The 72,089-nt window shown below is 33.5% G+C and overlaps 4 protein-coding genes and 1 long non-coding RNA gene across 7 annotated transcripts; 2 read left to right on the top strand and 3 right to left on the bottom strand.

Moving 5' to 3' along the window:
* The first annotated feature begins 2,696 nt into the window (after positions 1–2,696).
* On the top strand, positions 2,697–5,329 carry LOC112751208 (uncharacterized). The gene is made up of 3 exons (XM_025800269.3): positions 2,697–3,587; positions 4,364–4,549; positions 4,657–5,329. Exons 1-3 carry the CDS (start codon positions 3,087–3,089, stop codon positions 4,933–4,935), a joined length of 966 nt encoding a protein of 321 aa, XP_025656054.1. The 5' UTR covers positions 2,697–3,086; the 3' UTR covers positions 4,936–5,329.
* A 14,114-nt stretch (positions 5,330–19,443) lies between these two features.
* LOC112747233 (uncharacterized) lies at positions 19,444–21,197 on the top strand. Its single transcript, XR_003174843.3, has 4 exons — positions 19,444–19,561; positions 19,961–19,997; positions 20,409–20,541; positions 20,877–21,197. It is a non-coding gene; the product is annotated as an uncharacterized lncRNA (long non-coding RNA).
* A 9,534-nt stretch (positions 21,198–30,731) lies between these two features.
* Positions 30,732–39,915, bottom strand: LOC112751207 (uncharacterized). Of its 3 annotated transcripts, XM_025800264.3 has the most exons (15): positions 39,447–39,915; positions 38,772–38,878; positions 38,306–38,365; positions 36,686–36,794; positions 35,238–35,687; positions 34,539–34,736; positions 34,340–34,424; positions 34,154–34,229; positions 33,681–33,857; positions 33,476–33,578; positions 33,241–33,350; positions 32,951–33,040; positions 32,779–32,859; positions 31,699–32,520; positions 30,732–31,474 (listed from the first exon to the last, which is right to left on the bottom strand). In XM_025800264.3, the coding sequence occupies exons 5-15, from the start codon at positions 35,503–35,505 to the stop codon at positions 31,382–31,384; spliced, it is 2,103 nt and encodes a 700-aa protein (XP_025656049.1). In that variant the 5' UTR covers positions 35,506–35,687; positions 36,686–36,794; positions 38,306–38,365; positions 38,772–38,878; positions 39,447–39,915; the 3' UTR covers positions 30,732–31,381. The 3 variants fall into 3 exon arrangements, with proteins under 3 accessions (XP_025656049.1, XP_025656050.1, XP_025656053.1); XM_025800265.3 differs by lacking the exons at positions 38,306–38,365; positions 38,772–38,878; positions 39,447–39,915 and having other exon boundaries at positions 36,686–36,825; XM_025800268.3 differs by lacking the exons at positions 36,686–36,794; positions 38,306–38,365; positions 38,772–38,878; positions 39,447–39,915 and having other exon boundaries at positions 34,340–34,437; positions 35,238–35,530.
* A 7,734-nt stretch (positions 39,916–47,649) lies between these two features.
* LOC140179410 (uncharacterized) lies at positions 47,650–49,986 on the bottom strand. Its single transcript, XM_072218288.1, has one exon. The coding sequence runs from the start codon at positions 49,984–49,986 to the stop codon at positions 47,650–47,652; it is 2,337 nt and encodes a 778-aa protein (XP_072074389.1).
* A 2,164-nt stretch (positions 49,987–52,150) lies between these two features.
* LOC112751206 (proline-rich receptor-like protein kinase PERK15) lies at positions 52,151–55,877 on the bottom strand. Its single transcript, XM_025800263.3, has 8 exons — positions 54,868–55,877; positions 54,113–54,643; positions 53,855–53,941; positions 53,688–53,758; positions 53,474–53,550; positions 53,101–53,248; positions 52,802–52,963; positions 52,151–52,611 (listed from the first exon to the last, which is right to left on the bottom strand). The coding sequence occupies exons 1-8, from the start codon at positions 55,493–55,495 to the stop codon at positions 52,300–52,302; spliced, it is 2,016 nt and encodes a 671-aa protein (XP_025656048.1). The 5' UTR covers positions 55,496–55,877; the 3' UTR covers positions 52,151–52,299.
* Positions 55,878–72,089: the final 16,212 nt, after the last annotated feature.

The following is a 72,089-nucleotide window of genomic DNA, read 5'->3' as shown; positions in this document are numbered from 1 at the left end:
CATAATTTTTATACACTTAATAGCTACATTCGAGTTAATACATTTAATATTATATTTAAAAAAACACGAACAATACACATCATATTATTAATTAATTAATTAAATTATTACAATTCAAATTAATTTTAATAGAATAATTTAAAATTATAATTTCAGTTTTATCACGTGCATGTCACGGATTATTACACTTGTATAGACCAAGAGTACGCTAAGAGTACGCTCGTTATGGAATAATATTCTAATAAATTACATTGATTTTTTTCTAATTCTCTTTAATATTTTCCTGGTTTTATTCCATAATTATAATATTCTAATAATATATATAGTCAACTGCCTGGTCTTAAAGGTAGTTCCACCTACCCAATCCTCGGAGTCGTTTCACCAACCCACTCATCCTCTTCGTCCAACACTGAATCATCATCGAATACTAAATCCTCATCGATCATCAAGGTGATTTTTAGAGACACTACATTTAGAAGAGGAGAAATTCATTTTGATATGTGAAGAGAATCAGATCTCTGTGATTTAGTTAGTAATATAAATGAGTTGTTCGAAACTGTTAAATCTCGTCCCCATTACTTGAAGCTGGCAGAAAGGGAAATTTGTTGGTATCAGCTGGGCAAGTATATAAGTTGTATTGGGATCCAACCACCAAGTTTTTTAGCTTTGTTGAAACTGTCGAGGAACTTGTAATTGAACATCAACAATGAATGTAATTAGTTAGTCAATAAAACCCTAAATAATGGAAGGGTTAAAGATGTAATATATTAAAAGTCAATAAAACTTAGAATTTAAATGGTCATTACATTGCTGATTGTTACTGGTCTTTCCTGTCATATCTGAACACCTATCTTGTTTGTGAAATAGGCAAAACTATTGTGTAACATATTTGCAATTTGTAATGTCAATTCGTTCAGAATTTTGAGTTTCTAAAATCTAACTCTGCTCTGATACCATGTTACCATCTTATAAAGAGTTTAGGAAAGAAACGAAAAATTATTTTAAAAAGTATTATTTTATTATTCATATTTTTTTCATCTGTGATTACAAAGTTCTTATGAATATATAGACCAAGAGTACGCTAAGAGTACGCTCGTTATGGAATAATATCCTAATAAATTACATTGATTTTTTTTCTAATTCTCTTTAATATTTTCCTGATTTTGTTCCATAATTATAATATTCTAATAGTATATTCCGCGGCTGAAATGGTCAACCGTCTGGTCTCAGAGGTAGTTCTACCTACTCAATCCTCGGAGTCGAAGCCAGTTTCACCAATCCACTCATCCCCTCGTCCAACATTGAATCATCGTCGAACACTAAATCCTCATCGATCATCAGGGTGATTTTTAGAGACACTACATTTGGAAGAGGAGAAATTCATTTTGATATGTCAAGAGAATCAGATCTCTGTGATTTAGTTAGTAATATAGATGAGTTGTTCGAAACTGTTAAATCCCGTCCCCCATTGCTTGAAGCTGCCAGAAAGGAAAATTTGTTGGTATCAGTTAGGGCTAAAATATTTGGATATGGAAGTAAAATAAGTGTTATATCTTAACGTGATAATTTTTGGTATTTTTTAAAACTATGGGAGGTACATAAATCGAACTCTCTAATTTATGTTTAAAAAAGTGTCCGATTTGTGTTGAAAAAATTAAAAAAAATTGGAGTACACAAATCGGATGTACTCCAAATTTTTTTAATTTTTTCAACACAAATCGGACTGTCCGAGTACAGAAATCAGACGGTCCGATTTCTGTACCTCTTAAAAATCGAACGGTCCGATTTGTACTCCGTACATTAAATCATCCTACATTTTAGAAAAATACCACAATAAATCACAATTTAGAAAAACACCATTGTTAATCCAATATTAAAAATAAAAAAGTGTCAGTTGATGAACTATTTTTTTTGTATGTTGTGTCCAAAATATATTCAACACGCTAACACGACAACTAAACAAAGTATCCACTTTATAGCATTTAATACTATTAAAAATATCAAAATCTTTTAGTTTTTTATACAAAACTTCCATTTTTAACATGTACGGATTCTATAGGTAAAAAAATTTTAATGAACAAATATTTTTTGTTTTTTTTTTTAAATATTAAAAATATAAAAGAATTTTCTTAAAAAATATTAAAAATATAAATAATTTTGTCTTCCAAAACAGGAAACTTTTACTTTTATTCTTATAATTGCAAATCAAATATGAACACAAAAATATACTTCCTAATCAATTATATTACATGAATACAAAAAACAATCATTCATTCCTAATGGTATAAAAAAATATATATTTAGTGTTTGCAAAAAACATTAATTATTCTATTATGTCATATTTAATTACATTATTTTTAAATATTAACTCTTCATTTAAAATATAAATTTAATTTTGATATAATAAATTAATTTTACACATGCATCCAATTACATAATGTCATATCAGAAAAAAAAATTATCGCATAAATGATCATCCAAAAAAAAAATATAATTGCAGAACTATATAAAAAAACAAATTACTTACATGCATCAAATTAAACTCTTAAAAAATATATGATAATTAATTTTTAGTATTAATAAAATATTTCTACCAATAAACAAATTTTTGTGTATGTTCTTTTTGTATTTCTGCCAGACGAAGGGAAAAAAAAAGAAAAGAAAAAGAAAAGTAACATTTTGTGTATCTGAATAGTGAATTCTGAAACCTGTGTTAGAACTTTGGAAGGTAGAGTGGTAGATTACACTCTCCCTAAACTGTAAATCACCAACTAAATATCTAACTCTCTGTGACTCTGTCCTTCTCACTTCTCATTACTTTTCTTCTCACCATCGTTATCACTCACTCTCACTTCACTCTTCACACTTATTTCCACGCTCACACCTAAAAAACCGTCTTTTTCCGTTTTTCACTCTCTCACTCATCTCAATACCCTCCTCACTCCCCTCTCCACTCTCACAATTTCTCAAAATTCTGCATCCCAAAATTAAAGCTCCGATCTTTCTCATCTGGGCACCATTAAAGTTTTCATCTTTCTGAATTTACTCATCTGGTTCTTCTTCTTCTGCTGAATTCCAGTTTCAACATGATTCGCTCCAACAGCAACAATATGCACGCCAACACCGATTCCGATGTAACAAGCTACGACCCATCAACGCCAAGATCACCAAAACGCGCCGTTTACTACGTTCAGAGTCCTTCAAGGGACTCACACGACGATGGTGACAAATCTTCAACCAACCATGCCACAACGCCAGCATATAACAGTCCCACTGATTCACCTTCACACCACTCCTATGGCCACCATTCCAGGGAATCCTCTGCAAGCAGGGTTTCTGGCTCTTACAACTCTTCTTGGGGGAGGCGATGGAACAGGAAGCGTGGAAGTGGCTATAATAAAGGGTGGCCTGAGGGCAAGGTGATTGAAGAAGAAGGGTATTATGGTGATTTCCACAGCGGGAATGAAGGGCTTGCTAGGAGGACTCAGGTGTTCTTTGCTGTGGTTGGATTTGTTGTGATCTTCAGTGTTTTCTGTTTGATCCTTTGGGGTGCTAGCAGACCTTATAAACCAAAGATCATTGTTAAGGTACATTAAATTATTGTTGTGTTGGGACACATCGATTTTTTTAATTTAAGAAATTGCCACTTGTGTCATTTTTTTATTTAATAATGAGTGAATATTCATATTAGTACTTTTTCTAGATTTTGGACATGATTTCGGTTTGTCAGAGTTTAATATAAAGATTGTAACCTCAATTTGGTCTTTCAGTGTTTAAAATAAACATTGATTTAGTTCCATGGATTTGGTTGTGTTCAAATTGATGGTCATTTTATAACATGTAAAGAATCTCCGAAGGACTTATTGCATTTCTTTTTGAAGTAGCAAATTGAATCTTGACTCTGAAATAAATGAAATGGTGAATTCTTTGATGGTATATAATAGTAGTTTTTATTTAGTTTTTTATATGGTTAGCAGTAAATAATTGTAATGTATTTGAGATTGTAAGTCCACATAGATTTAGCTGTTCTTGTGTGCTGTGATTTGAGCTGAGGAGCATGATATATAGTTAAGGTCATGTTAGGCAACCATTATCAAAATTAAAATAAAAATAAATTATAGGACGGTGTATAAACTTTTTAGATTGGGTTTATGTCCTCTGTGTTTATGCACTCTGCACATTTTGATTAGACAGGACAAAGATTGTTTCACTCACTGATGATGATGGCAATAAGGATTTTCTTGCATGTTGGTTATTGTAATCCTGTGCCATGTGAAGTTTGAAAGTCCCTTTTTGTTACAAGAATAGGTGTCTACTACCATGCTTTCAATACTCATCTCTTTTTCTTTTCATATTCTGCCAGAGTTTGATAGTACATAACTTCAACATTGGAGGAGGAGCAGACCTCACAGGAGTCCTGACCAAGATGCTAACAGTAAATTGTTCATTCAAAATGACAGTGCATAACCCTGCAACGATTTTCGGCATTCATGTTAGTTCCAAGTCAGCAAACCTCATGTATTCTGAGATTTCAGTTGCAACTGGAGAGGTAAGAACCCTTTTAACACTAATCTTTGACATAGAAGGATATGTTATGTTATCGTTGACCAACATTTTTAGATGTTTAATTCCATATTCGCCTGTATCTTGCTGCAGTTGAAGAAATACTATCAGCAGCGAAAGAGTCGGCGGACTGTGTATATGAATATGAAAGGAGACAAGGTTCCTCTATATGGAGCTGGAGCAAGCTTATCCGATTCAGCCGTTGACCGAAAAATACCAATGCGGCTTGTCTTTGAGGTTAAATCAAAAGGGAATGTTGTTGGGAAGTTGGTGAAATCTAAACATAGACAACAGATTTCTTGCTCGGTTGTTCTTGATTCTGAAAGCAACAAACCTTTCATACTTAAAGAGAATGCATGTTCATACTCATGAGAGGTTTTGATCCAGCAGCAGCAGCAATAACTGGTTTCTTGTGTTTCATCATAGTCCATTTCATTTCATTCCATTCAGCGGGCTTGGGTTTTCCCATCAGATAGGTATAGGTGTGAAAGATACAAATTGTGCTTGGTTAAGCTTATTGAGTTCAAGTAGCATGTAATAGAAATATGTGAAAAAATGGTGGTTTTTCTAGAATAATCAAGGGCTAAAATTTTCAAACTACTTACAAAGTTTAAGAAGTATAATTTTTGGGGGAATGAAGAACTCCTATTTTATTTCTTTTTTAATGTAATTTCTGCTGTTGGTATTGGCTGGTTTTGCCATCTGGCTAAGATTTTCTGAAAATAATGCTTATGAACCTAGAATAATTCTGTTTTACCGTGCAAAAGTAACCAATAATGTAACGTGACAGTTTTCCATTTCCTTGCAAGTTAAACATAACCCAATATATATTCTTCAGATTGTTATGATAAATATCAATAAATTTGAATAAAGGGCATTGACCAAGCCTAATTTTCTTTCCTTTAATAGTTTTTGGTAATGGGACCCCTAATTTGTGGTGCTGCCCAAACAAGGGGGAAAGCTTGTATTGTATTTGGAATTTCTTATCTGGGCTGGAAAATTTGGGGAATCAGCAAAATGGTCAGATCAGAGAAAGGAATCGCAAGCCCAATTATCTCTCCCACAGATTCCTACCTTCTTGGCTGGTGGTTAGAGTTTATCCATTGTCTCCATTTTCCTCTCAAGCCCATGCTCTCCAATACCTTATCCACGAATCCCCACCTGAAATTGTAATTGGTTTTTGAAAGTCCAATTCTTTCAGTCCATACAGGTTCCATATTACTAATACTTTCTTCTCCCTTCACCCTTCTGACACCTTTATAGCATTTTCCACTAATACATGCCTCCTCCATAATCTTGCTTTTCTTCATAGATTTTGTAATGGCATGAAAAGATTTGGTATTTTTGTCCATTTGAGATACGTACATTGACCTAGACAATTGCTTCTATTCAACTTTTTTCTCTAGTAGTCAGTGGTCCAAATATTTTAAATGGCTCAAAATCTAAAAATTTATATAATTAAATATTATATTATATATTTAGTGACGTTAGTTTCTTTTATTATTTTTAATAAATTTTTTTAACAAATATTATATCAAAATAGAAATTTATAATAAAAATATAATTTTATATTTTAATGTCATTCATAACAAAAAGTATTTTTTTAATATTTTTTATGTATGCTTTTAAAATAAATTAGTAAATATAGTATGCTTCCAAAGTTTTCCTTATTTCAAATATTAAAAAGATATAATTAAAATTTTTTGTTAACACTTATTCTTTTTTTTTTTTTTTGTACAAAATCGTAAATTTCATCCATCAATAATTAATACTTTAGAGTCTATAATCAAAGAAAAAGTTTTTATATATGATAATCGTTGATGACTGATGAGTCAATTTTACTTGTATACTAAAATCAAAAGTTATTAACTCTTCAATATAATATAGTAACATGTTAACCATAAAATAATATTCAATCCCTATGAAATTATTTTAGATTGAAAAATGAGGTTTAAAATGTTAAAACAAATTAAGATTTAATCCATAAAAGTTAACATTTGAATAATAATAAAGATTAATATTTTTAATATAAAAAATGATTAATTAATATTTATTTAAATATAAAAAAATATTAAAAAATATGACCACCTAAATTTTCTATATTAACTAAAATCTTATTATTATTAACAGAAGCGAAAAAATTGAGGACCGTGGCTGCTGTTCAGCCTGTTTTACCTCCTAAACAAGTTTAATCATCCGTGATTCCGTGTCATGCACGTGATAAGATTGAAATTATAATTTTAAGTTGTTATGTTAAATTTCATTTTAATTATAATAATTTAATTAATAAAAGAATAACTTATATGCGTTGTTTTTCTTTTCTTAATATAGTGTTAATTGTATTAACTATAAAATAGTTATTTAATCTACTTTTTTCAATAAATCAGGCATATATACTCAATATGACCATGAATAATCTAGTAATACTCAATATGATTTTATAAGTTCTCCTTTTTCGGTTAAGAATCCAATAACATCTAATTTAAAAAAAAGACGAATTAAAAGCATGAAATTAAAGACAAATAAATGAAACAACATAATAATAATAATAATAATAATAATAATAATAATAATAATAATAATAATAATACAAATTAACTACGCACCAAATAAGTTAGCTTTTTCATTTGTTTGTCTCAATATCAGCATGATCGAGAAAATTGAAATGATTGTCAGGAATGTTACGATCATCGATCGTATTTACTATACGTGACTCCTTTTTAAAGGTTATTCTACACACGTGTAGTCGGAAGATAAATTCCGCTTGATTCCTCAATCAGAAAATTTGAGAAGACATAAACTTTTCCCTCGATCAATTCATTCTCAAACATCTTTGCCAAATAATTCTTCACTGAACAATGGATTTTATCACACTGTAAAACAAATTAAAAACGAAGACTATTAGCACTTACAACTCTATTAAATCGCACTGTGGTTGATTCCTCCAAGAGTTTACTCACAAAATAAAGTTAAAATGTGAACAGTGAATATATATAAACTGGACCTAGCATCACTCGAAGAAATCATGTAGAATAATCAACTTACCTTATCATCCATGAGAACCATTTTTAGATAAGCTGTCTTACTCTTGTCAAATTTGGATGGAACTTTCCATAAGCTTATAATCCTTGCCTTTATTTTCCAAACATTTTCATTACATAATCTACTACAGGTAATACTGTTGATAGAATCATAACTTGTAGTCATTAGGTATGGAAAATAATAAAGAGAAAAAAATACGAATAAGATACGAATTTTGTAAATGAAAAATAATTGAAACAATTGACTATTACGACTTATATATATATATATATATATATACACACACATTACAAACGATATGAATTTTTAATGGAGATACTTGATACTAATAGAAAAAAATTATATAAATAAAAATTATTTAATTTCAATTTCAATTTCATATAACAAAACAGTGGTTTTCAAAAATTATGGAATCTTTTTTTGACATATGTATTATGCCATACGTATAAATTATACGGGTTATTATATAAATTCATATATATGCATAACAAAACAGTTTAATATTATATATTTTCTACATTAATTATATGCCAATATTTTGAAAAAAGAGATAAAAGAAGAGATATATAAATATGCATAATATTATTGCTATATATGAAGCAATTTTGTATTGTTTTAATTATAGAGACTTACTATAATTATATAAAATTTAATTTGAGGAAATAATTTTCCTTGCCATAAATAATATACTAAAACTGTTAGTATATTATCTTCTTTATGGTTATTTGAATTTATCAATGATTTTTTCGTGTAAATCGTTATTACCCAATTTTTAATAATTACTTAATATACAAAATTTGAAATTGGAAATTGTTATTACTAATTCAATTAACTGGTTAATTGAGTAATAATTGTCAAATTATTAAGGAGCAAAATCATTGATTTACTCAATTGATTTTCATATATTATTTATATTTCAAGTAATAATTTGAAATTATATTATTTACCCAGTTAATAATACTATTATTAAAAATTATTTTTTGCATTGATTTTTAAATCAATTATTAAATAATTATTTTTGTTAAGATAATTGTTTATAAATTATTTCAAATTATATTTTGTTAAGATATAATTATTTAGATTATTACTCATGACACGGGTATAATTTCATTTTATTCCAGTTAATCAATTATAATTATATGACACGGGTGTAATTTCAATTTTATCTACGGATTATTTTCCGTAACAATATACAACATATTATTTACCGTGATAATTTGATTTGATTGATTTCTAATTATTTACGTACATAAATGATTAAAATATATAACATAAATATCGTAATTATTATAATTCTATGATATAATTATAATTAACATATTTTATCATAATTAAATATTAATTTAATATAATTATAATGAAAATACTTTTCCAAAATAATATAATCTACTATTATTCATCCACTAATTATTTGGCAATAAACCTTAATATGATTTTTTACATTTTCGCTATGGGAAATAACTACTTAGATATACCAAATAATATGTAACATGTTACTACTTGTATAAGTTAAGGCACAAAGACAGGATTTAATTAAGGTGATTGAAACTTTCACCAAATAGAATATGACCTCAATCGAATAAAAAATGGTACTCGATTTTACATTAATTATCTAGTCGAAGAAATAACATACTCATTCATTATTCATGTTTCATTATATTTTTTAAATAATATATAGAAAACATATATTCTGTGTATAAAAATGTAACTATTAGTAATTTTATTAATAAATATTTTTTTAAACTATTACTAATTTCAATTTTAATAGAAAATATAAGGAAATAATTTCGCTTGCCATAAATAATATACTAAAACTGTTAGTATATTATCTTCTATATGGTTAATTGAATTTATCAATGATTTTCCCGTGTAAATCGTTGTTACCCAATTTTTAAAAACTACTTAATATACAAAACTTGAAATTGGAAATTGTTATTACTAATTCAATTAACTGGTTAATTGAGTAATAATTGTCAAATTATTAAGGTGCAAAATCATTGATTTACTCAATAAATTTCCATATATTATTTATATTTCAAGTAATAATTTAAAATTATATTATTTACCCAGTTAATAATACTATTATTAATAATTATTTTTTGCATTGTTTTTTAAATCAATTATTAAATAATTATTTTTGTTAAGATAATTGTTTATAAATTATTTCAAAGTATATTTTGTTAAGATATAATTATTTATATTATTACTCATGGCACGGGTATAATTTTATTTTATACCAATTAATCAATTATAATTATATGACACGGTGTAATTTCAATTTTATCCACCGATTATTGGCAAATAAATTTTATTTCAATTATAAATAAAATATGTTTCTATTGGCAAAAAATTGTCTTTAGGTCAACGATTTAATATATGTGTAGATTCATTTTTTGTCAAATATAATGAAAATACAAATAAAGAAATAAAGGATGAAAATAAACTTAATAATATCTGACACTACTTCATTTTATTAAATTATTTAAAAATAGCACATCCACAAAAAATAATCGTAATATATAAATTGAGGCAATAATTTAAAATTCTATAATTATAATTTAATCAAATACTAATAGTAAAACCAAATTACATAAACAATATTGAACCTATTCTAGTCTTTAGTCACCTATAGTATAGAATCATTCTTGTAACAACAACCAACTGAAATAACATCGTAAGTTTCAATATTTAGAATTCGTGCAAAATCAGACCATTCTCTTGTTAGATAAGCTTCATCATCCGCTATCCGTGCAATGCGGCAAGGTATAAAATTGCCACACCGAGAAACCAAACTAACTCTTATTCCTCTCAATGGCATTGCATGCATGCAAGCAAAAGAAAGCTGGTAATTTCTGAAAAAAATCAAAATATGTTAAAAAATTATTCTAATAATGAACAACTTAAACTAAGAAAATTTAAATATATTACCAATCATTGAAATTGCATATCTGAATTTGTCACGAATTTAGCAAAACTGAACTGAAACTGAGGGAATTTAATTTCATTATGTGCTCCACTTCGAAAATTTTCGGACAAACGTAAAAAGCATGGAGGGGATGGAACTTAAACTTGCCCTATAAAGTTCCGTGGATGCAATTCTTCAATCAAAAATTGAGCTCCTCCTAAGAAATCTAACTTTAACCACATTCCATTGGGTTGGTCATAATAGGTGAGTAGATCCAACCATCCTTCGATAAAGTAGAGACTATTGCCTCTTCTTTGAACGCTTACATCCATGTAGTTGGAACCCGAATCAGTGAAGACAACTCGATGATGTATTTCATGGATGTGATGCATTGTAAATGATTGTGGCAAATTAAAAGACAATCGAACTGGAACATTAGACGATAAGAATAACTTAAAGTAACAACAAATAAAAAATTATCAAAAGAATAATATAATAGAATGAGTATATGAAAAATATTATAAAAAATTATAAATTGTACCTTAAAAGGATCAACTTCAATAAAAAATGAAGAATACATTCTTATTCTATGAAGTAGTAAAAAAAAAACACTAAATATAAAATTATGAATTGACTCTCAAATTTAGATTCATGTACCACAGGAAAACACTATATATAGACTTTAGTAAAATAAAAATAAAAATGTAAATTACCTATTATTAAGATATTTTTTTAATAATGCATTAAATTTTGATTTAATACAATTATAATGAAGATGTGTTTCTAAATTAGTATAATTATATATTATTCATTAAATATTAATTATAATATAATTATATTAAAGATATTTTTTATAAAATAATTTAGAAAAATTATTTGATATACGTGAATCGGATAACAAAGATTTTTTATTATTATTATTACTATTATTGATATTATTATTATCATTAAAATTATTAAAAGTATTTTTAATTGATAATTAATAAGTAGTTTAATAGTGCATTAAATATTGATTTGATATAATTATAATGAAGATATGTTGCTAAATTAGTATAATTATATATTATTCATTTAGTATTAATTATAATATAATTACAATAAAATAATTTAGAATAGAAAAAATTTTTTATTCGTTTTGGAGGGAAAACGGAGGCATGAGAGATCGACACGTCATCTTTAGTAGTCGGGAGAAAACCCAATTTTAGTATATTAAGTAAATTTCCTAATCAAAATTTCACTGCCGCTAGGTGGAATATAATAATGTTTGTACCAATTAATAGTTCGGTAATATTAGAGAGAAAAAATTAAAAAATTAAAAAATAATAAAATAAATTTTAATGATTTTTAGTTAGTTTTTTATCAAATATTTTTATTAATAGTTACAGTTTTCAGACATAATATATAATAGGAAATAATTTCTCAAAATAGTAAAAATTATCATAACAATTGTTCTCTATATATGAATCATTTAAATATATAAGTTTATACAAATCATTTATATTCACATATTCTGTCTGTTTTTTCTTCTTCTCTTTTTTTTTCTCCTGACACTTCGTCTTCTCTTTTTTTTTTTTGTTATTTTTCTCTTTCCTTATCTTCGTCACCAACACCACCACCTCCTCCTCCTCCTCCTTTTTTCGTTGAATTTTTTTCTCTTCTTTCTTTTTCCTCCTTCTCCTTCATCATCTTCATCATCATGATCATTATTGTTATAGCATCGTCATCATCTTCTTATATATATCGTTGTTATTGTCGTTATTGTTATCGTTATCGTAGAAATTTTGCTATATTAATGACGTTGTCTTATTCAAAATTTTTGCCATAAAATCTTCTCAATTTGTGTAGTTACAGCAAATTTTAGAAAAAAATTAAGACATTTAGGTGTATTTGTTTAAGACATTCTTAGATGTTTAATTCCATATTCACTTGTATCTTGCTGCAGTTGAAGAAATACTATCAGCAGCGAAAGAGTCGACGAACGGTGTATATGAACATGAAAGGAGACAAGGTTCCTCTATATGGAGCTGGGGCAAGCTTATCTGATTCAGCCGGCAACCGAAAAATACCAATGCGGTTTGTCTTTGAGGTTAAATCAAAAGGGAATGTTGTTGGGAAGTTGGTGAAATCTAGGCATAGACAACAGATTTCTTGCTCGATTGTTCTTGATTCTGAAAGCAGCAAACTTTTCATACTTAAAGAGAATGCATGTTCATACTCATGAGAGGTTTTGATCCAGCAACAGCAACAATAACTGGTTCCTTGTGTTTCAGATGGCTTGAGTTTTCCATCCGATAACTAAACGTGTGAAAAGTTACAAATTGTGCTTGCCTGGTTAAGCTTATTGAGTTTAAGTAGCTTGTAGTAAAAATCTGTGTAAAAATGGTAATTTTTTCTAGAATAATCAAGGCCTAAAATTTTCATACTAGTTGCAAAGTTTAAGAAGTATCATTTTTGGGTGTATGAAGAACTCCTATTATTTCTTTTAAACGTAATTTCTGCTATTGGTATTGGTTTTGCTATCTGACTCAGATATTCTGGAAATAATGCTATAAACTTGGAATAATTTTGTTCTCCAATTCATCGACTTTAATTATTTGCCATTCCAAACATTCTACAAGTCTTTTTAAGTATCAACACGCTACCGGGCAAAAGCAAGCAATAATGCAATGACAATTTTTTCTTTCATTATAGGTGATGATTATTGTCACGGTTTTGGATATGGATATATTCCAACATTATTATGTCAGCACTTGTACTTACTCAATTTCTCAAGTTAAGAACACGAGAAAAGCACTTGAGAAAAGAAATTTTTGTAAAAAAAATATTTTATTATTTAAGTATTTGTTACAAATGACTCATTCAAATTCTAACTATCAATTCCTATTTATAGATATCCATCTCCTTAATAGACGTGTGATTAAATCTAATCAACGGTCCAAATCGAGTGTCTAAAAATTTCATTATAAATATCTAACCTATCATATTTTTTTAAATATTTTTAGATTATTATACACTACTCTTCATATTTCTACATATATTCATATTCTTCTAAAATAGTTTATTACCTTCTAGAGTCTTTTAAGGATATTTTAGAGTATTCTGAAATCATCCGGAACATTTTCAAACACTCTTAAATACTATACAAATATGTTAAATGTCTTAAAATTTATCTTAATATCATGCTACCTAAACTTTGATACTTAAATTAGTTAAAGTCAATATTTAATTTAAATAATATAAAAATAAATAATTTTAAATATTAAAAACTTAACTTAAGAAAAAGTTAGACTAATTCGACACAAAAATAGCCTGCACCAAAAAATCGGCCTTTATTATGACCCAATTTTCTTCGGATTGTTATGATAAATATGAAGAAATTTTGGTAAAGGGCATTGGGCAAGCCTTTTTTTTGTCATGGGGACCCGAAATTATTGGCCCTGTCCATACAAAGTGGAAAACTTGTATTATATTCTGAATTTCTTATCTGGACTGAAATATTCGGAGAATCAGCATCACCTAAAATTGTCAGACCAGAGAAACGGAATATCGGAGCCCAATCCAAAACTCCTGCCTCCCTGGCTGGTGGTTGGAGTTTATGTTATTTAATAGCCCAAAACAATCAACAAAAAAAGGTGGAGACCAATTTGTAACTCCAAAGTCCAAACCTAACTCCCTAACCTTACACACGGCTCTGGCCCTGTGTATGTGTGTGTGAATTATTTTTGAGTTGCACAATTGGAGGTCATAACTAGTCTACTAGGGTTCTGCCGTGAGGAAGGGGTTAACGTCTTTTTGGTTAGATACCACTTGACTGCCACATCATGATTCATGAGCGGTGATTTTGTGAGGGAAAGGGCCTCAGGTCCTCACGCTCCAAGAGAAACATCCAGATACATCTAGAGAATAAAGTGAAAATATATTTTTTCTAAGAACAAAAAGAAAATCTAAATAAAATTAGAGTTAAGCGTGTGCCGATTTTACTATAAAAATAACATAACGGCTAGGCCCCTTTTCATAATAATTAGAGTTAAGCGTATGGAGATTTTACTATAAAATTTTTTTGACATAACGGCTGGGCCCCGTTTTATAATCGAAAAATGACTTAATAAAATTCGCCAATTAGCCGATGACAAGAAACGGTCGTTAATTGGCTGAAAGTATAATTAGTACGGAATTAGCGATTAATATTACGAAGATGAAATATATTTATGTTACCAAGAGAATACATGACCACATGAGTTTAACTAGAGTTTATTAAATGCCTATATGTTTTTTTGGTTGCCGAATGCGTAAAATTTTAATTAGAACATATTAAAGAGCAATACTTTTAATATAAAAAGTTATTAATTAATACTAGTTTAAATATAAGACAAAATTTTAAAAATATGAACCACCTAAATAAATTTCTATTAACTAAAATTATTAACAAAACCAGAAAACTTGTGAGGACTGTGGGCGCTGTTCTATCTATCTCCTACACTCCTAGTCCGAATTTTACTGCTGCTACATGATCTTAATAAAATATAATAACATAGGTCTTATTCTGTTGAGAATGAATTGACAAGTAGTCATGTACAGAAAAAAACGAATTAACTATTAAGACTTACTCTATATTGTTGGGGAAATTCAACAAAAAGGTAAACAAGAACTTGTTTAACAGTAGAAATATTAAAAATAATCTTTTCACTATCTGTGTGATTAAATAAATAATACCAAAAATATTTTAAATAGTAAATATAATAGTAGAAATTAAATAATCAGATATCAGAATTTTAACATGAAAAAACTTTTAAAAAAGAGACAAAAAAATTTACGAAACTTAGTCTAAAAAAGTCTTTCACTATCAGCATAAATTTTTTACAAAAATAGATATCTCAAATCAGATAAAAACAAAGACAATATAACTAACAAGTTATATTTTAATATTCATCTCTTCACTAAAAATAACATATTAAATTTTCATAAAAAATAAAATAAATTTATTAAGTCAATATAATCAAAGTTGACAATGCTCCTTTCGCTAAACCCTACTGCTTCTTTTCTTTCATTCAAAAAATGAATGAAGCCTTGAATCTCTCTCTCTTTTCCTCGTGGCGGCGATAGCCACTTTCTTTCTTTCTTTATTTCTTTCTCGACAAGTTGTGGGTCTCACTTGAGGTTGGGACCCACCAAAATATATATATTTTTATATAGATCTTAATTTTTCAGATTAAATTGATTGTTGGGCATATCAAACAATTATGTATCCGACCTCAAGAAAAGTGTTTGATTGCGGTTTATTGCTGTTTTCCTTGTTCACTTACATATATAATCCTAGGGGATACAAAGGAATTTTTGTTGCTAATGCAAGAGGGGCAATGCTAGGATCATACCATTCTTAAATAAATGGTGGGTAAATTTTTCTTCCATGGTTGTTGTTGTACACAAAATTAATCAATATTTTGTCAAAATTATAAACTGATTTTACACTGATTATTCCATTCGGTATTTACTTAGGTGCCTTTGGGTTTGTTTTGTATTCTCTTAGCAATTCCATCCACGCAGATACACGTCGAGACTCTTGCCAGGAAGCTTCATAGTATTCTTGAGAGTGGAGGGGAGAAAAGTTTGGCCAAAAAAATTATTATAATTCATGTGAATATTTGCGATTATCGATTAAAAAGTGGGGCTTAAATCATAATTATTTTTTAAAGTAATCTTAGTTGATAGGTGCTTCAAATATTAAGTAATATAAAGAATTTAAGTATTATTTAAAAATTATTAATTTATATTTTTAGAATATTCAATTTAATTTGATTTGTTTATTTAGTTATTAAATTAAATTATATATTTGTGGATTTAGATTTTTTTATTTTAACCTAATAAAAAATTATAAATATCTCCTAAATTATTGTAATCATCATAAAAATTATTAGAGGTGTAAACATCTTTTTTTATGGTTTCGAGATAAATTTATAATGCAAACAAATGAAGTTAAACGAATTCCTCTCTTACATTGAAAAATTGGATAAAAAATTAAGTGATATCTTTTAATTTAATTCTTAAATTATAATTTGCACAAATTAAATTGAAGAATCTATTTTTTATTGTATTAAAAAATTAATTAAATAAAAAATAAAATAATCCTGTTTATATTCAATTTTATTTCAACTCTTTTATTTTTTATTTTTAATCTTAATTCATCTTTTTCTATTTTAATTTTTATCCAATTTTGTTAGGTAAACAATAATTTTTGTAAACAATGTGAACAATGAACTGTAAAATTGACTCAACTTAAAAAAATACTCTACTCCCAGGTTACTTCCTAAACTTTGATAACCATATACACACCTATTGAATCAAACTTTCAGTCATTATTAACGGTCTATAAGTAAATCGAATGAAAAGAAATAACTATCTAATTAAAAATAATGAATATAATTATCTACATACCTATTAAATTAAACATTCAACATATTTATTGACGTTGTTTAGTATTCTTATTATCTACTTATACTTTTCAATTTTTATCTCTAATGTGCAAAAATGATGAATCTCATCAAGAGCCAAGTTACAAAGATGGATTTCCAACATGGGTCAAGCCGGGTGATAAAAACTTGTTGCAGTATTTTGTTCGAATATTTGAACCACCGTATTTATTATTAGATTTTCTTTTTCTTGAAAAGATGACACAAAAGTGGTTGAAGAGAAGGTTTTCGCCTGGCATTATTTTTGTTCTCCAACGTTTGGGATAAATTTTAAAGTTGTCCCTAACATTTCAATCGTCCTATTTAAGTCCCTAACATTTTAAAATTGATTCAATGTTGTCCTGTCGTTAGGGATCCGTTAACAGAATTGACGGCGGGACAAAATTAAGACAATTTTAAAACGTTAGAGACTTAAATAGGGCGAAAATATTAGGAACAAAAAGTGATACATAAAAAAAATTTTAATTTAATTTTATCTTTCAATAATATTAATTTTTTATTGTACATAATATTCAATTATTTTTTAATTACATCTAAATAAATTACACTTAATCACATAATAAATTTATTTTTTTATAATTTTAAAGAAGTATAATATATTAGAGACAAAAGGTATAATTTATATTTTATTGTATATATATTATTTTTTTCTTTTCTCCTAGTTTATATACTAGTTATTCTACAAATATTTTATGATAACTAAAAATCTTTAAGAGTAAAATTATAAAAAAATTAATTTATTTAAAATAAAAGTAATATGATTAAATATAATTTACTTAGATGTGATTAAAAAATAATTGAATATTATGTATAGTAAAAAAATGATATTATTAAAAGATAAAATTAAAATTTATTTTTATGTATCAATTTTTTATTATCAATGTTTTTGTGCTATTTAAGTTCTTAACGTTTTAAAATCGTCTCAATTTTGTCCGTCGTCAATTTTATAAATAGATTTCTAATAGCAAAATAACGTTGAGTTAATTTTAAAATATTAAAAACTTAAACAAAGCGATTAAAATATTAGGGACAATTTTGGACTCAGCCCCAAATAGTTCAAAAACATACTTTGCTCTTTTGTTTTTGATTTTTTGAATAACACAAGGCGGTCCCACAGAATATCACACCGGCAATCCCATAACACCCTATAGAAGTCCTTGCATTGGTTCTTTTGACACTTGTGAAGAGTCCGCTACGTACCCATGGTTGGGTACAACGAACGGGATGCTAGCAAGGCCCTTGCGTCCTTAAAACCACGAAAAATCATGGAGGCTTACTGTTTGACAGCCTTAGGTCCCCAACTCGAAGATCCTATTCGAAAGACGCTGAGAAAGACGGATGTGAACCGCGAGACAGCACACCGCGATGCCATCTTTATACCTACAGACGGTGCCAAAGAGAAAATCTTGGCTTACTTGAAGAAGAAAGAAACCAAAATCCTCAAAAATGGGATCCGAGCAAGAGTTTTTGACACCTGCGATCCCTCTATACATTTTGTTTCATCCTTTGCTGTGCTGAACGACGGTAAATACGTCATAACCCATAAGAAAGAGGCTGACCACCATTGGAGTGACTTTGTCCGACAAGCCGGTTTGAAAGAGGAGGAAAATGTTGATATCTGGCCATTTCGCCATGCACCAACCGGAGACCTCGCTTTCGTTTTTGAGAAGCTAGGAAATGAAGATCCATCCAAACCACAGGTCAGTAATTGTTCTATATAATGTGCCCTTGGATCTCATTTTCCTGTTTCATTAATAATTCTCCTTGCTCGCATGAAAGATAAATTCCATTTCGTGTGCATATTTGGATTTTTAAATTATTCATGCGCGTGATATTGTTTAGTGATATTTCGTGTGTATTTTTTGTCTATTTTTCTATAATAATAATAATAACACATGTTAATTTTAATATTATCATTAATACATTTTTTTTATTATAATAAATGTATACAAAATTAACTAAAAGCTTAAGTCTTATATTTTTTTCCAAAAGTTTTCTTAATATATAAGCTCAAAGGTTTAATTTGTGGTGGTGATTGCTGGTAGTGGCCACAAATCATCAGAACATTTTATTTATTTTTTATTCTAGCTGAGGGAGAGTTGACTATTCAATCAATATGCTCACTCAATTTTCTGATTCATACGAAAATGATTGTATACGACTGCGGGGAGTATGTAATAAAACGCAGATGTAATTGGGAGATTTATTATATCACCAAGAAAAGAAAGGAAGGGATAAGAAAATTCAAAAGGTGGATTCTTGAATTAAATCATATTTTATTCCTGCTGATGCGGTTGGTGTGCTTATGAAATTTATCCCTTAAGAGTAAGCTGAATGTGTTGTTAGTTGGCTAAGACCGGGTCGATCCTTTTTATGCTGTAATAAATTAAGGACCCAGATATTTGCATCTTTTTAAGCCATTACAATAAATAATAAAAAACGACCATCTCTTAATAATAAATTAATAATTAGTTAGGTCATGTGTGGGGGATTATATATCAATCCGATATACCTTGGCTACCAATATTCTTCCATTCTTAAACTCAATAACAAGCTTCCCCATTGACTCTCATCAGGTCTCCAGGTAAAACTTCTCATCTACTTTGGCATCTTATTTCGAAATTTTCGTCCTTTTTTTTCTTTTGATTATTTGCAAACTGCCAGATGAAGTGATTGCTGACGATTTGTGAGAAGTGAAAGCTTAAATTTTTACCCTGGTTGTCGAATAGATCAGATCTAATTATGCTATGCTCTTCTTCCCCTTAATTATAAATAATTTATTGTTGGATTTCCTGAATAGTAATTAATTGATGCAATGATTTATCATTTATGTTTACCTTATTTATGGTCAATTTAAGGTTTTTGATATTTTTTTAGAAATAATATGTTATATTTTGGGTTTAGAAAATAGATACCTTATATATGCATCAGCAACAGAAAGAGTGATTTTTATTTTATTTACTTTTTATCTTTTGGTAAACAGGACGAATTTGCCGCAGCAACGCTGGTTAATATGTCAAGTGAGTATACAAATAACCTTTTTCATATTTAATTTGATTCATCAATGACTCACTTTTTGTTTTAAATTCAAAAACTAAAACAAAATATATTAATATTTCAAAATAATTGTCTGTGTTTAATATTAAGATGAAATTTAGAAGAGTGCTAGGAGTTAATAATTTTTGTGTTTTGTAACCATCAATTGATCAATAATAGTGTTTTTAATGATGTGAGATTACATCTAATAGTAGGAGATCACTTACTTTTCTTTTGATGGTTAAGTGCTAGCCACTAAACATAAAAATTGTTGGTCCCTAAACTTTCTCTTTATTTATTTAAGAATAATCTTGTTTATTTATACAATTTTAAATACCTATTATCACAATTGATTTTATTATATTTTTTAATATATATATGTTTATTTTTGAAAGGTATTTTAGAGGGGTAATATGATTTGCCTCTAAAAGCATGTGTTTGGGATATCAATACATCAATGATGAGAACATCAACATCATTTTTCGTTAAATCTGTCTTGTAACATCGATATGCTTCAGCCCTAACTTGGTACGGTCTTGTATTATGATTATGAACCACTTTATATGAATATTGATTTATTCCGTATATCAAATTGTGATGTGTGGACTTGAATGGTTTTTTTTTTCGTTCTAGCTTTGATTGATTGGTTTCATTTATTGCCGCATTGTTAAGGTTTAAGCAGTTACTTCAATTTTCCTTCCTTGTCCATTTTCAATGTTTGCTGTAGCATAATGCTTATTAATTACAAAGGAAAGAAGGTTTAATTGACTATAACTTGTTTTTACTTCTTGTCCATTTTCTAATATTATGCTTTCACTATATTATGCATACATATCTCACCTCAACCTTTTTTGTATTCGCAGACAATGTGCGTTAATTTCTGATTCTGCTGCTCTGTCTGCTCGGAGTTGCTTTTTGAAATAAATAGCATCAATATATAATCTCTACTCAGAGAACAAGAACTATATTTATATGATCAACAACCACCTTGGCTGTTTTTGTTTTTGATATACGCCTTTATGCTGTTGATTTTGTTTAATTTTATTCAGATACATGAAGGATGCATGCATGGATTAATACAATGTTTTTGGCTGGGATACATATTTCATTTCACAAGTAAAACTCAACACTGGATGTGCTTATAAACTATAGTAATTATTTCCCTTTTTTTTCCTTTGCAAGAATGAGACATAGCTGACCATTTTTGCCCTAAATTTAATGAAGTAAACAGTTAGGCTTTGATCTTGTCTACCAGTTATTCATAAAGTCAGTTCCAATTATTGCATTACCATATATAGCATCCTGCCATTAGCCATCCCGAAACAGTGGAACTGACAACGTTTCCTTGTGGGGCGACACTTTTGATTATGGTGCATGTTATGTTATGGTGCCTATATATATTTGCCTAACTTATTAAAATGAGATAAAATTTAATATTTAAATTAAAAAATATAAAAGTAAATAATTTTTTAATATTTAAAACTTACTATAAAGGATAACTTCAGCAATTTCGACACCAAAGTTACAGCCACCATAAAATTGACCTTTGATTATTTAGAAAATAATATTCTTGGAAAATTAAGTATGTCGAAAATTCTTTTTTGAAAAGTAAATTTGGATAAGGAGCCGAGATTCTATCCAAAGAATAATGTCACAAAATTATCAAAATTTATGGGATTTAACCTTCACCTTTAGTCATTAACTCATTTCTTTTAATTTAATAATTAAACAATATACTATATTATAACTTATATTTTTAAATATTGATGATAAAAAAAAATAAATTTTAATGTCCTCTAGTATTTATCTTCTCTAAATTCATAAGAACATGTGATAAATTTTTTTAGGTGAGCTTTTATTTACTGAAAAAAATAAATTTCTTTATTTTTCATACTAAAATTTCACTTTTAATCATGGCATTGTATGTTGTTCTTTTATAGAAGATGAGTGTTCCAAATACGGCTATGTTGTGACTTGTGACCTAAACCAAGTTTGACAAAATTTTTATTTTTTAAAAGAAGTTTATTTAAGTTAGATTTTAAAAAATATGTTTTTAAAAATGGTCGCATTTATATTTAATAAAATAAATTAAAAATAATTTTTAATAAATACACAAAATAACAATTAAATTTGATAAAATAATTTCTAAAGTTTAAAAATACTATATATATATATATATATATATATATATATATATATATATATATATATATATATATATATATATATATATATATATATATATATATATATAAGAGCAAGTTAAATTTAAAAATTTATTAATATATAAAATTATATTAGATTTTTTAAATTTAATAAATACAAAATAATTTTAGCCATCCCACTTTAAATATTTTTAAAAATATCTCTATTTTTTAAAAATTACTAGCACAAATACCTTAAAAAGTATGTATTTATGTTTTCAAAAATCTTACTTAAAAAACCAAATACCTTTTCAAAATCTCTTACCGAAAGGCTTGCGGCTTACTTGGAATTAAGGTTGAAGCTAATAGAGCTCCCAAAATGGTCAGCTTTGTGTGTCGACATGGTTTATGTGTTCTACCAACGCGCGATTTTTTTTTCTTTTTAAAAGAAGGAATATTTTACATCCAATTAATTTTGGATACCTTGAGTTTATCTTGCGACATATATACTTCTTTTACTAACTCAAGTATTAGTGCAATTTCAGTGTTGTTTAAATCAAGATTTTGTTTTGAAGACGGAATATTTATTTACATCTAATTAATTTTGGAGAACTTGATTTTATGTCAACATACTTCTTTCTCCAATTAAAGTATAAGTTCAATTTGGATACTAGTTAAATCAAGATTGAAAACTCAACTTGATGTTAGATATTCTATAAAATCAGTAACGTACCTCCGGTTAGTGCCAATAAATTCTTTGATTTAATTTGAAAATTTTTAATTCTTGAATCATAAATTTAGATGGAATCACAATTTCATTAATCGAGTATTACATTCTATGTATTATAATGCAACATCTCCTAATTGAATAAACTCTTCATGTGGTATTTCTGTAGTAATAAGCCCAATGCTTATTCTAGGTCCTTCACTGAATTTTATTTATCATTCTCAATCATGTATGCGTATATATACTAACCAAATGGAAAACAAACAATAATAAGAGTTTTATATCCAAATATGTCATATGATATAACATATATAAGTCATATAAGTGACGTTACAGAACATAAACCCATACTAATTAATAACATGATCCCTAAACAATCCTGGTGGCATGTCTTTTGTCAAAGGATCAGCTATCATCTGTTTAGTACTAATATGCTCTATCTGTACCTCATTAGACCTAACTCGGTCTTTAATGGCTAAGTACTTAATATCGATGTGCTTACTTCGACTACTACTTCTATTATTCTTAGCCATACATACAGAGCTGAATTGTCACAATATATTTTCAATGGTCTAGAGATACAATCCATAATCTTAAAACCAGAGATTAAATTTTTAACCAAACACCTTGTGATGTAGCCTCAAAACAAGCAATAAACTCGGCTTCCATGGTAAAAGTGGCTACAAGTGATTGTTTTGCACTCTTTCAAGATACTGCTCCATCAGCAAGTATAAAGATGTATCATGACGTTGACTTCCTGGAATCAACACATCCCGCCAAGTCTGAATCTGAGTATCCAACAATTTTCAAATTGTCGGTTCGTCTATAATGTAAGCATGAAATCCTTGGTCCCTTGAAGGTACCTTAAGACCTTCTTTGTAGCTCTCCAATGGATAATTCCTGGATTACTTTGATATCTTCCTAACATGCTAACAGCAAAAGTAATGTCAGGTCTTGTACAGACTTGAGCATACATTAGGCTTCCAACGGCTGAAGCATAAGGAATATTTTGTATCTGTTTCTTTTCAAGTTCATTTTGGGACATTGATCTAAGCAGAATTTGTAACCTTTCATAATAGGTGCAACACTTGGTGAACAATTTTGCATTTTAAACCTTTCAAGAACTTTATTAATATAGGCTTCTTGAGATAAACCTAAAATTTCTTTATGTTTATCTCTATGAATCTTTATGCCAATGACATAAGATGCATCATCCATATCTTTCATATCAAAATGTCTAGAGAAAAATTGTTTCACTTCATGTAACAACCCTAAATCATTTGTTGCAAGCAAATATCATCTACATATAAGATGAGAAATATGATCTTACTCCCACTAACCTTGTGATATATACATTGAGCAAAAATATTCTCAATGAACCCAAATGAAGAAACCACATTGTGAAACTTCAAATACCACTATCGGGAAGCCTGCTTAAGACCATGCATTGCTCTCTTAAGCTTGCAAACTAACTCCTTACCAGCACTTGAGATAAACCCTTCGGGTTGTCTCACATAGACCTCTTCTTCCAAATCTCCATTAAGGAAAGCTGTTTTCACATCTATTTGATGAAATTCCATGTCAAAGTGTGCTACCAATGCCATAATGATGCGAAAAGAGTCTTTCTTTGAAACAAGAGAAAAAGTTTTCCTGTAGTCAACTCCTTCCTTTTGAGTAAATTCTTTGGCAACAAGTCGAGCCTTGTAGCGCTCAATATTGCCTAATGAATCCTTCTTGGTCTTAAAGACCCATTTACAGCCAATGGCATTTTCTCCATCAGGCAATTCTACAAGATCCCAAACTTGGTTATCCGCCATAGAATTCATTTCATCCTTCATGGCATCTAGCCAGAAATTAGAATTACGACTTTCCATTGCTTGTGAAAATGTCGTTGGGTCATTGTCATCACAAACATCATAGTCAGACTCAGCAAGATACACTACATAGTCACTAGAAATTGCAGGTTTTCTAATTCTTGTTGATCTTCTTAATGTTGCATCATCAACCTCTTGTAAAGGTGGTGGCATAATAGGTTCTCCCTTTTCTTGAAGTTGCTCTTGAGCAATATGTTCTTGAACAATATTTTCATTATGAAGAGTTTGATCCTCCACCATATGATCTACTTGAATATTATCTTCATGATGTGGAACATTAGTAATAGATTGTTCTACATTGACCCTATCTATATGGAAATTGTATTGAACAATCACTCTTGTACATGGAGAGGTTTGACAAACATTATCATTCTCAACAAATTTAAGAGCTAAAAATCTTGCATTTCTATATTCAACTATTTTACTTGAATGGGAGGGACAATAAAATCTGTAACCCTTAGATTTTTCTGCATAGCTGATAAAATAGGCACTTATCGTCCTTGGGTCCAACTTCCTTTCTTGTGGATTATAAACCCGAACTTCAGCAGGACAACCCCATATGTGAATATGATTCAAACTAAGTTTCCAACCTTTTCACAACTCAAATGGCGTTTTAGAAACTGCCTTTGTTGGAATTCTATTTAATATATACGTGGCTGTCTTAAGGGCTTCACTCCACAAGGATAAAGGAAGATTGGAGTTGCTAAACATACTCCTCACCATATCCAACAAAGTCCTATTTCTTCTTTCAGCTACACCATTTTGATCTAGTGTGTCAGACATGGTGTATTGTGCCACAATACCATGCTCTTGAAGATACTTTGCAAATGGACCAGGTGCTTGTCCACTTCCGGTATATCTCCGTAGAATTCTCCACCTCTATTTGATCTCACGATCTTAATTTGATTTTCACATTGTTTCTCTACTTCAACTTTATAAACTTTAAAAGTGTCTAATACCTCATATTTATTATGAATCATATAAAGATACATATATCGTGAATAATCATCAATAAGGGAGATGAAGTATTTCTGACCACTTAACGACATATCAGGACAACATATGTCAGTGTGAATTATTTCTAATATGTCAGAACTCCTCTTAGCACCTTTTTGAGATTTTTTGGTTTGCTTTCCCTTAATGCAATCCACACAAGTATCAAAATTAGTAAAATCTAGAGGTTCAAGAATTTCATCACTTACTAATTTTTTTCATTCTCTTAATGGAGATGTGTCCCAACCTTCGGTGCCACAACATGGAGAATTTTTCATTCATACCATTACCATGCATAACCATAAGACTGGATGGAACATTATTAGCTAAATGGCCTTTAAATAAATCACCAATTAAAGTACCACGTCCAATAATATTAAAATTTTTAATAATATCAACAGAATCATCGTAAAAATTTATACATAATCCTTGTTTTACAAGCTTAGATAAAGAAATCAAATTTTTAGAAAAATCTGGAATATAAAAAGTTTTTTCTAAATCTAAAATACAACCAGTACTTAATACAAGCCTAAATGTTCCAATAGCTTCCGCACGTGAACACATCTAATTGCCCATATAGATGCTCAATTCACTTCCTATCGGTTTCCTTTTCCTTATGAAACCCTGCATGGTATTTGAAATATGAATTTCAGCACCAAAATCAATCCACCAAGTGTCATGACATATTTCAACAAAATTAGATTCAAAACACACTGAAGGAATAAGATCACAAAGGTTAGTATCTTTCTTTTAAAGTCAAACTTTAAATTTTGAGCACTCCTTCTTCATGTGTCATTTCTTTTTACAAAAGAAACATCGTGCACCTTCTTTCTTCATAGGATGGGATACAATACCCTTTCCTTTCTTCTTATGAGCTTCCTTTTTACCATTCTCATTTGTCACTAATAGTGTACTTTCACCAAATTCCTGAATTAACCTTCATTCCTCTTGCACACACATCACCAGTAATTCGTTAATGAACCATTTTTTCTTATGTGTGTTATAAGAAATCTTAAATGGTCCGTACTGGGCGGGAAAAGAATTCAGAATAAGATGCACTAGAAATGAGTCAGAGATCTCAACCTCTAAAACTTTCAGTTGTGCTGTAATGTTTCTCAACTTCATGATGTGTTCACGCACACCTCTTATGCCGGTAAGTCTCATAGATGACAATTGTGCCATTAGGGTGCTTGCAAGTGCCTTACTAGAAGACTCAAACTGTTCATCAATAGCCTTCATATAATCCTTGACATTCCTACAATTAGGAATTAAACCTCGACTACTAGCTGAAATACGAGACTTAATGAACATCATACTTAAACGGTTGGATTTCTTCCACCGTTCGTATAATGCTACTTCGACTTGAGAATTAGCATCAGTAGGTATCGGAGGCTCTTCCCTACGAAGAGTATAGTCAAGGTCTGCACACTCTAAGTGAAAGAGAATCTTATCTTTCCATTCTTTATAGTTGTCACTACTTAACAAATGAACTTCAGATACAGTTTCAGATATCATTACTGCTGCAAATAATAAATCATGCTAACATTACTCAACTTTAAATAGACACATCAAAATCTATAATATATGATAATACATGCCAATGCAAGTCATATCAAAATAAATATGAATCATAGTGTCATTAAAATCTACCTGTGGACAAAGATTTTAACACACATAATATTCACTATATTAACTGAAGTATTAAAACTAGAAAATAAAATACTACTTCTTAATACCTGTAGGCTAATTAAGAAGTAAGAAATATTTTCTATTTCAATCTAATTATATGTGAATAACATAATAAATTCCTGTGGATAAGTTTATTATATAGTTCACAACAATTATAAATATATCATATTAATATTTATGTGATTTCTTTAAATATAATTATTATCAAGAATGTTGTGGCTACTCCTCAATAAATCATATATTAATCACAATATGATATGCAGCGGAAGAATTTATATTGCATGCAAATATAATCATTAAATAAATAAATTCAATAACATGATTAATAACAAAAGTGAAGATGATCTAGTGGACAATTATTTTACCATTCAATGTTATATAATAAACAAAATTCATCAATTGAAACAAGTTCTTTCTGTCTTCTCTCTTCCACCGTCTTCCCTTTCTTCTTCTCTCCTTTTTTATTTATATTCAAGAATAAGAAAATTTATGGGAATCATGGAAAATTATACTATTATGAAGAACAACTCTGACACAAATTTAGAAGATTCATTCTGGGAATATTATTTATTATTCCCTCTTCTTATGGTACGTCAACTTTAATTTCAATGGTTTTACTTACTTATTTCAAAATTCATACTATACATTCTTCTTTGAAAATAATTTATCAAAATGATGTACAGTAATTAAATTTTGAAATGGTAAGACAGAGACAACCAGGCTCTGATACCACATGTTAGATATTCTATAAAATTAGTAACGTATCTCCAGCCATTGCCAATAAATTCTTTGATTTAATTTGGAAACTTCCAATTCTTGAATCACAAACTCAGATGGAATCAAAGTGTGTTTGTTTGTTATTGTGTAATCTGAATTGGGGACCCAAACTTTATAAAATTTATGAACAGTCGTGTTCTTTCCATCAAAGAACAGACTAACTGCCAATATAATTAATTAATAATTACAACACCACCCAAACTAATTTTTATATTAACAAATTAGACCATAATTAAAATAAAAATTCTAACACTTGATTCATCTAATAGCTCACTAATCCGTTTAAATAATTGTTGGAGTTCGAATCCCACTTGCACATAAAACAACTCATTGGTTAATGACAAATCTTAAAATGAAATTCTAATATGTGACGAATTAGTCTTTGATTTGCTAAGTTGCGGTAAAAAAAAATTAAAGATCGAAAAGTTGTCAATACTATATTTTTGTGTGATTCTTCTACACCCAGCTTGATTTCCATTTTTTTTTTATTTTGATTGATCCTGGTTTTGGCTTAGTAATGGTAGATTCTTTCATTAAATAAATTAATGGTATGTTCTTTCATAAAATAAAATAAGTTACGACTCGTGACAACAACTTTAATCATACTAATTTATGACCAAAAAAAAAATCCTATTAATTAGTATGTCACAATTACTATTGGCAAGCTGTTATATAAAACATTAATTTACTTATGATTTTTTAATTGATATATAAATATTTCAAAATCATATTTGTTCACTTAATTTAACACCACATTCGAATTATCGATTTATTACCGTGCATCTAGTCTCCTTACTCTTGAACTTTTTTTAATATGTTCTATTTACAAACTAACAATTATGTTAGTTATATACTAAAATCAACTATTAAAATTAATCATTAATATAAAATACACATAAAAATATAAAAATATATATTAAAAATGAGTTAAATTACTATATATATTTATATACAAATACAGAATGACTAATTTTAATAGTTGATTTGAATGAGTAAATAGCATTTTTTATTTACAAAAGTTATGCTTTTCATACATTCCACCAGTTAATTAATATCCGAATATCAAACCTAAACAATTTTTTAGCTTTTTTTTCTTTTAAAATAACACTATTTGTTTCTTTATGGACTAAAAATAAAGAAACTAAGTTTCTCAAAACTATTTTCCATCGATACTATCAGGAGCTGCGAAGGGTGTATATGAATATGAAAGGAGACAAGGTTCGTCTAAACATACACATCACATATCTTGCTCAGTTGTTCTTGATTCTGAAAGCAACAAACCTTTCATACTTAAAGAGAATGCAAGTTCATACTCATGAGAGGTTTTGATCCAACTGCAGCAACAACAACTAGTTTCTTGTGTTTTCATCATAATCTATTTCAGTTCATTCAGAATTTCAGATGGCTTGAGTTTTCCCATCAGATAACTATAGGTGTGAAAGATACAATAAATTGTGCCTACTTGGTTAGGCTTATTGAGTTCAAGTACCTTGTAGTAGAAATGTGACAATTTTCCATTTTATTATAACAAATATTTTCTTCATATTGCTATGATAAATATGAAAAAGATTTGGGAAAGCCTATTTTTTTTTTTTTTTTTTGGTTAGGAAGATGGGTGGGACATTTTCAACCTTAAACATTACAACACTCATGCATATTATACACTCACATACTTAACACTAAGAGTGTGTGTGGTTGGAGAAATTATAAATAATTTCTAGGAATTTTAAGATGGGAATATCATATTCTCATGTTTGATTCAAAGTTTGAAAAGCTATTTTCAAACAAGTTTGATTTAGAATCAAAATACCATCATTTCAATTCCCACCTTCCTCTTGGGTATATTTGATTCTCATGGGAATGGAATTTGAATAATAAAATAATAATTGAACCACACACCCCATAAGAGTTTCAGCCACGGCTGATCATAGCCAAATCTTGAACCCCAATGCATCTATCTTGAACCCCAATGCATCTATTGCAAGACAGATTATTACCGCTTAACTAAGACATTGCATGGTATTTTTTTTTTGGATATGTAATTTTGTCTGATAATCAACCAAAGAAAAGGAAAATCGAAAGCCTAACTATTTCCTGTATCAACCAAAGAAAAGGAAAATCGAAAGCCTAATTATTTCCTGGTTGGTGGTTGGAGTTTAGCTTATTTAATATCCCAAAAATCAGCATAGAAAAATAAATAAGTGTCGAAAATTCGAATCTCACTTTGTGATAGAATAACTCATTGGCAGCTTAGAATCTCACTTTGTGTATGGAACAACTCATTGATCAGCAAACCCCTTAAATAAATATCAGATCCACAACGAATTAGTACTTAATCTGTCGGGTTGTGAAATACCGTGGATAACTAGAAACAAAATTCAGCAAAGAAAAATAAAATTGAGGGAAAATTTGTAACTCCAAACCTAACTAACTCCCTAAGCTTACACAAGGCTCTGGACCTCTGGCCATGCGTATATCTTTCCATGGCTAAATACAAGAATATGGGCTTTAGAGTTTCTTTCTAATTGCGAGAAGCTTTTTGATAATTTAAACTCATACAGTAATATATAATTACAAACTTAATCTAAATGTCAAATGGTCAAATTTTAGGTAAATATACAATAAGGTTTTATAGAAGAGATGCTCCACAATTTCCAGTAGGTCCCATCAAAGATGCAAAAGCTTAGCCCTTCACAAAAGGACAGAAGTGGGAGCTGGTTTATCTCCTCATCATTTTCATAAGGAACAAAACAGCCACAATCTAAGCATGTACTTTCCCCATTTAATAGAGCTTGGATACAACAAAACCCCATATTCTGCAACAATATTCACTCCCCACTTTACCAAGTTTGTGTGGTTGTGTGATGCTTGAAAATGTGAAAACTGAGTCAACTCTAAGACTATAAGGTACTTGGAATATTCTGATCATCTCCATATTCTGTACCAGATAATTGGCGTGCATCCTTTGGAGTTTGGATAGTACCATATCTATTAGCCAAAGATCATGCATCCCCTTAACTTTTGGTAAGAGTCAGATTGAAGTGATTCCATGACCACATCTTCAAAATTGCAATCTGACATTCCCCTTTTGTCTACTTGAAATTTCCAGGGACCAAAGATGGATTAACCAACATTAATTTCAAAAAGTCGTGGTCACTATTTTGTTATATGAATGAGCTATGACCTCCCCCAAGTGGAATTTTTGGTTTAAATTCCACATCCACCATCAAGCAAGGGCAATGCTTGAAATTGACACACTGAAATAACGAAGAATGCATAGTTAGAAACCAAAGACAGGTGCTGATTACGAAGCTAAACATTATAGATATGAACTAAATGTCTTCTGATTATCTAGGAACAATAACTGCTAAGAAATAAGAATCATTAATTTTCATGTGTAAAATAAACACCGGAAAATGAATTTGGAAACAAGTCAAGTGTTTTGTGCCATTAAGGTGATATTAAAGACAGATCAACTTACTGGAATGCTTGCTAACTGTCCTTGTTGATTAACGAGAACAGGCAGGCTCCTCCTCGCAGCAACCGGGATAGATTTTAACATCGGAAGAGCCCTTTTAGCTGATGCACTGGCATACTGTAAACATCCGGATGCTTTCTCTGTAATCTGAGTGGGTGGCAAGTTCTTGCAATGTGGATATTTTGAAAGCTCCGCTAAATACAGCCAATCAGATTCAACCATGTGCCGCACTTCAAGAACCTTATTAGGTCCAATTACGCATGAAGTGAAACAAAAGTTCCAGTTTTCCCCACCCAAATCAACACCATAATCAACTATGTCAGAAAGTGAATCTCCGTCAAATTTATCGTCTAACTTCCATGTGAGGATGAATCGATCCATGAAGTAACAGAACTGCCTTTGCCGAAGAGATTTTACAGAAGTACTAAAACTTTCGGCTTCATTCGTCGATCCAGAATTAGCAATGACCTCAGATTTGGACCTGAAGCGATCAGTTTCTTCCTTTTGCAATGCAAGAATGCTCTTATAAGTTGACTCACTGATTATGTTCAGTCTTTTGGCTTCTATTAAAACAAACTCGGGATTCACATCCAAAAAGTGGACATCTGATGCATCTGGAACCACATTATTTGCATATGATTTTTTGGCCTCTATAATTTTTCCCAACTCAATGGTAGCACCATGCTCCTTTCCTCCATGAGAGCATGACTCGAAAAATTCCAACTTTATGGGTGCATTACAATCAACAGAACAGCAAACCAGGATTCTGGACCCTCTGGAACCCGGATCGGGGCAAAGGTAACAACCTGCCGCTGTAAGAGAGTTCTACAAGATAAATGGGGATAAAATAAGAAGTAAATAATTTTGAAGTTCAAGAACTATTTTAAGCTAAAATGCTAATGTGTTTGAAAGCAATAAAGTTTCTTCTTTTAAAAAGTTAAAAATAAAAATTTAATAAAAGAAAAACTAGTAATACTCGGAGACAAATCTCTCAGACTTGTGTGCAGTTAAGGGCTTAAGGCAATAACCAATAAACTTGTTCCAATTATAAGGAACAGAGTAATATATTAGAAGTATAGGTACCTTGGAAGGAAATGTTCGAATGTACTCCATCAGCAATTTCAAAGCACTACCTCTGATTTGCTTCTGCCTTTGAGAGATAAACTGAAACAAGAAGTTATACCACAATTACAAGCTTATTTAAAAAGGTAGAAGTTTGAAAGGAAAAAAGAATCACATGTAAGATCAGAAGTACCTGGATGACTACCAAAAGAAACTTAGCCAAGCATAAATCCTCAATTTTTGAAGGACAAAGGTTCATTAGATCAATAACAGCATATCCATGCTGCAAATATAAAATAACCACAATTTCAACATCCAGATAAGAATAAATTACAGGAAAAAGAACAATATATATATGCAAAAAGGGCGTTTTTAACATAACATCAGAATAGATATTTCATACTAGACTTCAAAAGTTCATAAAAAAGGCGAGGAATTTTTTTTTTGGGGGGGGGGGGGGGGGGGGGATGTCAAACCACTCACATTTTTTACAAGCAGAGCACGACTCATCAAGCTATAGCAAACTTGATCAATATATGTCCGTGTTATCCGACATACAGAAATCATTCTTCGGAGCTCAGATTTGAATGTAGCTAGAAATGTAAGAAATCAGTCTTTTAAAAGAATAAAAGTTTTTGATTTCCCATATAGGAAGTCATGAATATAGAACTAACAAAATAAATTCCAAAATAAAAACTAAAGATATATAGCAACTTACTTGATGACAAATCACTAAGTGCCATTCTAATCCTATTTCGTGTGAATAGTGGGCTTTGATTTGTAGGGTCTTCCACCCAATCCTCACTTACCCCATGGCAGATCTTAAATATCAAAGCAATAAATAATTAAAATTATTAAGCCCGTATTAAAAATAGGGGATAAAATGAAATGACTAACTTATACACGGAACATGTCACACCAACCTTGTACATATCTTCCTTTGAAAATTCCAAAAGAGGCCGCACAAGTAGGATTCCATGGTTTGCTTGAACTTTATCATAGGAATGTGCATGTGTAGGGAAAATCTGGGAGGTGAAAGGCATGCCTGCAAGTCCAAGCACACCACTATTTCGAGAAAGCCTTAAAATAAATAATTCAGCCTGCATCAGGGCTCAGTAATCACTACAAGTCTAAATTTGAACAAGCCTTTAATTCATAAAACAACTCAATTTGCTTATTTCTAATGAAAAAGTCCAAATACTTCTCCAAAATATTGACTTAATATATGCATCACATTATTGAACATGTTATATAACTGCTTACAACCATAAGGGTGAGACCTATTTCAAAAGCTTGTGTCAAGAGCTACTAGCCTCCCATGTAAATGCAATGTAATTCACCCTCACATACTGAGAGAATGGAGATATAGGTATAAACAAAGTATGGCAAGGCAAACCTGATCATCTGCATGATGTGCAACAAGTAGTATGCCAATCTGGTTTTCAGCACAAACTTTTTGAAAGCTTTGATATCTAAAAAGAAAGAATATGAAAACATGCAATTAGTATACTTCATCAAAGCTGCTAGTATAGACATCTAGTTATCTTCACTGCTTAATGCACTAATACTTTGGTATAATAACCTCATATCACGAGCAGCTTCTTGCAACTGACCCTGTTTCGGCTTGCCACTTGACCAATCACAGTTGGCAATCTCGCATCTGATTCCTGCATGAAGTTCCTGTGTAAGCAAAGTTTATAGTTGGACACGTTTAAGCAATTAGCACTCTACTAATAACCAAACATCACAATCACATAAAAAGCAGCCAAATTCGGAGGTACCCATTTTGGAAACACGGCAACAAACAATGTTGGCCTCCTCTTTGCTCTCTGCACGCAGTCCATGATCAACAATAATTGCCAATAGACCATCAATGAAACCACCACTGTCAGTGTTGACAGCATTAGCACCAGCAGTTTTCCAGCCAGCGGTTAAGACACAGAGTGCCATACTATCAGGACCACCAGAGACTCCCAAAGCTGATAGGAAAAGAAACGAGATAATATGAACTAATCAATATACTATGCAGGTAACCACTAGGCTCATTCATTGCATCACTGGCAACAAGTTAACCTTTTCCACTGGCAAAGTTACTTTGCAAAACAAGGAGGGTACATTCAGTTTATAACTTGCAAACTATGGTTTGATCTAAGGCAGCTTTTTTTTTTCTATGAAGGAATTGAAACTAAAATTATGAAGAAATGTTGCTCAAATACATGCCAAAACCCTTCAAAGTTCAAATTAAAGTTTCAGAATTTAGGTGCACAAACTAAAATCCAAAGACATTGTTAACCAGAATGTTATTTCTGAGTTTTAATTCTGACACTGGCTATAAAGATAACAAAAAGGGCACCCTCCAAGTAACAAAAATGTAATTAATTTCACTAGACTAAAAGGGTAAATTTTTTTCCCAGCAAGTTTCAATGAACTAAGAGGAATGCATCACAAAAGAGCATGTAAGAAGCAAAGTAGAAACTGACCAATACGGTGATGAGGTTTGAGTCCCGCCATAGCCATGCGCCTGGAAAAAGCTTCTCTGTACTTTGACAAGTCGATTGAGCATTGTGCTTCAGAAGATGAGACGGAGAAGCAGCAAGTAAGAGGGAGAGTGCATGGTTGGTGATGATGCAGAAGGTGCGAGGAGAGTGAAAGTTTGAAACTTTTTGGTGGGGTTTTGGAGAAGGAAGCTAAGAGTGAAGAAGTAGAAGCAGTGAGACATGGCGTAGAGAGGATCACCCCTCGCGCCATAGCCAGTGTTGAAGTGGTAACCACTAACAACTAACCAGGGACCGTGGTTCATTTATCCAAAAATTGGGCCAACTGAGCCCAATTTGTTGCTAGTAAGGCCCAATAATGGCCTGCTCAGTCCTCGCCCTTGCATTCTTCCTGTAATGTTAGCGTTTGCTTTGTGTAACCGTCAGACTCTACTGCTATGTTTGGGAGGGAGGGTGATTGGGACGGAAAGACAGAAATAGAGATTACAAGTCAGAAATTAAATTGAGTATTTGTATTAAATTTAATATAAAATGTATTGGACTAAATTATATTTTAATATTATATTTGATTTAAGATAAATATGTAAATTGAATGGTAAATTTTGAATTTAAAAAGTTAAATGTGGATTTTTTTTAAATTATTATTAAAATTTCAATCTCCATTTCAAGAAATTCTCCATTTTTTAAAAGTATTGAAGGGATTAAAATTTTGTAGTTAAAATTAAAATTTTAATTCCAATTAGTGGTGTCAATATGCTTGGCCTATTTTATAAGGTCAAAAGAACAAAAAATCTTATAACCAATAGAGCCAAATTTTGAAAAAAATCACAGGGCCTAAAGCCCTCACAAGCCCAATGCTCTAAGGCCAGCCCATGGGCTACCAAATCCTTTTTTTTTTTACTCTTTGAATAAACCTATTAAAAGTCATTGGCTTCTATCTCTTTATAATTTTCTATATATAAAAAATAACGAAATTAAAAAATAAATATCAACCTATATACAAACTAAAAAATACATTTATCATTATTTTGTTCTTTAATAATGTCTCTAGTAGAAAATCAAAACACCAAAACACCAGGAGTTTAAATTATGAACTAAAATAGCAAATTCACCACTCAAAATGAAATTTACACAAAAACAAATCATCTAAATCCATGAATGTTTATTGAAGATCTTTTCTTTTTTTTTTTTTAATTTTTAAACCTACAGCTCCCTTCAGCTGATACTCAACAGCATCATAGAATACTATAACTAATCTAAGCACTATGCATTTTTGCTTTTAGGAATAACTCATTAGTTTACAAGGACAGATTATATATATAGTGTAAATAATTCACTCAATTACAACTAGAAACTAGCATGTAATTATAATATTAATATTGGCAAGCCATGAGATTCCAAACAGGATAATAAACTTGGAAAAGAAATGGTACCAAGATCGTCCAGTGTTGAAGGCTCTTTCCCTTTAGCAGGTTTCTTTTCACCGTTAGGTTTTTCACGAAGCCAGCTTGCAGCATAAAGCCTAGCAGCTCTCTTTAAAACCTGAAGATTGAATGTTACCAACAGCCAAGTGTCACCAGTTCAATTAACTCTAAGGTCCTCCGAAATTGCATCTTTGTCTACTCAAAACATCAATAACAGTGACTAAAATTACCCAAATACCCTCGTCCTAGGTAAAGATGATGGGAAAGCAATCTCTTTGAGATCATAGCGTATGTAATCATAGATTTTCCTGCAAACAACCCTTGTTTTCATCTCGCATCTCCAAATCAAAGAACGGAGTTCACACTTCACACTTCACAGCATTACATAAATTGAACAAAATTATCTACATAAATTGAATTCAATAAGAGTGTTTAGAATGTCTGTGAAAATGAATTGAATACTTCATTTGACAACTTTCCCTTCATTAACAGTTAAGAATAATGATATGTTGCGTACATGCTAAAAAAATCCACCGATTTCGTCCACCGCGTCAGGGAGGAGGAGCGGCCACCGATTTCGTCCACCGCATCAGGGAGGAGGAGCAACCACCGCGTCTTCCACCGGTTACAGCCACCGATTTCGTTAGAGAGGAGGAGCAGAACGCACAAGTAGAAGTGTAGAACGCAGGTCTCCAATTAATTTTCAGGGCTTGTAGGGCCAGTGCCGTTTCAATTTTTTTTTGGGGGGGCTTAATTAGGACAAGGATCTTATAAAATATGTTTCTGTAATTTTAGGGGATGTGGGCTGAAATGATTTTAAAGGGTTTAGATTCGTTTTAAGTTTTATTTGGTGATCAGACATTAAATTCAGTCCAATCTTTCAGTATCAAACGTAGACTAAGAGAGGCTGGTAGAGACGTTATGTTGTTTGTGGTGGGCTTCCTGTTGTTAAAAAAAAGTGAATACACGTGTGAATGTCTCCTATAAAAATAATATTTGATTTGATTTGAGAATTGGTAAATAATAGGTGCGGTTTGGTTCGGTTTTTGAAAAAAAAATCATCCGATTCAATTGTTTAATTAAACTACAATTTGGTTCGGTTTTTTTAATCAATTTAAAAAAAATACTACTGACACATCTAGCACTGAATGTTTGTTAAAATTGAAGTAATCCCAAATCCAAGCCTAACATAATTTTTAACAAGGAAAAGAAAAGAAAGACAAAAGGGGAAAGCATTATTGATTACAGAACAGGAAAAAAGAAAGCAAAACATAACTAGGCTCATTTTTTTTTTATATGAAAAAAATACTGGTGTTTTTATTGAAAATGGAAGTATTTGGTGTAATTACAGATGAGTGGATTTTTTAGGTGGGTTGTCAACACGTGGGGGTGTGTTGCAACACGTAAGGGCGTGTTGGACACATGGCAGCATTCTGGCCAACACGTGAGGGCGTGTTCGACACGTGGCAGTATCTTAGCCAACACGTGGGGACGTGTTGCACAATATCCACAATACTGTAAAACACTTCAAATGTCAATATTCAACTAAAACACCATCTCTCTTTCCATATTAAAATAATTTCTGACATAACTACATAAGAAAAAATATAAAAATAAATAAATAAGCACCTTTTATTGTTCTACTCCTTTGATTTTGCACACCAATTCATATAGTTCCCTTATGTTCGCCTAAAATATATTAGAGAAACAGAAAAGCAATAATCAGAACTACGTTGGTCTAACATTTCAATTATCACATTATGCCAAGTTAGAACTAAAGTAGATGGCCTTGGAAAATATGCTAATAAGAAAGAATAGAAGAACTTTACATATAATAGCAAATCATGTTCTTTACTTGCAATAGGCTTTCAAGTAATGTCAGTGTTCCAATGTCTTCCTCACATAAAAATACTCAACAGTATTTTTTCTTTTTGGATAAAAGATGAATATCATTGACATAGTAATGCCAATGTGTGTTACATATGCTTTTAAAATTGAATAGGTGTCGTACTTTAACGGATTCGATACTCATCTATACTTGATGCAACATAACCGCAAAACCAACAAGACAACCCCATATAAAATCAATTGGTACCTTTTTGCTTAATTTTACAGTTAACATACTGTTATCTCTGGCATCAGTCCTTCTGTGCAGCACCCTGCGAGATCAACTTCCTCGGTAATGCTGGTCCACCTTTATACCTATACCATGGTAAATAGAAATCTGTTACATATTCTACAAATCATGAAATCAAACGGTAGTGACTATCAGATGACACAACTGAAATATAACCTTAACCGCCCAAGTTCCAAGACTTCTCCATTTATGTGTTACCTTCATGATGTCAATACTAAACCTATTAAAAGATAGCAGATACAATGACGGAGGTAATCTAATACTTCAAATCTGCTTCCATTTTCTCATTATTCAAATTTATCTTACCATACTGATTTCAATCTCTTTCTATCAGGATTCAGAACCTCCAAGACTTATCATACTAAATCACTTCAAAAGTAATTTTTTATTTTACATTTTTTTTAAAGAAAAACTAATAATAATAATAATAATAATAATAATAATAATAATAATAATAATAATAATAATAATAATAAACCAGAAGCAGTATCCGATAAAGTTTTCAGATATTATAACAGATATTCAACAATACTAACAATACAAAGTACAAACCAAAGCATTTTCAGTAATTCAACAGAACAGCAATTGAAAATGAACAACAAACAGAACAGCAATTTCAGTCAAATTACATGCCTGACTCAGTGGCTCGGGCTCCATCTCTGACTTGAATCGGTGACTGGGTGGGAGGTGTTGTGTTGTGGGTGGCCAGAAACGCTGCTGGGTGGTGGCGTGGTGCTGTGCTAGGTGGTGGCGTGGGGCTCTGTCCGCTGGGTGGTCCTGGGTGAGTGGGTGGTGCTGTGCTACTGCTGCCTGCTGGGTGCGACTGTGCGAGGGTAGTGCTGGGCTGCTGGGCGCTGGCTATGGCTGGGGCTTCGTGGTGCTCTCTCTGTCCGCGAGGAGGTCTTGGGAGCAGTGGGAGGAAAAATCCGGGGGCGCTGGGAGGAAGCTTCGCGGCGCTGCGAGGTGGTGGGAGGAACGGTCTCGCCGGCGCTGAGGGTGTAGAGAGCGAGACTGTGAGAACTGAGAAGAGAGGGGCTAGGTTCCGTTTGAGGGTGGGGCGTGGGGTTTACTGGGTTAGAAGCAGTTTAGGTGACGTTCATTTGGGGGGGGGGGGGGGGTGGGGCCTTGGTTTTTTACTTACCGATTCGGTTCGGTTGAGGTTTTGATTCTCAGAACCAAACCAAACCGCAATAAAAACAGCAAAATATATTTTTTTTCTATTTTTTTGGTTTTTGGTTTATTCAATTTTTAATTTTTTCAATTCGGTTGATCGGTTTAGTTCGGTCCTGATCGATTTTAAACACCTCTAATAAATAATTTAATATCTTTGATTAAATTATTTAATATAATATATTAATTTATTATTTTTTTATCTTCATATAAACTTATTTTTGATCCCAAAAGGAAATATTTTTATTTACTATAAACTAGTAAATTAATAGATAGTTTTTAATTTTTTATTATAACAAATGTAATTTTTGTCAACATGACAATGGCTTTATATTCTAATTAAGAAGTTTTGGAATGTAATACATAGATTTGAGCAGCTTTTTGGTCATCTAAGATTCAAGTCATAATATGTGATTCTCTGGCAAAGTATTCCTCATAGTGGTAGATCAAACCACAGTTAATACTTAATAGTCAAAGTTATATACAGATTCTTTCAATTTTTCTCTCAAGTAATATTATCAAGTATAATTGTTTTATTATACAACATATTTTATCATACATTTTTACTTGGTCTTATTTAAAAAGAAAAATGTTAGAGAGTACTCAAAATTTATTATTTTTTGTCATTAATTAGACATTAATATTTAAAAGTATAAGATAAAATATGTTGTTGGATTACTAAATTAAAAAAATTAAATTTATAGCTAAAAGTGATAGTCAAAATAATAAATTCTGATAATTTTTTAATATTTTTTATTTAAAAATATATAATAAAAAATCATAGTTAACAATATCATTTTTAAAAAATATTAAAAAAATCCATTCCCGCCAAAGTTTGATTCATTATATAGTCTCTAAGATTGCGTTTGTTTCTCAGGATAGGACAAGACAAAACACTAAGAACAAAACATAAAAGACAGAGATATAGAATTTAGTATTCTTATATTCTGTTTGATAATAAAGTAGAATAAATTATGAAAATATAATTTATTCTCATTTTTTTATTCAAAAATTTGAGAAGAAAATATAATAATAAAAAGTATAATTATAAAAAATTAACAAGAATAATGAAAAAAATGAAAAATAAGTTGTGTCCCTTATTAGTGTCTCTGTGTTCTTCATGTTAGGATAAACACAAAATATACTAAATCAATGTCTCTAGACACAGTATCTCTATTTATATCTCATCTGCTAAACAAAATTTTGTCTCTATGTCCTGTCCCTATAAACAAATGCAACCTAACAAACTATTCGTTACCTAGTGTTCTCGAGTTGTCATTACCCTTTTGCATAAGAGAGGTGCATGCATATTATAAGAAAGTATTGAAGTAGATATTATATAGATTTAAACCGTAATTTTAGTGAGTTGGTATTTTAAAAAGCAAGAAAAGAAAGATTTGAATAATAAAATAGACTAACAGAATAGACTATACTCTAGTTTTAAAAAAGAAATATTATGAGTTAATATTTTTTTATAGATATTATTAGCCAATACTTTTAGTTAATATTTTATATGTTTTATACTTAAAATTTAGTGTTTAAGATTTATAATTTAGGATGGACCAAATTAAAAAAAAAAATCTTATTAGTGATATAACATAACTCTTTTTAAAATTTTTCTTGAAATTCCAACGTCTAAAAATGTGTAAAGAGAAAAAAAAGAGGGAGACATGCTTGTAGTAAGGAAACATTACTAATAAAGAGGGACATAAGAAGGATTGATTAGATGAGTGCTTCTCTTTTGTCACTCAGAAAGGTAGTTTCTTACACTGGGCCACCTGCAAGGACACTCCGACGATCAAGTCAAAGTCCGTACTAGAGAGTGGCAGAATTAGGTAAGGATGTGACGTATCTTGGGGGGAGAGCTGTCCTCTCCTCTTATATACTATGTTGGGTGGGCTTATTAATGGTTAGGCCCACTGGTAGAGGGTGAGCTGTCGCCTTCCACGTGAGCGGGTCGTCCGTATTCTGGGTTGGGATGTCGGGTACCGACCCTGAGGATACTGATCCGAGCGATAACGTGCTTGGGGTGGTGAGTCGGTTGGACTCCGGGTCGGGTGTCGGGGACTGACCCGTGGAAATCCTTTGCTGGTGATTTAAGGCCTGGGTGGGAAAGTGCCCCGACCCGACAACTTCTTGGGCTGGACTTTGGCAGTCCGTAACAGTGCCCCCAACGCGCCAGTCTTGAGGTCTAAGGCTCGTGGCTGGGCGCGTTTTGTCTTATTCGCCAAGGCGCCGAGCTTTTCCTCTTTTCTGGGAATTCGTTGATGGTGTTTCGTGTTCCTCACGCGTGGTCGCTTCGACCTTCGTGCTGCTTTCTTGATTTTGGCGTTGGGCATTAAATGCCCATTACTTCGTTGATTTGAAATTTAGGGCAAAATGGCAAATATGCCCTTGCCTTTTGGCGCTCTTCCTTGGCAGTTATGCTTCCTTCCCTTATTTTTATTTCGTAACCCCCTCTTCTCTTTACTTTCCCTTCTCCTCATCCCCTTACTTTCTTACGCTGCTGCTACTCCTGCTTCCACTTCTGCTGTTGTTTCAAGCATTCTTGCTTCCTATCCGCTTATTGCAGATCTTGTTTCTTCTGGTAAGTTTTCATGGCTTTTCTTTCCTTTTTGGTTGCTCTTTCTTATCTTTTGTGCATTTTGCCTTGTGTATGCTTGGGTCTTTTGCGTTTCTTGCTTGCTTTTTCTTCTTAGAGGGGGGTGCCACTGGGTTTTCGTTCGTATTTATGGGTTTTTCTGGGTTTCTGTTCATGTTTCTGGGTTAGTATAGGGGGGTTAGAGAGAGATTCATAGTTTTCTTTTTGCTTTCCTGTTTTGAGGGTTTCCGACTTCCCGTGTTGACTAAGTGGTGCCCCCGCTGTAGGTATGGTCGAGCGTCTTGCTTCCTTGAGTCAGGCTCAACGCCCTCTAGCCGACTTCATTGATCACTATGCCTGGGTTTTCTCCGATGTGAGGGATACCCTTTCTTGGATCACCAAGGAGGGGCTCCAAAAACTACGACAGTCAGGACTCTTGTGTGGAGGGGGTCCCGAGGAGGCGCTCTATCAAGTCTATGTTCCTGTTGGTCGGGAGCGTGTCTGCCAAAAGAACTTGAATTTCCCTCGGGTTGTTGATTGGTTGTGGGTTTACGAGCCCATGTTTACGACCTTGGGGCTTCGTTTACCCTTTTCTCCTTTCGTCATGAGTTTGTTGAATCGCTGCGATGTTGCGTCGTCGCAGCTTCATCCGAATAGTTGGGCTTCCATTCATTGCTTCGAGATGGTCTGCGAGTACCTGGAGCTGCCGATCTCAGTAAATGTCTTCATCTACCTCTTCCTGCTTACGAACCCTTCTAGGCAGGGGAAGGCTAAGAAGGGTTATATGTCTTTTAGGGCCCAACAAGGTCGTAGAATCTTCGGCCTCTTTGAGGATTCATATCATGGTTTTAAGTCTACCTTTTTTAAGGTTAGGCCAGTCGAAGGTCATCAGCCTTTTTGGCTTACGGCTGAGGGAGCTAGGCAGATCCTGACCTACTGGAGTTTTGGTGCGGGGTCCGACTATCTTATAAAGGTATCCTATGACTGGCTGAGCTCGGAAGATCGCAACATTGTTGACATTCTGTTAGACATTTTTGGTGAAAAGAACCTTAATCCTCGTATGTTGATGGGGGACCGGGAGGCCAGTCGGTCGTATGTTGGTGGGTTCTTTTTCCTTTGAGCACTTTCTATTTCCTAATTTTCCATTGTTGACACTTCTCCTTTTTTCTCTGCTCGCAGTTTCCATGACTGGCGGGAAGAAGACCTTGGCTGACTTGATGAATCTCATCAAGGGGAATGAAGAAGGTGAGGATGACTCCCCGGTGACTCCTACAGCGAGTCAGGAGCAAGGCGAAACGGGGGAAACCGGGGGGGCCAGTGGCCAGGTGGACGGGGCCGACCAGGCTCCTCCAGAGAGCGCTGTTCCTTCCGGGAAAGTTGTTGGGTCCGCTGGTATAGAGGCGGAAATTTTCGAAGAAGATTTTGGTTTTGGTGATGATGAGGTGAAGGTTGTGGGTAACCCCAAGAAAAGGAAGCGAGATACCGGAAAGGCCCTCTCGGTTATGGAGAAAAACTTCGATGCTGGGGGTTTTATCGAGTCCCAACTGCTCCTCGGCACCGAGGAGTTTTTTCAAGAGGCGGACCTTTCTGGGCAGGCCAGGTGGATCTATCGTAGTCTTCTCCAAGCCGCTACTATCGCCAAGAAGGTGGAGCCTCTCTTGGGCAACTATCATGCTATGGAGGTAAAACTTCGAAACTTCCAAAAGGATCTGACGGACTCACGATCTCGGGATGAGTCTCTGAAGACGAGGTTGTCTGAGTAGGAGAAGAAGGTTGAGGAGGATGCCAAAGAGAGTAACAGGCTGGTGGATCGGGATATGGCCTTGATGAAGGATCGAAATGCCTCCCGTGGTGAGACTGTTGTCATGAAGAAGAGGGTCGAGGAGTTAGAAGAGAAGCTAAAGTTGGCGGAGAGCTCGACGGAGGCTGCTTCTCAGGAGATCGCTGCCTTGAAGAAAAGGAACAAGGATCTTGTAAAGGGAGCTCGCGAGGCCGTTAAGCTGACTGAGGAGGGGATAAAGCTGCAGGTGGCTATGCTGGCTCCCGACCTTGACCTCTCCCAAGTTGGCGCGATGAAGACTGTGGAGGACGGGAAGATTGTTGATATTCTTTGAGCGCTTTGGATGGATATTTCCCAACTTCTTTTGCTTTTGTTTTGTAACTTGTTCTTTATTCTGAGGCCTATTATGAGGTGCCCTTTGGCTGTATCGAACACTCTCTTTTGCTTATGCTTAAATGTCGTTTTGGTTATTGCTGATTTTATTCAGGCCGTCGTGGCCTCGCTTTTATTTTTTGTTTGCTCGGGTCGTCGCAGCCTTTTGTTTTACCATTTATCGTGGTATTTATTGCTTGAGCAGATTTTTCTTTTGGTCTCTTATGGTTCCCGAGGTGATCAGTCCCGGGTTTCTGTTGGGTCGACCGTTCGCCTTTTTTGTCACGCTTTTTATTCTGATTTGAGACTTGCAAAAAGTAAATCTTATCATATTGTTAGGATTCTGAGACAATAATGTAATGCGTAATTAAGTGAAAAGATAACAGAAGAAAATGATGAGACATAAAAGGAAAATGTCAAGGTGGAACATAGGAGGGGGGTTGAGGTCGCCAGGCCGTGTGGTCGCCCCTTCTTACGAGTAGTATCTTCTGAGGTTTGCCATGTTCCATGTTCTCGGCACCTCACTTCCGTCCAATTTTTCTAGCTTGTAGCCCCCTTTGCCAAGGACTTCTCTTACTCTGTAAGGTCCTTCTCAGTTTGCGGCTAGCTTGCCTTTTCCTGGGGTTGGTGGTCCTATATCATTACGTCGTAAGACCAAGTCGCTTTCTCCTAAGCCCCTTTTCAATACTTTGCCATTGTACCTGAGGGCTATTCTTTGCTTTATTGCTGCTTCTGCTAGGTGTGCCATTTGCCTCGTCTCGTCGGCCAGGTCTTTTTCGACCGCCTCACTTCCTCCTCCGATGAGTAACCTCGGGCTTGGTTGCCCGACTTCGACTGGGATGACTGCGTCGACCCCGTATGTGAGTCGGAAGGGGGTTTCACCAGTAGATGATTGGGGGGTGGTTCTGTACGACCACAAAACTGAGGCTAGTTCGTTTGCCCATGAGCCCTTCTTCCCTTCAAGTCGCTTCTTTAGCCCCTTCAGGATGACTTTGTTGGCTACTTTGACCTGACCGTTGGATTGGGGATGTTCGACTGAGGAGAACTTCTGCTTGATCCTTAGTCCTTCTAGGAATCCTTTGAACTTCTTGTTGGTGAATTGTGTTCTGTTGTCCGATATGACGGCTTCCGGGATCCTGAACCTGGTGACCACTTGTCTCCACATGAACTTTTGGCAATTTGTTGCGGATATGCTGGCTAGTGGTTCTGCTTCCACCCACTTTGTGTAATAATCTATGGCCACTATCAGGTACTTCACTTGCCCAGGCCCTGGCGGGAATGGCCCCAAGAGGTCGACTCCCCATTGGGCGAAGGATCGGGGAGCCATCATTAGATTGAGCTCCTCGGGAGGTGCTTTGTGGAAGTTGGCATTTTCTTGGTATTTTTTACACCTTTTCACGAACTCCTGGCGTCCGACATCATTGTGGGCCAGTAGTATTCTGCCCGGATGATTTTTCTTGCTAAAGATCTTCCCCCGATGTGGTGACCACAACATCCTTCGTGTACTTCCCTTAGGACGTAATCCGTCTGATCGGGGCACAGGCACTTGAGTAGGGGTTAGTGGAGCCCTCTCTTATACAGCTTCCCTTGTAAGATTATGTATTTAGGAGCTTCCCTTTTAATAGTTTGTGCTTCCTTTTCGTCTGGGGGTGTCTTTGCATGCTCCAGATATCGGGAGATGGGGTCCATCCATGAGGGGGGTTTGGTGCCTGAGCTGTGCACATGATAATTGCGGGTTCCGTTGCTAGTCCTTGGATCAAGGATCTGTTCCCCGTGCCAGGTTTGGTGCTCGCAAGTTTGGAAAGGAGGTTGGCACGGGCGTTCCTTTCTCTGGGAACGTGCTGGATTGTGACTTCTTCGAAGCTTTTGCGTAGCTCTCTTACTTTTTCCAAGTATTTTTATAACAGCGCATCCCTGGTTTGGTAGCTTCCGTTTACTTGGGAGGTGACGACTTGGGAATCGCTGCTGACTTCCACCCTTGACGCTCCGACTTCTTTAGCTAGCATCAATCCCCCTATCAAGGCTTCATACTCGGCCTGATTGTTGGAGACCGGGAGTTCAAATTTGATGGATTGCTCGAAGGCTACTCCTGCCGAGTTTTCCAGGATAATTCCGCCCCCCCCCCCCCCTGAATGTTTGGTTGGATGCTCCGTCAACGTGGAGCTTCCACCGTGTGCTCGGTATGTCGGCAGTTTCTCCTGTGACTTCTACGAGGAAGTCTACCATGGCTTGGGCTTTGATTGCTTGCCTTGGCTCATATTGCAAATCATACTGGGATAGCTCCACTGCCCATGCCATCATTCTTCCCACCAGGTCAGGTTTTTGGAGGACTTGTCGGATGGCTTGGTCGGTTCTCAAGATGATCGTGTGCCCTTGGAAGTATTGTTTTAGCCTTCTAGATGAAATTAGTAGGGCGTAGGCTAGCTTTTCCAACTTGGTGTACTTCGCCTCTGCCCCTTGAAGTATTTTGCTGATGAAGTATATTGGACGCTGGGTCTTGTCCTCCTCCCTGACTAGGACTGCCGCCATTGCTTGCATGGTCAAAGCCAAGTACAAGTATAGGGGCTCGCCTTCTCTGGGCTTGCTGAGCACGGGGGGTTCTGAGAGTATCCTCTTGAAATGGTTGAACGCCTCCTCACACTCCGGGGTCCACTCAAAGGTGATTCTTTCTTCATCAAGTTGAAGAATGGGATGGCTCTTTCAGCTGATGCTCCGAGGAACCGAGATAGAGCTGTGAGCCTCCCGGTAAGCCGTTGTACATCTTTGATACACCCAGGGCTCGTCATTTTGAGGATGGTTTCGCACTTGTCCGGGTTGGCTTCTACCCCTCTCTGTGTGATCATGAACCCTAGAAATTTCCCTGCTTCCATGGCGAATGTGCATTTAAGCGGGTTAAGACTCATTTTGAATTTTCTTAGTGCCTCGAAGACGATCTAGAGGTCGTCTATTAATTTGCTCGGCTCTGCTATTTTTACTAGGATGTCGTCGACATACACCTCTACTGTTTTGCCGATGAGGCCGTGGAAGACTCTGCTCATCAGCCTTTGGTAGGTGGCCCCTGCATTCTTCAGTCCGAAGGGCATTACCTTGTAGCAATAGGTGCCCCCTGGTGTTATGAAAGCTGTTTTGTCTTCATCAGGTCGGTACATCGGGATTTGGTTGTAGCCGGAATAGGCATCCATGAAACTGAGGAAACGATATCCCGCTGCCGAGTCGACTAAGGTGTCAATGTTGGGGAGGGGAAATGAGTCTTTTGGGCAAGTCTTATTCATGTCTGAGTAATCGACGCACATCCTCCATTTTCCACTGGCTTTTTTGACTACGACAACATTGGATAGCCATGTTGAGTATTCGAGTTCCTTGATGAACCCTGCTTCTAGCAGTCCTGCTGTTTGCTTGGCGACTTCTTCAGCTCTTTCTTGTGACATCTTTCTTCGCCGTTGGGCTACCGGTTTGGCCTCGGGTTTTATGGCTAGCCGGTGGGACATGACCTCGGAATCTAACCCCGGCATGTCTGATGGGGTCCATGCGAAGAGGTCGCTGTTTGCCCTTACGATCTCTATGAGGGGGCCCTTGAGTTCATGGGGTAGGTTCCTATTTATGAAAGTAAATTGGTCTGCCGACTTTCCTATCTGGAACTTTTCCATGTCCCCTTCTAGTTTAGGTCTTGTTTTGTCCTCCATCCTGACGTCCAGATCTGCTAGGAATACGCCTGCTGCTTTCTTAGACTCCTTCCTTAAGGAGAGACTGGCACTGTCGCAAACGACTGCCGTCTCTAGGTCTCCCCTTATGGAGCCAACTGTTCCCTTATCCATTATGAACTTCATCGTTAGGAGCTTGGTGCATATTACAGCTGAGAATTCATTGATAGTTTTCCTCCCTAGGATGATGTTATAAGCAGTGGAATCTCTGAGGACTACAAAGTCTGCCATAACCGATTTCCTGGCGTCACCGGTTCCTAGGCTAATTGGGAGAGAGATCGTCCCGTCGGGTTTGATGTAGTTGTCACCTAGCCCCATGACTCCATGTTGGTGGTTTTTGAGGTCGGATTCCTTGAGTCCCATGGCGTTGAACACGTTTCTAAATAAGATATTAGAGTCAGCTCCCGTGTCGACGAGGATGCGCCTAACCAGTCCTGTCCCGACCATTGCTGTAACTACCATAGGAGGATTTTCGGGGAAGTCATTGAACCATTTATCTTCTGGGCCAAAGGATATTGTGGGATGCCTTTTGTTGGAGGTGGGGCCATCTTTCGAGATGGAGAGTACTCGGGTGTCTTTTTTGGCTGCCGACTTGGATTTAGGGGGGCTGTCGCGCCCGACCACGATGTTGACCACGAATGTTGGGGGGTTGCTGGCATCCCCTGTGGGTTCTTGTCTTGGTTTGACAGTCCGGCTCCGATCTTCTTCGGAGCGTTCCCTTTCCTGCCTCCTCGGTTCTCTGATGAGCCGGGAGAATTCGCTCAGCTTTCCTTCCTGGATGACCTGCTCTAAGGCATCCTTGAGGTCGAAGCAATCTTGGGTCTTGTGCCCAAACCCTTTGTGGTAATCGCAGTAAAGGCTTTTGTTGCCTCCCGTTCTTTCTTTCAATGGTCTTGACAGGATTCCCTTATCTGTAATTTGTTGGTAAACTTCTACTATGGGCGCCGCAAGTGGCGTGTAGTTCGTGAACCTTCCTACCCGTGGGTGCTTGGGTGGTTTGTTTAGGGTGCCGTCCCTGGGAGCTTCTTTGTACTTGTCGGCTTGGGGGGCCTGCCGGGCTAACGAGCTAGGGGGCTGCCGTTTGTTGGCTGCTACGACCTGACTGACCTCTTCATCATTGATGTATTCCTTGGCTACACTTTGAATTTCTTGCATGGTCCATACGGGCTTGGTTGTGAGGTGCTTCCTAAAGTCTTCATTTAGCAGGCTGTTTGTTAGGCATAGGCTAGCAACCGAGTCCGTGAGGCCGTCGATCTCCAAACACTCGTCGTTGAACCTATCTAGGAACTTTCTAGTCGGTTTCCCGGGTTTTTGGGTGATCCCAAGTAAGTTGATTGGGTATTTTGCCTTGGCTATGCGCGTCGTGAACCGAGCCAGAAAGCTTCGAGATATGTCTGCAAAAGTTGTGATGGACTCTTGCGGGAGGGCGTTGAACCATCTGATCGCTGGTCCGGCCAGTGTCACGGGGAATGATCGGCATCTAACCGTGTCGCCTACCCCTTCTAAGTTCATCCTTGCTTCAAAGACTGTGACATGCTCCTGGGGGTCCTTGGTCCCATCGTACCTCATGTCCGTCGGCTTGTCGAAGTTTTTCGGGAGCCGGACCTTGAAGATCGAGGGGTGGAAAGGGGTTGATCCCATGATAATGGGATCTTGTTGTCGCCTGGCCTTCTCCTTCTGGGACCCCCAGCAGCTTTTTGACTTGCTTCGAGTGGGTCCGGAAGTTGCTTGCGTGTGCGCATCTTCGTGCCTTGTTAGGCTTCTACCTTGGCTGTCGTGTGCTCGAGAGGGGGAGCAGGTGCGGGCGTGGGATCGGCTAGCGCCGCCGTGCGAGTGGCCGGCGTTTTCGTGGGATTCGCCCCTTGCCGTCAACTCCCACTCGAGATTTTGTACCCTATGCCTGAGTTCTTGTATGATCTTGGCGCTATCGGCTCCCGTCCCCCCAAAGGGGCGCCTTCAGGTGTCTTGGTGTACATTTGTTGGTTGGGTTGAACGGAGGATCGGAGGTGTTCGGCAGCTTGGGCTGTCGAACTCGCCCTACTCAAATGGGCCCCGCCCCCTTCGCGGAGCTCCTCCGAAGTGATGGGTCACTCCATGTCTGTGCCGGGGTCCCCACAGACAGCGCCAATGTTCGTTACCTAGTGTTCTCGGGTTGTCAGTACGCAATGAGCAGAAGAGAAGGGAAGACCCCGAGCTGGCATGGAGCGAGGAAAATCGTGTGCTGGTGACGTCGGAGGCTGAACGGAGCGCGCGCGCGGGGGGTGGCCACCTGCAAGGACACTCCGACGATCAAATCAGAGTCCGTACTGGAGAGTGGCAGAATTAGGTAAGGATGTGACGTACCTTGGGGGGAGAGCTGTCCTCTCCCTTTATATACTATGTTGGGTGGGCTTATCAATGGTTAGGCCCACTAGTAAAGGGTGAGCTGTCGCCTTCCACGTGAGTAGGTCATCTGTATTCTGGGTCGGGATGTCGGGTACCGACCCTGAGGGTACTGACCCGAGCGATAACGTGCTTGGGGTGGTGAGTCGGTTGGACTCCGGGTCGGGTGTCGGGGACCGACCCGTGGAAATCCTTTGCTGGTGATTTAGGGCCTGGGTGGGGCAGTGCCCTGATCCGACGACTTCTTGAGCTGAACTTTGGCAGTCCGTAACACAAACTTTTCTAAAAATACTATGCATATACAAAAAAAAAAATCATTATATATATAACAAAAATAGACAAGAAAAAATTAGAGTTTTAAAAAAGTACTATGTGTATACAAAAAATTATGAGTTTAACAAAAAAAAATCATTATATATATATATATATATATTGAATTTGACACTTGCAATCATTTGATTCAAATTCGCTATCATATTGAATTGAATTGAACCCAATCTGATATGAGTGATTAGGGAATGTCTTAGTCTCATCTGTAATCATGCACATAAAAAATTGAAGAATCTTTTTCATTTTTCTTCAAAGTGGAGCTCATGATAGATGACCATGTGCACTCTGACTTTTTCTTTGAATTTAAATTTTTAAGAAAATATTTTTTGCTATGAACGCGCAACCTGACTACACAAAAAGCCGTGTGGGGTTTTTTTACTAAGGCTGCAAGGTCACACCAAGAAGCTCTCCTTTAACGATGACTAACCTCTACTTTTTCCAAACGGAATGTTCAACCAGTGATATCCCTTTTTCATGATTCAGTGCATGTGACAAGAACACTTTGTGTGACTATGTAAAAGGGTCCATCTTTCTTTCTTAAACAAGAGGAAATAGTTAATGGTACTCATATTAAACTCTTACCTAATTCAATGCTCCAAGCTCAATGTACAAAACAAACAAAACATTTTTTTAATAAAATGTCACATGTCGCATGGAGGTGGAATGTATCATGTATGAACCAACTTTAATTGCTTTGCATACACTTGCCAGTGAGAAAATATTCCCATCACATGCAAGCTACAAACACTAGTGGACCTCTCCAAAATATGACAACACATCTTTCACTAACAAATCAGTTGGGTAAAAAATCACAATTTTGTTCAAACACAATCTAGCAAAGACCTTAGAGAAGATTTTATGATATTAACACAATAACAAAACCAACCTAATTAGTAATTACAACAACCTTCAATTGACACATGAGCAACAATTGAAAACAAAGTTTGACATCCAAGGCATAAGGCTGAACAAAAAAAATGAAAGAATTGAATTGTGTTACTTTGCTGTATACCCTTATAAATACAGTTTAAAATATGATCAATTATGATGGGGAAAAAATAATCTGTAAGTCACTCCAAACATGTCAGTTAATGAATCAAAGGTGACATAGGTGCAAAAATCAAGGATATATAAATTTATACAAAGATAAGCAAAACAACTTGTCAAGGATCAAGAAGTTCCGCTGAAACCTTGACTGTTCTTCATCTTCCGCATTTCCATTTCGCGGGTGGTCTGGCGGCTCTGCGCTTCACTGCTTGAGCCGGATGGATACAGGCCGTACTCGCTTGTAGGCGCGCTATACTCGCTGCTGGCGTACTCCTGGGTTCCCAATGCCATTTTCCTGAACCTTCTCATGTCTTCCTTGTACTGTGCAGTGTCATAATCCGAGCTTTCATGTGAACTGTACATGGTGCTGTGTCCAGGTTTAATTCCTTCATTAAGATCCGCCAGAGACACGTCTCCTTCAAGAGCACGAACAACCTACAAGATCCCATGAAGAGAGTCAACAGAAAGATTCATGCACATATAGTAGGCAAAAGTATGAACTGAAAAAAAAAACGTCGAAATCAAGAACCAATTATGCTTTTAAAATTGCGGCATTCTAAGTTATGCAAATATTATTCTTCAACCAAGTAATACTTGAGGAAAACAACAATCTCCTTTACTTTACCTGGCTCATCCTTGGTCGACGCTTTGCTGAATGACGCGTGCAAGCAGCGGCACATGCCACCATGCGAGCCATCTCATTGGGATCATATTCATTCTGGAGCCTTGGGTCAACTAGAGAGTCATAATCATCTTCATCCAATGCTCGGTTGAGCAAAGGCCTAGCCTGTGAAGATAAACATGGATATCGTTATGAAGCTGCCACAATAAAAGCAAAGCAAACACTGAATCCTCTCTATTTATGAATATATATTAAACGCCGAATTAAAGAAAGTCCAAAAAAGAAAGCACCAGAATACTTACCCAGTCTACCAAACTATCCTCCATGAAAGTTTGGGTTTTATCAACTGGCCTTCTTCCAGTAATTAACTCGAGAAGCATGACTCCATAGGAGAAAACATCTGATTTGTCTGTGAGTTTTCCACTGGAAGCATATTCCGGAGCCAGATACCTATAACCAGTAATTGATACACATGAGCCTTGAGATGGAAAGGAAGTTATATGTAAAATAACAAACTATTGATATGTTCCAGCATTGCTCATAAACTGTTGTACACAAGATAAAATCATTGGAAGGTAAAAACAATAACATAATGAACAGAAAAAGGGCTCAACTAGCATATAGCACAGTTAATGCCCATTCCATAAATTTAAGATAGAACAAGTTTGTTCCTACCCAAAAGTCCCCATCACTCGAGTGGAAACATGAGTGTTGACATCAGAAGAGAACTTTGCAAGCCCGAAATCAGCAACCTGCCAACAGAAAACAATTGGGACAAAAATAATCAAGTTTTGCATGTGATACTAAACAATAGGAAATTGCTAGATCATCTTTAACAAGTGAAAGTAATAACTTAGAATCCCAACAGCTAATAGCACACATAACATACCTTAGCTTCAAACTTAAAATCGAGAAGAATGTTAGCAGATTTGATATCGCGATGAATGATCTTAGGATGACCTGGATGGACACACCGAAAAAGACAATGACCATGAGCATTTGATGAAACAAACTAGTTATGATTCAATAAACCAAATTCAGGTGTACGAAACATACAATCTTCATGAAGATATGACAGCCCTTTAGCAGATCCTAAGGCAATTCGTAGTCTTGTGGGCCAATCCATCGTAGGTCGCCCTCTCCCTGCACAGTACAAACAACCATAAGATCCTCCCTTCTACCAAAAGCATTTATGCCAAACCACACAGCACTAGTTGGTGCCCACTTTCAGCAATAAAGAACAGGCCACCTAGACGGCATGTTTGAAAAAGACTTTTCAACCAGAAAAGCTAAAACTAGATGGCATGTATGTACCGTGTAAATGGAATTCCAACGTGTTGTTGGGAACAAATTCATAAACAAGCAGCCTCTGGGTCCCGGTGATGCAGTATCCAACCAAAGAAACAAGGTGTTTGTGATGAACACGACTAATTATCTCTACTTCAGCTTGGAATTCACGCTCTCCTTGCCCGCTTCCAGCCTTTAGCTGCTTCACCGCCACTTCCTTGCCGTTGGGAAGAATTCCTCTGTGCACATACCCGAATCCACCTGATCCGAGGAGGTTGGCGTCCGAGAAGCCATCGGTTGCTCGCGCCAGCTCCTCATATGTGAAAGTGCTCTTTGAGAAGCCTAATGCTATGCCTGGAGAAGGAGGTGGAAGTGGCTCACCACCTGAATAGTTTGATCCAGAACCGCCACTGCTGCTCATGAAAGGTGGAGGTGGTGGTGGAGCTTGGTACGCAGGCGGAGGCGGAGGCGATGGCTTAGGTGGCTGGACTGAGACCACGTGATCTGAAGGAGGTGGAGCATTGTGCTGCCACTGGCGTGGGGGACCACCATAGTCATCTGGCAAAATTGTGAGGAAATCAGCATCAAAGGATTCATCATAATCATTAGAGTCAAAATGTCAAAACCCTAAACACACTAAACAATAGAATTCACACAAGATGTTGACACCAGTTCTGAAAATTCATCAAACACAAAAAGTGAAACTTCAATCGTTTAGAATGAACATAGATCCATCAAGAGAAATGAGCAAAAACGTGTTGTTTGTGAGCTAAAGCTCTCACCTTTGGGTCCACGTGGTGGCGGCTGGGGTGGTGGGTAACCGTAATATTGCTCCTCGTCGCGTCTTCTCTTCTTCTTCCTACAGCATATGCAAAGAACGCTCAGTACCACAAGAACTGCCACAGCACCAACGGCGATTCCGACCACAACTCCCGTGGAAATGCCTGAAGAAGAAGACGACGACGGTGGAGATGGGGACGACGACGACGACGGTGACTTGGACGAAGGTGTTGTTTTGCCGCCGGAAGATGGGGGAGAAGGAGAGCTACGAGACGGCGGACTGGGAGTGGTGTTCCCGCCAGAGGATGGAGCCGGCGGCGACGGCGGAGAGGTCGATGGAGTGGCGGGAGATGATTTCGGAGGAGAGGTAGACGGCGTTGAAGGAGTTGCCGGAGGCGGGGAGGCAGATGGAGTGGCCGGAGGTGGAGCTGAGGGTGTTGCCGGAGGTGGCGACGAAGGTGTTGCCGGCGGCGGGGAGGATGGAGTGGCAGGTGGCGGGGAGGAGGGAGTAGCCGGCGGCGGAGATGAGGGAGTAGCTGGCGCTGGAGCAGAGGGCGTGGCAGGAGTGGAGGGCGGCGGTGCGGTGGAGTTACCCGCCGGCGGCGAAGAAGGGGCGGGTGCGGTTGACATCAATTAAAACGGAAAAAAATCTCTTAACAAAATATAATAACAGATCCAAAAGAAAGGAAAAACTGAAACTCGGAAATGAAGATTGAACAGAGAATCCTAATTGAAGAAGATGGTGTTTGAGAGGGAGAGAGAGAGAGAGAGAGAGAGAGTCTGGAGTCTCAGAGAAAACGGATATTTGATGTGTGAATGTGTTTCTTGAGAGTTTGGTTGGGTAAGCTTTGAAGCTGAAGAGAACAGAACATGTCGCTCTGTACTTCTTTCCTTCCACTCTTTCTCTCTCTTCTCTCAGAATGTAAAATGTGAATGTGAAACCATATCTATGTTCTTCAAATTTTAAAATAAAATTAATTTTACTTTTTCTTCAGTTTTTTTGTTTGCTTTTGGGTTTTGGAGTTAAAATGTTAAATAGTATTATAGTAGGATTAAGTGAGGCAGCCACTAGCGTGGGACCCACACGACTATTACGCGGCCCCCTTCTTACATACTTAATCCTGAATTCATAATTAGATTACATTTAGATCATTAAAAACCCTTATTACTCGTTTTGGATAGATATTTGGATATTTTGAAATTTAGCCAATTGTCATTGCCCGTTTTCTCTTCTCTCTCTTTGGTCATTGGTCCATTGCAACCGTTGCTCTTTTCTCACACTTTTTTGCTCTTCCTTTTCCCCTTCAATTTTGTTGTGTTATGCTATGAATAATTGAATATGGATATTACTGGACCATCATTACTGTGTTTTTGTTTTTCTTTTCTTTCTTTATTTACTCCAATTATTGCTCTACTCTTCTTATTAAATTAAATTTAAATCTTTTAAATTTTAAATTTTTATTTAAAAAAATAAAATATAATTTTTTATTTTTAAATATTTTTTTTAGTCTCACTTATAAAATAAATAATAAAAAATTGTATTTTATTTTTTAAATAAAATTTAAAATTTTAAAAATTTAAATTTCTATTTATTCTTGTTTATCTCTTTGCATTTTTAATCACTTCTTAAAGATATTTTACTTTATTTTGCATCCTAAATAATACTACTTCTTTTAGATATTTGTTAACAAAAATTCTCTTTAATATTTTGTTTTTTCTTCTTTATTTTTTTATGTCTTGGCAGGCTGGCAAAGATTTCAGTCTTAATTTATTATTCAAAATAAAATAAAATGCATATATGTTTCCATATCAAAATTTTATTTTAAGGAAAAAGTCTCCTACAAGATTGCAAATGTAAATATTTTTCTTTCAATGTAATAAAATTTCATTATGGAGATGAATAATAAAAAATATACTCAATATTTTTATTGTTGAATAATTAAAATTTTCATAAATACTAAAATCAATTACCACTGAATGTTTGTATTTCTAAGTTTGATTATTACAATAAAATAATTAGAAAAAACTTGATGATTATTATATGAAGTAATATAATTAAAGCATTAAAAATAAATTTTAAAAAAACTATGATTTGACCTTGCAAATAAAGAAATGAATAAATGATGAATATCATAATATGTATGGAAATTATTTGATTTGATTGTCTAAGCGTTAATTGAGGAAGTGTACATTAAAATGATGGATTCTTGACTTTGTGGTTTATGTTAACAGAGTCAAGTTTTGTCAAGAAAAATGGATTATTTTAGAACTTACCAAATTGATGTTCCTTCTTATACGCGTAAGTAAATCAGACAAACCGGCCTCTAGACTGTAGATGAGAATTGAGGACTAAACATAATTTTAAAACTAATATAATCACGCTTAATAAAGAAAAGAGATTAATTAAGGTATAAGACGAACTGGAATTCAACCGTTAGGCACACACACTTTACTATGAAAAAGCTAAACTAACACACACACACTACATAGAATAATATATTTTAAGAAACAATAACATGGAGAAAAGACCATATAAGTTTCTGTAAAAATCAAAAAATTATAAGTGGTTTCATTATTTCATGGATTGTTGTGTTCACTGCAGCATGCATGTGCTTTACGAGGTGGAACATGTTCAAAATCCTTGTTCATTTCCTTCAAAAGCAGGGTTAAAACAGCAAGAGAACGAATAAATGAGAGGAGTAACATGTTAAAATAGATAATATGTCCGTTGATATATAAATCCCGGGATTATTTGAGGCCTTGAAATCATGAAATTATTTGAGAAAAATAAGAAATATCACCTTTGATGGTTAATTACTTTTATTGATATAATCATTATATATTTGATATTTAATTTCCATTTCTCAATTTAAGTTTTTTGGATAAATAATTTTATAATATAATATTAGAATTTTTATAAAAAAATCTAAAATTTAATTTTTATTATAACAAAAATCAACATAAGACATAACAAAAAGTTAAAGTTTGAAAAAGCATAATTAATATAAGGGTTTAGTACGATTTTGGTCTTTAAGGTAGTAACTGAAAATTTTTTTCGTCCCAAACTTTTTTTTTACAAAATCGTTTTTAAGGTTTAACTTATTTTTAAAATCGTTATTCGAACCAAAATACCCTTCTCCTTCTTCATCAAAATACCCAATTTTTATTCTTCTTTTTCGTTCTTCTCCATCAACAGCAACAACAATAAAATCACCAGCAACAACAATAATAAAATCAGCAACAATGAATCAAAAGAAAAAACAATGAGGCACAAGAACAATCACTCCAAATCCAAATCAGAAGCACAAGAACAATGAATCAAAAGCTAAAACAGTGAAGCAATCTCTTCTTTTTTTTCATCTTCAGCAACAACAATGAAGCAGAAACATAAGTAGAATTGGAAATAAAAGTTGAAGCAAAATTAAAAATAGAAATAGAAGCAGAAACAGAAGTAACAGAAGAATCAAAATTAAAATAACAAAGAATTTTGATTAACAAAACCAAAAACAGAAGCAAAATTAGAAATGGCTGGTGGTGGTGATGGAGAAGACCTGGCGGAGGACGCCGTCATTGCGGTGGCAGCAACAAGGAGGGCAAGAGTGCGGTCGATGGTGACTTCGGCGATAATGCGACGCTTGTTGAGGGACTGGGCAGTGGCGACGTGGATGACGCTTGTTGAGGTTGACGCGGACTGGGCAGATGATGCGACAGCGAGGAAGAGGAGTGGCGAGATCTGGTGGCGAGGACCGAACGATGAGGAGCAGCGGCGACGGCGAGGACCGAACGAAGAGCAGCAGCAGCGATGGCGGCGAAGATCAGCGGCGGCGGATTCCCTTCCCCACCTTCCCTTCCCCTTCTTCTTCTCTAGAAACCCCCTCCCCCAGCATGATTCCCTTCCCCCTTCTCCCTTTCCCTTATCCTTTTTTTTTTATATTTTTTTAGTTAGGGATAATTTGATAATAAAAATTAAAATTTTGATAAAAAAGACGATTTTAAAATTAAGTTAAACTTTAGGGACGATTTTATAAAAAAAAAAGTTGGGGATGAAAAAAAATTTTCAGCCCCTACCTTAGGGACCAAAATTGTACTTAACCCTTAATATAATTATTCATATACCTCTAATTATCCACTTAAACTTTTTAAATAAGTAATTTCATATTAATTTTCTATTGTGAAAGTGTATATAATAATTCAATCGTGCATTATATATATCTTCTTTTAAACAACAACAAAAAATATATCTTCTTTTAATATGTTTGAAAAATTTTGTAGAAAAAGCAATAAGTTTTACCTATAAATTTTATGAATATTGACAAAAATATCCGTCAAAGAAAGAAACTAACGTTGTACTCATTAAATATGGGTTTCGTACAATAAAAGTATCTAAACTCTAAAATTTTTGTTGACTTTTTAATAAAATTTCTAAAATATCCTCACGATTTATTTTCAACCTCAACTTCACTATCTCTTCTTCTCCAAATCTCAAACTTTCACATCCTTTTGTCACCACCACCTTAACCACCTTAACAACCTTTCAACATTTCAACGCCAACCATTAACAATCTCTAATTCTCTATCCTATAGTTAAAAGAACCATGCAACAATTCATTGAATGACTAGTGAAAACTCTAAATAGGATTATGGCATTCTGTTTTGTTTATTCTATATTATTTACTCATTACTCTTAACTCCCAAACCTTCTTCTCCATTTTTCTTTTGCATCATGTCCCACACTATATCCACCTTCCTCTTTTGCTTCTTATCACTCCTCTTCTCTTCTTTCTTTGTTGCTCATCAACGCCACCTCCTCCACCACCCACTTTTTTCCGCCGCGTTCACCCCTCATTCCCCCAACACAACCACCATTTCCCTCTCCTTAACCACAGCTGCAACACCAATAACCCAAACTTCCATTCTTTGTTACTCCACAAACCACCTCCATCTTCTCTATTCTCGGCCACGGCGGCTTCGGTTTCGTCTGTAAAACCCTGTAAATTAATAAATAATAACTAATAAATTAATTATGAAAAAAATTAGAAAATTAAAATTTATAATTTAAAAAAGTAAAAATATTTAAAATATGAATTAAAACACTAATTTTAAAGATTTTGACCCGAAATTATGCCAACGAACAGAATCAGTTGAACATGGCCCATTTTGGGCCCAAATAAAGTGTAAGAAACTCAAAATTTCTTACCCAGCCCTTACGTCTCTTCAATTTTGCCATTTTGGTTTTTAGGTATTGAGAATTTTCAGGTTTTTGATGCTTTATGTTTGATTTAGCAGTGAAAAATTGTTGGGTTTCACCCTAATTATCCGTGGATAAAGTGAGAAACTCTTATTCCCTTTGAATTCTCTAATTTTATGAAGTTTAGGTATTGAAATTATTGTTATGTATGAAATTATTTGGAATTAGATTGAATTCATGTGAATTGAAGTTAAATTGGTGAAGTGGAATACTTGAATTGGAACTCTGGAGGATGAAAACTTGTAGGGTTTGGCTTGAAAGCTTGTGAAGAGGAAGGTTTTTGAGGTCTTTGGGCTTGGGAGGAAATCGGCTAATGTATGGTTTTGGTTTCCTATAGTTAATATATAATGTAATATGAAAACTTAGGCCAGTTGTTATAAGATAGGCTTAAATACTTTGAATTATTGGATTTAGTAGATTAAATATGTATAACTGTGATGTTAATAATAATTGGTGAAATTGGTAGAAATATGTGCAGAAATTGTTTGAATAAATTGATATATTTAGGTGTTGGAATGATTGAGAATTGAATAAAGAGTATGCGATAGTGTGTAAGAGTAATTGGTATTAATTTGGTTGTGGTTTGGTTGGTTTTGGATTAAAAATTTTGGAAAAACTAGAGGATTTGAACTTTTGGTAAAAACTGAATTTTTGACTAATTTCGCCGGGACATAAATTAGCTTCCAGACTTCAAATATTGTGAAACTTATTTTGAATAACAATTGGGTCTGTGAAGTTTATAATATCCAAAGAAGAGACTGAAAATAGTTTTTAACAAAAAAGTTATGCGCGTTGGAATATTGGTGTGAAAAACTGATTTTTCTGAACTTAACAGCTTTTTGGCAAAACTTATATGTTTGTGTACGCGATAGTGTCACGCAACGCGAGTTTTAGGCTCTGTCACACACTCATGTATGCGGAAGATGGCTGCATAAGCGACATTTTCACTTTTACACTCATGCGTACGCGACATGTAGCATGCATATGCAAAACCCCTTCTCTGCCTAGTATTCTCGCGTACGCGGGCAGTGGATGCGTACGCGGCACTGTCTTTTTACAAATTATTGCATACGTGGTAGTGGCTCGCATACGCATGACCTCTGTTTTGCTGAAAATTGTAATTTTTGAGTTTTTAATCATTTTTCTAGCTTTCCAAATATTTGTAACCTCTTTTTGAGGTCCGGTAGCTAGTGTCATACTTAGAAAAGAGAGCGAATCTATTGAGGGGGTTAAGTTGACATTGAGGGAGATTGGTGAAGTGAAAAATTGAATTATTGAGGCGTGTGTAAAAGTATATGAGATATGAATAAAAATGATGATGATAATAATGACTTGTGATTGTATGAGATATGAATAAGAGTGATGATGATATTTATGAATTATGGCTGAAAGATCCATGTGGCATATGCATTTAAAATTATCTGAGACACGAGTTTCTCTGGGTGGATGCAGTGGCTTGCTATCACTTGCTCCAAGTTGAGACTTAATACTTTGTTGACCCTCCATCACAAGATGTGACTGAGTACTTTAACTTTTCAGATTTTCCCAATGAGATGATAAATTATTGATTATATACATGCATAGACTCTTCGGATGTGCGCATACAGGGACTGTTCAGAGTTCGCTACTAGGCATGTCGGGTTTGGCTGGATAACCGACAGATGAGACTCATTGGGCATAGGACAGACATGCATCATATGCACTTGTATGTTTTGTTTGAGTATGCAATTATTTTGGCTTGCCTATTTGCTTAACTGTAATTAACTACTACTTGACCTAATTGTTGTATCTGTCTCCATATTTATGTTTTTTCTTGTCTATATTGCTTGTGTTTGCTTATGAGAGATCCCCCTGGCAGGTGAAGGAGGCGTTGAGGGTTGTATCACTTGGTGAATTGGAGGTTTGCAAAGAATGAAAATGAAGAGTTAGATTAAGATCCTTAGACATAGTCACCATATTTCTGGTTTAGTGAAAATTTTAGAATATGAATATGGGTTGTTGGAGTTTTGGAATGCCTCTTGCTTTCCAGGACATTATTTATTATCAATATGAGCACATTTACCATACTGAGAACCCCCGATTCTCATTTCATATATATTTTGTTATTTTTCAAATACAGGAGAAGATCTACGAATTTTGGGGACTTTTATTATGTATCTAGTTTATATATATGTATATATGTTCTCCACTTTGTATATATTTGTATTTTGTCCCTCGTAGAGGTTGACTTGGAGAAATAGGATTTATATTTTATCTTTTGGTGTATATACTCTGGTCGGCCTTTGCTTCACAGGTCGAGTCTGGAGCTTGCTATCTGTATCTTTGGACCTCTATGTTAGTATGTATATTATCTTTTCCGTGCGTTGTTATCTATCCCTTCTACGCTTAACCATTTCAAGTGTGATGCAACTTTCGAGTTCTCTTTTGCTTAACTTTTCTTCAAGACTCCTAGTTAAATTTCTTTTCATATATGTCTATGTACGCATTTTATTTTTAGAAGTCGTAATACCTCACCATCTCTGATTTACAAACTTAAGCATAAAGTTTTGTGTGGTAGGGTGTTACATTGTCCACAAAGCTACCCTCACTTCCGGCGAAACCGTGGCACTCAAGCTCATGAACTTGTCGGGCTCCTTCCAAGAAAAACGCGAGTTCCACAACTCTCTCTCTCTCTCTCTCTCTCTCTCTCTCTCTCTCTCTCTCTCTCTCTCTCTCTCTCTCTCTCTCTCTCTCTCTCTCTCTCTCTCTCTCTCTCTCTCTCTCTCTCTCTCTCTTCAAAGCCTCCAAGACGCTCTTTTGAATCGCAAGTGTCCTGAGCTTATGAACTGAAAAATGCACTTCGACGTCGTCATTTCAATGGCCAAAGGGTTGGAGTACTTGTGTAAGGTCTCACATCGGTTGGGGAGGGGAACGAAGCATGCCTTATAAGGGTGTGGATACCTCTCCCTAGCATGACGCGTTTTGACGAGTGAGTGTGGGGGGCTTAGGCTATCATCCCTATCGTCAAAGGCAAAACCGTGAGGCCTTGTGTGCCAAAGCGGACAATATCGTGCTAGCGGGTGGTCTGGGCTGTTACAGATGGTATCAGAGCCAGAGTCCGGATCGATGTGCCAGCGAGGGCGCTGGGCTCCCTCAGGGGGTGGATTGTAAGGTCCCACATCAGTTGGGGAGGGGAACAAAGCATGCCTTATAAGGGTGTGGATACCTCTCCTAGCATGACGCGTTTTGACGAGTGAGTGTGGGGGCTTAGGCTATCATCCCTATCGTCAAAGGCATAATCGTGAGGCCTTGTGTGCCAAAACGGACAATATCGTACTAGCAGGTGGTCTGGGCTGTTACAACTTGCACCATTGTTGTGACCCTTCGGTGATTTACAGTGACATCAAATCGAGTAATATTTTGTTGGATTATGAGTTTAGGGTTAAAATTGGAAATTTTGGGCTTGGTAGGGTGAAGGAGAAGGTTGGGATTGTGGTGGTGAAGGAGGAAATTAATAGTGGTAGTTGTGGTGGTGGCGGCGATGGTAATGAAGAGTGTGATTGTGGTTCGGTGGTGGAGAGTATGGTGACTGAGACTACTGCTGGATTTGATTTGGAGGTTGTTGGAGAATTTTGCGGCGGGAGGGTTTTGGATTCAAATGCGTCTCCGATGGCGGCAGGAACTTCGTTGGAGATGGGGTTGAAGAAAGATAGCGTCTTGTCGGAATGGGTGTTTGATGGGGTGAATGTGGAGATTGAGAATCAGAGGAGGAAGAGTGGAGTTGAGGTAGAAAATAAAAGGTGAGAGTAATTTATAAATTTTATTAAAAAATCAACAAAAATTTAGTGTTTGGATATTTTTGTTGTATGGAACCCTTCTTATTGATGGTACAACATCAATTTTCTTCTTTGACAATACTTTTGTTTATATTTATGAAGTTTATGGATATAAATAGTTTATTTTTTGAACTTCATAGTTACTAAACAAGTATATAAAAGTCAAATAAAGTTAGACAAGATATTATACATAATCATTTATCTATTTATACCTAACAATTTAAAATTTTAAAAATAAGTAATTAAAAATATAATATCAAAATTTTTATAACTAAAGATCTAAACTGTACTATATATTTATATTAAATTAATGCATATCATTTCATTCAAATTGGTAATTTTTTTAGATATAATAGTAAAAAGAAATTGTTTGTTATTATCTAAGATTAATTATCCTAAAGAAAACTAGTCTTTCCTTCAAATCAAAATAAAAATTTAAAAAACAACAAAAAAAACTGTTAATCCTTTGTAGTTAGTTTTATCCAGAAGCATGTGGCGTGTGAAAGAAATCATTTTGAATGTGAAAGCTAGTTGTATATATACTATACACACATTTCATAATAATAATAAAAAAATGTTAAAGATCAGTAGATTTTATGATTTATAGTCATTAATTAATTATTATTAATATTTTTAATAGTATAAAATTATATTTAATAATATAAAATTACTTATTTTTTTACTGATTAAATACTAACTAAATTTTAATAAAAATACTAGCGATCTAGATTTTTTCATAATAATATACATGACAGGTAATTCCCTAATTAAGTATGTAGTATGTACAATTGGATAATTGTGAGTGAGTCAATCGTAGGTAACCGGTTTTTAACTTTTTATGTATTTTTGCCAACAAAAATTGAAGTCATTTAAATAAAAAAGACATTTAAAATTAAAAACAGTAGCTGTTACTCTAAGTTAAGAGTTAAAGACCCCAGCTGGATACCACCAATATGCAATAGCTAACTACGAAACAAAACGTGGACGTCATTATTCATGAATATTATATAAAATGTGATCTATGCCAATTTGCGAAAAAAACATTGTTTGAATTTAGTCAAATTTACCGTATAAAATAGGAGTTTAGCTAATATTTCTTCTAACAATACATATATATTACTTATTATGAATTAGGAAAATTTGTATAAAAATATACAATTCAAACTTTTAATATATTTATTAATTAAAATAAAAAATTTAAAAGCTTTTTTAAGTACATATTAGCTAAATCTTATAAAATAAATCTTGACAACATTTACACCCAACATTATATTAAATTAATATATATTCTTTATAGTTTTATTTTTCCTTGTGATTTTTTATGAGAATAGAAGACTAAATACTAAATAAAATGATATTCATAATCATAATAAATTGGGCAATTTACATAAATAAATTGTTTCTCCCTCAAATTTACGCAATTGCATTGTTTTAAAAATGAAGACGCAAATACATTGTTTCATATATCTATAGAAATCGCTACTGCCGGTAGCGGTTTATCAAAACACGTAATCCGCTATAACCAGCAGCGATTTATATGCGAATGGGAGAACACAGAAACCGCTAGAGGCTGTCGCGGTTTCTGTTTGTTGATGTTTGGCTATAAACCGCTACTGGCAGTAGCGGTTTATGTGTATTGGGACATGTGCGTAAACCGCTAGAGCGGTTTCCGTTGATTAGAAAAAAATATTTGTTTATGCTAAATTAAGTTACAAAAAGATTGAGAGAAAGAAAATGGAGTATATATTTTTTGCAATCATATGATTTATATGGATAAAAAATGAAGTAATTTTTAAAGAAAAAGTGTATGCTTTTAGTGAATTTTTTACTAAAAATAAATTATTTTATCATTCATGAATTTTAGAAGGGATGAAGATAAAAAAAAAATTTAGTCTTAGTTTATATATTTTAGTACTCTGTGAGTACTCACTCTTTGATTTGCTATTTAATCTCATTTTAATAATAAATACAAATAAAATATTATTACATGCATATTTATATTTTTTATTTTATTCATCAAAATTATGATGCTATCACTATTATTTATCCAATTAATCAACTGTAAAATACAAATAATGGTATATACTATTTAAATACAAATAATTATCATTTCACAATTAATGGTATATACTATTTAAATAATATTATAAATAAAAAATTTAATTAATGGTATATACTATTTAAATAATATTATAAATAAAAAATATAATTTAAAAAATATAAATATGCATGTAATAAATTTTTTATTTGTATTTATTATTAGAAGGGAGACCAAATTACAAATAAAAAAATACAGTCTTCAAAGTATTGAATTATATAAACCAAGACTAATTATTTTTATTCTCGCCTCTTTTAAAATTTATAAATAATAAAATAATTTATTTTTAGCCAAAAATTTACTAAATCATATATTTTTCTCTTTAAAAACCACTTCATTCTCTTTTATTTATATCAACCATACAAAGGAGGTTGGAGAGTTTGGAAAATAGATTGTGTTCTTTGCTGCTGATTTGCATTTGAGGTTATAGCTAAATAATTTTTTTTATTTGTGCAACTTTGTTGTCTTATACCAAAAAATAAAAATTATTTGTATTTTACAGTTGATTAATTGGATAAATAATAGTGATAGCATCATAATTTTGATGAATAAAATAAAAAATATAAATATGCATGTAATAATTTTTTATTTGTATTTATTATTGAAATGAGATTAAATAGCAAATCAAATAGTGAGTACTCACAGAGTACTAAAATATATAAACTAAGACTAAATTTTTTTTTTTTATCTTCATCCCTTCTAAAACTCATGAATGATAAAATAATTTATTTTTAGTAAAAAATTCACTAAAGCATACACTTTTTCTTTAAAAATTACTTCATTTTTTATCCATATAAATCATATGATTGCAAAAAAATATATACTCTGTTTTCTTTCTCTCAATCTTTTTGTAACTTAATTTAGCATAAACAAACATTTTTTATAATCAACGTAAACCGCTGCTGCCTCTAGCGGTTTATGCACATGTCCCAATACACATAAACCGCTACTGTCAGTAGCGGTTTATGGCCAAGCATCAACAAACAGAAACTGCGACAGCCTCTAGCGGTTTCTGTGTTCCCCCATTCGCGTGTAAACCGCTGCTGGCTATAGCGGATTACGTGTTTTGATAAACCGCTACTGGTAGTAGCGGTTTCTATAGATATATGAAACAATGTATTTGCATCTTCATTTTTGAAACAATACAATTGCGTAAATTTGAGGGACAAACAATTTATTTATGTAAATTGCCCTAATAAATTACTATTGGCAGGTTGTTAATAATTCCCTGAATATAAAAATCATTTCTCTTATTTGTGTTTATCATTTTAGAATTAAAAAACAATAATCTCATGCTAAAATATTTTTTTTTAGAAAAAAACAGAAAATATTTTTTTATATTATATATATATAATATTAATATTATCTGTTTTCCTATATGATATTTAAAGTAAGATAGTTATAAAATAAATGATTTCTCATTTCTCTATATAAGTATATATGCTATGTCAAAATTAAATCAAAATACTCTTCCGTAATATTTAATAATCTTTTTTTAGGATTTAGGTTTTTCACAAATTTTGATCGATATATATGTATATAATTGGTATTAAAAGGATAAGAAAAATTCATGTATTTTTAGTGCATCAGTATTTCTATCATTTTAAGCGTTCATTTAAATTATAAAATATATATAATATATATTAATTAAAAATAACTGTTAAAATTACTGATATTTTAGATATATTTAAAAACTTTTCAAAAGGATATCATTATTATCGCAACTCGCAAGTGAACTTTTACCAAGTGCCTTTTGGCACCTTTTTTATTCCTAAGTTCAGATAAATTCTTAAAGGCACCTTTTTTTTCAGTTCCTAAGCTCACATTATTTATTTAATTCTTAGATACATAGACAACATACACCTCAAGAGTCATGAATACTGATTGTGGAGTGTAATGACAAATGGACACTGTGTATTTGCACTTACATATTTAAATTAAAATATTTTATAACAAAATGCCAACGACACAAATTAAACAATTAAAAAACAAATTGACATATATTCTTAAGTATTAACTGGTCGTTGATGGTTCAAACTACTTTAAAGAAAGGGTATGTACAGGCTGCAACCGTGTCTAATTAAGCTAAGCAGCTAATCCAGCCTGTGAATGAAACTATTGGTAATTCAAGATTTGAAACGAAAACAAAAACCAAAAAACCTTTGGTTTAATATATAATGCAGTTGATTTTTTTTTTCTTTAAGAGCTACCAAATAAAATTTTTAATATATTCCATAAATTTTTAATACTGAAAACGACTGGATCCGTTTGTCATCAAGACCTTAAAAAAAGATAATAGTTTGCCAATCATCAAGGATCTATTTAGCAATCATTTAAAACTGTCACAATTTTTAAAAAATTGTTACTAATTAAATTTCGATTTTCTTGTAGTAAAAGAAATCATACCTTAGTGACTAAATCTCAACATGCATTTTATATTGATTATGTAAAATTGAGATAATTAGTCACACACCCAAAAAAATAGCTTTTTTTTTCATTTTTCTTTCTCTAATATAATCCAAATTCTTGTTCTTTTTCTTTCTTGTTTATTTTCCTTTTCTTTTTTTTTTTTTCATCTTTTCTTTTATTATGAGATTTTTTATCATATTTTTTCTATAATCACGTTTTTGTTTTTCTTCTCTTATTTTTCATGTTGTGTTATTTATATAAAATATATGTGTTTTATCCAAAACTTTCTATATTTTTCTTCAAAATTTTTTATTTTTTTAATTTATGTGTTCAATATAAAAACTTTCTATTTTGATCTCTTGTGTTTTTATTATTAAAAAATAATATTTTTTCAGTGACTTTGTTGAAATTCTATACAAATTAAAACATATATTCATCTAGCATTTCTCATATTGATTAAATATGAGTTATTTAATTTGTTTCTCTAATATTATCCTCAAAATTATCATCAATATTAGAGTATATAGAAATTAAACTAAACACTCTCAACATAATATTTTCATTCACATGAAAATTCAAATAAGAAAAAGTAAAATATTGGTGCTAAATAGTTAAGTTTTTTAAAATTTAAAATAAAAGAATAAGTGAATCAAATAATAGTGGTTAAAAAATTTTAATATAATTTGTTGAGAAGTGAAATCCACATGAATAGAAATTATTGGTGATTTTAAAAAATATGAGAAGACAAATAGAAATAGCTAGAGCCATTTTTAAAATTAACAATTCGATGAGGTGAATTTGAATTTTGTTTTTAAAAAATAATGAATTGTCTTTTTTATTTATTTTTCATTTTTTAAAAATAAAATTATATAAGGGTGCGAATTTACTTTTATTTTTTAAATTAAAAATGTTATCTGAAAACCCTTGAATAATCCTCTTACCAAAGAGAAATTGGTCCCAACGAATTCTGAAATGCACCTCAAACAGAATTCTATACAAATTAAAATGAAAAATGAGGGTTAAAGCCTTAATTAAGATTGACCTTAACTAGTGAAATTGATAAGGACTGGCTTTAATTGTGGAAGAAAGCAATAAGAATGCTCCAATGCTCCATCGTCTTCGCCGTCTAAACCAACTCAATTTTGTGTGGCAGCTGTTGCTGGCTTCAAAGGACTGTTGGGATTATTGACTTTGAAATTTTCTTTTTAGTGCTGCTTCCATGTTGACCACCAATATAATTAAACGTATTAACTTTAATTTCTAGAAGTGGGGACCGCGTAAAACTGACCGTCGTCGTTTCAGCCATTAGCCTGCGATTGTTTAAGAAACTCGAATAAGAATATAAAGGTTATTTTAATTAACCAATTATTTTCTTGAACAATATAAATAATGGGTCTTAAAATTAGTTCAATTTAAGTAAAATAGACTAATTCTAAATTATTTACCTAAATCTTAATATTAGAATAAATAATCTATATATTTAATAAATTGAATATTCGATATATCTATTGTTCATATTATTTAATATTTTTATTGTCTACCTATATTTTTTTAATAAAAAATTATATTTAATGAATAAGATATAAATAAAATTATTATATTTTTTTTTGGTGACTTAAAAGAAAATAAACAAAAACTAAGAAAAAAAAAAAAAATAAGAAACTGCTTAAGAAAGGCAGTCCCGCTGAATACTACTCTCAAACTCCTTCCAAAGCAATGGAAGCTCCACTTGGGGAGAAATAGTCCTCATTGCAGTCTTTGCCATGATGTCTGCTACTGTATTTGCATCTCTCAAGATCAACCGAAAATCAGCACGCCATTTCCAAGACATGATATCTCGGATTTTTAACACCAAATGATTAATAAACCCAGAGCAATCTTGTAAATTATTGACAATAGTAAATGCCTCCACACAGTCTGTCTCACATATAATGTCTCTTTGTCCCGAGTCCCATGCTAAAAGAAAGCCTCTCCAAATAGCAAACAACTCTTCTTGCAAAATGCTACGATTCTCAATTGTTCCCAGACAGCCTCGTTGCCACCTTCCCTTCCAATCTCTGCTAACACAAGCAAAACTAACTCGAGCACCACTGCCAGGATAGCTAGCATCACAATTAATCTTAAAGGTACCCACTGAGGGGGAATCCAAGAGCCACTAATGGTTGAGGGGATAGATAGTCGTTGCAACTCAAAAATATTTCGGAGCTCCTTTTCTAAGGACAAAGCCATACCAATCACCTTGTCTGTGGTCCAATGCTCGTGAGGATGAAAGATCTCGTTATTTCTCGAACACCAAATCCACCAGAGACCAGAAAAGAATCTAAAAGGGCGCTGTTTGCTATTATATAAGAACCAATTCATCAAATCCACTGGTTGATCGGAGATCCCTAAAGCTTTAAAGATATTGAATTAATATATTTTATGTATTTTGTTATAAAAATATATAAATACAACAAAAATTACAGTTTAAGTTTTATTTTTTTTATTAATTTTGCAGATTGAGTAGAAATTAAAGGTAATTAAATATTAAATAATTATGTTACGTATATACTAAAAATCAGTTATTAAAATTAATTATTAGTATAAAATATATGTTAAAAATAAATTAAACTATATATAGTTATATATAAATATATTAATGGTTTAATTTATTTTAATATACAAATAATATTTTTTTAAAATATAACGATATATTTATTGAGAAGAGAAAATATTAGAAACTACTGTGTAATTAACTTGTACATGTTACTACAGGTCTACAGCCCAGCAGAAATTAATTCTAATTCATGTATCATTTAACTTATTACTAAGTCAAATTTATCAGAATAAATTCATAATTTAGTTACATTTTTTAGTATAAAGTTATAAACTATAAAGGTTGGTTACGTTGTTTATCCTTTTTCTTTGTAAATAAAATATTTTCTATTATTGGAATACTTTAGGCAGCTTTAGACTTATTTGGAGTCATTGGAAACTTTAACATTTTTCGTTAGTATTATTTTCTTTTCTAGAAATTCTTAATTTTTTTTCTCAGAATTATGGTGTTTTTTGTTAATTGTATCTAGTTTTGTTTAGGAATTCCATTCCTGCTATTATTTTAGCTCAAATGATATTAGTTGTAAGTTTGTAACTTTATTCATATCAATGATTATCTATCTATAATTTAAAAAGGAAAAACAAAAAATCTAGTATAAAGTTGAGAAGGTGGCACACCCCACCAATTTCAGCAGTTTGCAGATTTTTAAAAGAATAAAGTTATTACATGCATATAATGATTTTAAATAAGAAAAAGTTTATGACCAGCAATTTTATTGAATTTTGGCCAGTATGTAACTAGCAGAAAAATGTGAGTCATTAGATAAAATCTCACACTAATTTCACACTATTAAATTATTATTGATGGCTACTAATCACAAAAGTTACTGATCCCCTAACATTATTCTTTAAATAAAATAAATAAATAATTTACTATATATATTAATATATAAGGAATAAAAAAGGTTGATTTTTAATATTTTTTTTAAATATCCTTTTTATTATATATTAAAATACCATAAAGTATTTTTTATTGTTAAGATTTAAATCCAAAATATGACAATTTGATTATTATTATGAGGCTAAACTAAGAGAGTGTGCATGGATTGGGTTTAATTA

Source organism: Arachis hypogaea, chromosome 15 (assembly GCF_003086295.3).
Source record: "Arachis hypogaea cultivar Tifrunner chromosome 15, arahy.Tifrunner.gnm2.J5K5, whole genome shotgun sequence".
NCBI lineage: Eukaryota > Viridiplantae > Streptophyta > Magnoliopsida > Fabales > Fabaceae > Arachis > Arachis hypogaea.
Note: the sequence above shows the minus strand (reverse complement) of the source record. Positions and strands in the feature narration are given on the sequence as shown.

What these genes read in the sequence shown, in the direction of transcription:
- LOC112751208 (XM_025800269.3), top strand. Translation starts at nt 3,087, where the DNA reads ATGATTCGCTCCAACAGCAACAATATGCACGCCAACACCGATTCCGAT. An exon ending in AACCAAAGATCATTGTTAAG is followed by an intron (nt 3,588 to 4,363) that starts GTACATTAAATT and finishes ATATTCTGCCAG; the next exon opens with AGTTTGATAGTACATAACTT. An exon ending in TTTCAGTTGCAACTGGAGAG is followed by an intron (nt 4,550 to 4,656) that starts GTAAGAACCCTT and finishes ATCTTGCTGCAG; the next exon opens with TTGAAGAAATACTATCAGCA.
- LOC112751207 (XM_025800264.3), bottom strand. Translation starts at nt 35,505, where the DNA reads ATGGCGCGAGGGGTGATCCTCTCTACGCCATGTCTCACTGCTTCTACT. An exon ending in CAAACCTCATCACCGTATTG is followed by an intron (nt 34,737 to 35,237) that starts GTCAGTTTCTAC and finishes TTTTCCTATCAG; the next exon opens with CTTTGGGAGTCTCTGGTGGT. An exon ending in TTGCCGTGTTTCCAAAATGG is followed by an intron (nt 34,425 to 34,538) that starts GTACCTCCGAAT and finishes AACTTCATGCAG; the next exon opens with GAATCAGATGCGAGATTGCC.
- LOC140179410 (XM_072218288.1), bottom strand. Translation starts at nt 49,986, where the DNA reads ATGAGGTACGATGGGACCAAGGACCCCCAGGAGCATGTCACAGTCTTT.
- LOC112751206 (XM_025800263.3), bottom strand. Translation starts at nt 55,495, where the DNA reads ATGTCAACCGCACCCGCCCCTTCTTCGCCGCCGGCGGGTAACTCCACC. An exon ending in GTCATATCTTCATGAAGATT is followed by an intron (nt 53,759 to 53,854) that starts GTATGTTTCGTA and finishes GTGTCCATCCAG; the next exon opens with GTCATCCTAAGATCATTCAT. An exon ending in GTCGACCAAGGATGAGCCAG is followed by an intron (nt 52,612 to 52,801) that starts GTAAAGTAAAGG and finishes GGGATCTTGTAG; the next exon opens with GTTGTTCGTGCTCTTGAAGG.